The sequence below is a fragment of the Vigna radiata genome, chromosome 6 (assembly GCF_000741045.1).
Source record: "Vigna radiata var. radiata cultivar VC1973A chromosome 6, Vradiata_ver6, whole genome shotgun sequence".
NCBI lineage: Eukaryota > Viridiplantae > Streptophyta > Magnoliopsida > Fabales > Fabaceae > Vigna > Vigna radiata.
In genome coordinates this window covers 31,689,486-31,750,103 of record NC_028356.1, presented here as the reverse complement: position 1 = coordinate 31,750,103, position 60,618 = coordinate 31,689,486, and the positions used below count along the sequence as shown (strand labels likewise).

The following is a 60,618-nucleotide window of genomic DNA, read 5'->3' as shown; positions in this document are numbered from 1 at the left end:
TGAATACACATACATGCTTGTGGATATTTTTTTCTCGTGATAAAAAATAAAAGTATATTATATAATTTTTTATTACAAATAATTAATTAAATTTAAATAATTATTTATAAAAATCAAAGGATAAATATATTAAAAAAATCGTGCATAGTAAAATAATAATTAGAAAAGTGAATTATAAAATATCTATAAAATTTAAAAGAAAAATAATAAAATAAAATATATTAATAATAATTATGTACATTAAAACAAGATTATAAACACGTACATACACACAAATATATATATATATATATATATATATATATATATATATATATATATATATATAGATTTAATATTTCAATAGGTCTTTATTTTCGTCTAGAATTTCGAATAGGTCTCTTTTTTATAGGCATCTCAATTAAGTCCTCATTTTTTTAAAATTGAATCAAATAGGATCTTTCCGTCAAATTGAGATTATGCCATTAAGAAGGGTATATTGACAGTATAGTTTTTTATTACGTGGCATTAAAACGTGGCTGAATTGTATTTTTTAATTTTTGAATTGTATTTTTTAATTGTAAAATATACTTCATTTTTTAATTCAAAAATTAAAAAAATACAATTCAGTCACATTTTCAATGCCACGTAATAAAAAACTACACGGTCAACACATTCTTTTTAACGGTGTCATCTCAATTTGACGGAAAGATCCTATTTGATTCAATTTTAAGAAAATAAGGACTGAATTGAGACGCCGAAAAAGAAGGGGACCTATTTGAGATTCTGGACGAAAATAGGTACCTATTGAGACATTAAACCTATATATATATATATATATATATATATATATATATATATATATATATATAGTTTTGTTATTAATATTTAACTATAAAAAGTCTTCATTAAATATTATATTTAAGAATAAAAAATCACATTTATTTTTTAAATTAAAGCACTACATTTATAAATTTGAATTTATAATGTGATTATTTTTTATGCATAAACAAATTATAAAATAGATATATGTTTTAGAAGGGTTATTGAATTATAACTTTTTTTTACATTTTTAATAATTAATTTTATAAAGGTCATTTAAGAGTTCAAAATGGTTTTTCAAAGGTGAAAATAAAAAAAGCAGCACATAAGAGTGAAATGATTTCTCTCTTTATATTAATTAATTTATATCTCGATTATAATTCTTTATTGTAAAGTGTATAGATTTCATTAATAAAAAAATATTACAATATTTTGTAAGTTATTATTGACAATTCTTTTAGATTTTTGAAATAAAAGTGAAAATGCATAAGTCACTCTTCACTAAATATATAACATCGCTATTGGGTGAATATTCAAAACAAGTGTCTTATATGTTTGAATGTGATAAAATTATCTAAAGATTGTAACATGTGTTTTGTAAAAGTTGTAGGATTCATTAGACTATTAAGTATTTATACCAAGTCTCATAGTAGATGGTTTAATGTTCTTAATTCAAATTCAAGTAATATTAAGTCGTAACAATTCAATATTGTCCAGAGAATATTAAGGGTTGAAAAAGGTTTTCTTGATGAGTATAAAATTTTCACGGTGAAAAATGACAATGGTTAATTTTGTTTATTCGCAACGATTTTAAAACCAGATATATATAGCCGAGACAAAAAGTAATAAGTTTTTTGCATCGGTTTTGAACCAAGGTAAAAAGTGGTAGTCTTTTGTCTTAGTTTAAATGAAACTAAGGTAGTATAATGTTTTTCTTTTCTTTTTTTTTTCCGCTAGACTTTTGGCCTCAGTTACTGCCTAGGTAATAGAGAGGAATTCTTCTGTCTCGATTGTGGTTGAAAAGGTGTTTTTTCCGTTAGCCTTTCTGCCTCTACTGTGACCAGAACCGATGCCATAAAGTGATTTCTATTTCAGTTGTAGTCACAATTGAGGTGTATTCTACTGTTTTTTCAAGTTTGTTTCTGCAATAATTCCAAATACAGAAACAAACATGCATATTTTAAAATCGACCACAATAGTCTAGAACAATCCAGAAACTTATTTTCAATGAAAAATATAATAAATCATAATTGAATTCAATGTACGTAGAATTATAATCATTAATTAACTTAGAAACATAAATCAAACTAATGTACAAAGTTAACCTAATCATAAATATGCTAATGTAGAACTTACTACATACTAATATCTATAGAGTTGAATTACATATTTGTCAAGTGTTTTCCTTATGGGTGCTTGTTTGAAAATGTTTTATAAACTACTATTCTCATTATCCATCTTTAAGGAAACAAGCTAGTTTATAAAAAAAAATCATAAACAATTGTTATATATTAGATTATGTTTGAATTTTATTTTTATGCCAAATAGAGAAAATAGCGCTTGAAAGAATCAAATCAAATATTTTTTTTTTTATTAAGTGTCTATATTCAAATTTAGTAAGAAGATTAAACAAAATCAAGGTTTAACAAATTCAAAGCTTCAATGACGGTTTTTTAAAATCTATATAAAGAGATAGAGTTAAAGGTTAAGAACATATAAATGCAATTTACAATTCTTTTTATTATATACCGTGGTCAAAAATTATTCTTTGGGATTGTATGAAAGTCTTCGTAAATTATTCATATTGTGAAGTTAATTTTGTGAGCTTTAATTATGATCGTATTTTTTAATTTTTTTTTAGAGTTCTTAATCTTATGAGAGATTAAGAAGGTTTGAACTAAGTAGTATTGTATCTTTCTGAAGTTGAGAGTGGTTTGTGTACTTATCTAAACTAGAAGTAGTCTGTACATACTTTTGTTGGATGATAGAACATCTTAAGTAGTTTGCTTAAGGAAGGATTACATGTAATCTAAGTGTTTGGGCTGAAGTAGTATATAAATTTGATATGTGCTGTTTTATTTGTTACTTACTAGATAATTTAGTCTAGTCCTCTTTATAAAAAAATGTCTAATGCTCTATTGAATCACACTCCTTCTAAAGCAAGTTGTTCGAACAAAAATCACTCTTGGAAATTCAATACTATATGGAGGATTACAAAGAAACACTATCAAGAAGGATATGGATGTAGACCAATTTTTTTTTCTCAAGATTGACTTTAGAGAGCAAATGTTTTACAAAAACAAAGTTTGTTATTTTCTTAAGTGAAACATAATTAGTTTTCATTGGGTCTTGCATGTGTGTTTATTTTCTTTTTTCACAAAAATTACTTATATTCATAGTTATTTATGTAAAGACCATTGCAACTTTTGTGTTTGTTTTATATCCTTTTATTAGTGTTTTTAAAGTATGGTGGCATTTAAGCAATCAATATTGTTAAATACATGAGAATATTATCAATATCGTAGAAAAGCTTTTTTATAATGGTTGAAAAAGGTTTTTTATATTGTTATATTAACCGGTATAAAAGCAAACACATGAGAATATTGTCACTATTGTAGAAAAAAAATTTTATACTGGTTGAAAATGGTTTTTATACCGTTTATTAGTCGGTATAAAAGGTATTCACTAGTACAAAAACAGCGTACAACATCGAATACTTTGGATCTTTTACGTCGAATTTAAAAAATTCGATGTTAAATTAACGTCGAATTTTGTCAATATATGACGTTAAATTAATGTCGAATTTTGTCAATATACGACGTTAATCAATTTCTTTTTAATTAATTGTGATCCTTTTTTACAATTCTATGAGACCTGAAAAGTAGAAAAACAACAAATTTCAGTTTTTGGTATTTTATAAAGCATGAACTATGAACATGTAGTGTAGTATCAACAACAAAAAACAATAACCAACAACAAACAAGTTCAATCAAAAAACAATAACAAATAAGTTCAACCAAACAACAACCACAAACAAGTTCAACAAAAAAAAAACAAACAAGTTCAACAAATAAGTTCTTCAAAACGAAAACGAAAACTAACCTTCAAAAGGTGGGTTTGTTAGAATAAAGTGTCATCACCAGTGAGAGAGAAAGCAGAATGTGTCTATGAAGAACAAGAACACGAAAATAATTGGTCAAAACAAACAAAAATCATGCATAAAGTAGTTAACTAACATCTGTTTGTATCAAATGAAAGAAAGATTACATGTGATGATCGTCAAACTTTATCGAGAAAAGTTTGAGAAGAGAAGAGGGTCTCGTGCGTTAAGATAAATTGAATGAATTTTCAATCTCCTGCTCAAATTTTCATTCAACTCACTAACCTTTGACGCCTAACGTTTGGGCATTCGACGTTTTATATCTATTTACGTTGAATTACAATTCTAATCGACGTCTAATAATTGCATTTATTTACAAAACTGTCATCAGTCATTTTTAACGTTGTTTATTTAGTGGTTGGATGTTGAATGCGTGATTTATAAAAAGTGAATTTTTTTATACTGATTCTGAAACTGGTATAGAAATTGGACTTTTTATACCAATTCTAAAATTTATATAGAAAGTTCGTTGTAGGAGGAATGTTTTATGTATGATGTAGACTTTTTATGTCAGTTTGTTACATAAATGGTATAAAAAAACTTAACATTATATATCGGGTGGAGAAGGTGGTCAATCAACTCGACAGGAATCAAGAACACATGCAACCTAGTTGGGTTTTGGGAAGAATCTTGAGATCCCTCACAAAAGATTTCGAAAGTATCATGTGCGCCATTGAAGAATCAAAGGACTTGTCAATTCTTACAGTGGATGGACTTGTTGAATCATTAGAAACCCACGAACAAAGGAGAAGGAGTTGGGATGATCGGGTTGAACCTCTTGACCAAGCACTACAAGCATAGTTTGACTCAAATGAAATTCAAAATACTCAGAGTTGAGGTTTTTGCGGCAGAGGACAAGGAGGCCAAGGACGAGGTGGACGTGGCTGAGGTAATTTTGAGGATGACAATGAAGAGTAAACCGATCAACAGACAAGGGAGAGGTCGAGGAGATCAGTCATGAGTGAAGTGTTTTAAGTGTGGCAAACACAATCACTATGGAAATGAGTGCAGATCGAGGAAATGCTACAATTGTGGTAAGGTTGGCCACATTGCAAAGTATTCCAAGGCTGAGACAAAGGATGAGACAAATCTCCTTACTAAAGATGCTCAAGAAGAGTGTGGAATCTTGTGCAAAGAACTCAAATGTAGTGGATATGGAGAGTTCAGTCCAAACTATGGATGAAGTGATCCCGATAAATGATATAGTTATCATCTTACACATTTTTTAGTGAACTTAGTTTATGAAGTTTTAATAATTCGAAGAATTTTTGTAATGAATATAACATTAATATCTACTATTAAATAAATAATAAAATCATTATTATATTGGATTTGATTTTTTTCATGTAAGATAATAGAATGAGATTTACTAAAACTTAAGTTTTAGCATATCGATCAAACCACTTAAAATGTAATTAGATTATTAATAAAATTATTGTGAAGAATTTAAGTGTGGAATTAAAAATTACAAATTTAATAAAGACCGTTGAGATAAATAATATATATAAAAAATCACAATTTTATCATCTCAAAATATTTTATTAAAAATAGTGTTAGGTTTAGTTTTTTTATGGCTAGTTGAATTTAAACTGTTTTGTTTATAAGGTTAAAGAGAGTGAAAATTATATATATAATTAATTTTTTTATTGAATATAGATATAGGATCTTATAAGAAAAATATGAGCAAAGTTCAAATAAAAATAAAAAATAATAATAAATTAAGTAAAGATAAAAGATAAAGATAATATATTTAATATATTTTTTTATATTAGTGGATACAAATTATCTAACTTATTATTAATATAGTCAAAGATTTAGTGAAAATATATGTTTTTATACTCAAGTGATATCAAAATATTAATGATTTGTCAAACGAAATACGAATTTAGAAGATTCTTCTGAACAACAAATTTGAAAGGTCACTTCACTAGTGCAAAAACGCTGTTTAACGTCGGTTAATTTGGGCTTTTAACGTCACTTTCTCAACCGACGTCTATACTGGTGACATCTATGTGACGTCGAAATTCATCCAACTGACGTTTATATACACGTCAGTTAACGATATCCACCGACGTCTATATAGACGTCTGCTTATACTCAAACTGACGTCTATTTACTCTATATAGGCGTCCGCCTATTCCTAAACCGACGTCAACATGAATATATAGAGGTTGTAAATGACACTAACCGACGTCTATGTTCTTATAGACGTCAAACCATGCACTAACCGACGTCTATCAAGGGCATTGTGTTTTAGTGCAGTTTTGATCCAGACTTTAGGTAGCATTGTGTAACACTTTCCTCTCGCTAGTTTTCCCACAAAAAAAGCTTGCGTCTTTTGAATCTTCTATGACATTCAACCCAAAACCGAACCTGGGTCCATGACTACTTCCCATTATTCAACCGCAAAGGAAAAGAATTACGGTGATACGAGAATTAGACAAGGACCCAAGTTCCATTCTGGGTCGGAAGCCATAGAAAACTCAAAAGATCGCCACTCTTCTTGTGAGGAAGCAAGCAAAGGGAGAATGTTACACTATGTTACCCAAAGAAAGGATCAAAACTACACTAAAACACAACACAAAGAAAGCAAATTTTAATCAGTTGAACAACAAGATAATCGATAAAAAACTAAAGAAAGTTTAAACGGTAAAGCATAAAAAAAAAAACCACGCACTTGGGAGAGAGAAAAAGGAAAGGACGAAGACAATAACATATTGAGAAACGACAATGCAATGTCGCAAGAGATAAAAAGTAGAGGTGCACAAGCGAGTAAAAGAAGAGGAGAAGCAGAGAAAAAGGAGAAGAGATGAAGACGAGATCAGAAACTGAATGGTGAGAAGAGTCTACGGTCTATTTAAAATGAAATTGGGCGTCGGTTGTTCCCGAAACCGACGTCTATAGACGTCGGTGTTTCAGGGGATCCGACGTCTATGAAGCTGAAAAAATTGACGTTTTGGTTTCCTGTCAGGGTACTTCACGTCGGTGCCCCTCACAGCCGACATCTAAAACCCTCGAATTTGGTGAAAATACAGGAACTTAGACGTCAGTGCCCCTCAGAACCGACATCTACATTGAAGAATTTTTGTCTTCCCGCCTTCCAGACAGGCCTTAGACGTCGGCGTTTGACTACGTGACGTCTAATTGCTTGGGGAATTAGGTGAACAGCATTAATTGTAGCCTAGTCGACATCGCTTTTTCACGGGATCCGACGTCTATTCGACGTCTAAAGCTGAACCAGTTGACGTTTGATTTCTTGTCAGTGACGTAGACGTCGGTGCCCTTTCTAGCCGACGTCTACGCTCCTGGAAATTTGATGGGCAGCATTAATTGCAGCCTAGTAGACGTCGGTCCCCGTGAACACCGACGTCAATAGACTGTCTTATCACGTACCTCAGGCAATTGGACGTCAGTTTACGACAGATGCTTTAACGTTTTTGCACTAGTGTTTCTTGTGAATTTCTTGCAAATCACAGTTAATCTCTTCTAGATAAAAAAAAAAAAAAAAAGAAGTCATTGTTAAAAATATTTTGATATATTGAAGAAAATATGGTGTTGTTCTTATAACAGAAAAATAAATCCTCCTAATGTGATATATATAGTGTGAATGATTAAAAGTGTAACTCTCCTTGAAACAATGATGGCAATGTCCTCTTTGCTTAGAAGTGTAGAAGTGGTTGTGTGTTTTGTACTACAAAACTAGAAAACCCATGCGCGCGTCATCTCATGGACCAATTCTTCTGGTGTATCATAAATTAATCCCTTAGCCCTCTCGGAATTCTAAATCCCATCACATCATCACTATCATCTTTTCTAATTTCCTATATTTAATATTTTGGACTTAGATTAACTAAAATCAATTTTTATATTGAATATAAACGAGAAATTAGAGTATTTTATAAAAATAAAAGATTTATTAACTTTTTATTTTGGATAAAAAGAGTTATATTAATTTTTTATATGGTTGGATTAAGATCTCATTGTATTATGTCAATTTAGTGAACCCCTCCTCAAAGATCCAACATCAAAACCGATAATGGTATTAAGTTAGTTTAAATTCACTTTTTAAAATAATAATAAAATCATTTCAAATTAATTTAATAAAATTTGTTATTTTCGTTGTTAAATCACTGTCAAATTATTATTAATATCTAAACTTATCATATCATCTTCCTATTAATTCATTATCAAATCAATATTAAGTATTAAAGTTTAATCTCATGTTTAAAGTATATATCTCAATGGATCTTATTAGAACTCTATTTATAATGATAATAATTTTAAAGGATTGCGTCCCTTACATCTCAAGATCATAGATGCTAGTAGTTTATAAACATTTCAATTTATTCAGATTTTTTTTAGGACAAAATTTCATGAAAATCTTTTCTTCTAAATCCAATCACTTGGTTAATTTTACTTATCAAGTTCTTTGTTTTTCTTTATGAACATTGGTCTTGATCAAAATCCTACGTATAAAATTATTAAGGTTGTATGAATAAATAGAAAGATTTTTTTTTTTTTTGTAAGCATGTGCAAAAGAATATTATTAGCTTGAAAGGGTCACATTCTGATCTTGGAATGAATGGCGATGCCGTATAAGAGTTGGAGAGTGTACTAAGTGTTTGGACAACTGTCGGATATGATAACTACAAATTTAGTAGGACCCACACCTTAAAGAGAAAAAACAAAAAATACCCCACCATTTTTCTTTTTAATTTTTTTTTATTTAAAACTGAATCAAAAATATTAAATTTTATATATTTCAATTAGAATGTTTTATAAGATTCAGTTACTATATAAATGATGGTGATTATTAAGAAAAAAAAAAAAACCTTATGGGTAATAGTGTGTTTTCTCTCTAAAAGCAATATTTTGTGTACGTCAATTCAAGCTATTTTCATTTTTTTTATTTAGTTATAACTGTATTATATATTTTTTTATTTGTTTGATTTGATAAATCTTTTATTATTTATATATCTTTCTTTTTCTTATATAATTATTCTTATTATTTATTTTGATTATTTCTTTAACACCATTATCATAAACAATTTATTAAAAATGATCCTATTTTTCAGTGTTCTGACTAGGAATAACATATATATGACATTTGTAATTTATTAACATTGTTAATACTTTTCAGGTATGTATTTTATGTAATTGAATCATACTCATTGGAAATATAAGTGTAAAAAGTTAAATTTTCAATTAAAGATTTTTTCTGACTTTGTAATTAACCTTTCACCAATTTCTTAGTTATTTTCTCTTTTGTATATCTCTACATGAAATGAGAAAAACAAGTTCTAATAAAAAATTGTTAAAATTGATTAAATACTTCTTAATTATCTAAAAAGGAAGAAGTAATTATGAGAGAAAAAGATAAATAGTCATTCCAATTTTTGTCTTAAACACAAGGTATTAAGAAGTTTCATTATTGAAACATAATAAGTTAGATATAAATCATACCTAAGCACATAAACTAGATGTTATTATTGACTTATGAGAATTGATTTAGAAAAATCTTTTTAAAGATTACTGGTTCATGTGATTGAACAAAATTGTATGATGATTCAAGGTTATTCGTTTTCAATAAGAGTATTTGATCGTATTAGATCACCTACTAGGCCCTTTAACTTTTTTTAAGACTTATATCATCTTAAGATTTAGTCTAAGTTTCGTATCTAGCTCAATGGTGGAAGCATTATTCATTTGTGTTTCCCACTAGCTTAGACATGATTTACTAAAATTAGTTACATTAGTTATGTTATATAAATAGAAACATTTATCAATAGTTTTGTTAAGTGAGAGGAGTAGTTACTCCATTGTATAACAAAATTGTTAATTGATTGAGAGTTTAATGAGAGAGACTTCGAGTTATAATATTTGTTAATAGTAAATTATATCGCGAACTTCGATTGAAGTTTGTTAGCACTTCAATTAAATTGCACTTCTTGTGTATATGATTCTTCTTCTTCTACCTTCGCTTACCTTTTAACTCGTTATCTTAAAGTTTTGGATAAAAGTGATGTATTGATCTCTTAAACGTTTTGCTAATTAATAATTCATTGGTGTCAATCTCCCTGACATTTCCCTTCACAAGAACCTATAAAATAGTTAGAGTGGGTGAAGAATCCTATATTTGAAGATTCCTTGTATCGAAAGTCATCCTCATAGGGGTGTCATGTAGTTGTGTCTCATTGTGGCAATAAAATGGTACAAATGGGTCAATACTTGAGGGAAAGTGTAAGAAATGGGAGATTTTTACAATTTCAAGTGAATTTAAGTTTCACATTAAGTATAGATGAGAAAGATAAGCATTATATATATATATATATATATATATATATATATATATATATATATATATATATATATATAACTCACAAACCCATAACCTTAAGATTTTGCAGCGGAGGAGGTGATGTCTTGGTCTCTTAAATAGTTTTACTTTTGTTTTCCTTAAATGCTTTATTATTTATGCATTTGTCTAACTATAGTTGCAGACTGTCTAACAACTATAATAAGTCTTTAAGCATTTATTTGTCAAAATAATTTAAAAACACTATCCAACTCCCCGATCTCCCGTTCTAGTGTTTTTCTACACTTCAAATCGCCCCCTTTCTTTCCATATCACTATCTACATTACCATAACCACCTTCATCCTCAGGAATTGCGTGTAGGTCTATGTTGGTTGATGAAGGAGAAGAAATTAAGAGAGACTAAGATTGTCCCTTAATTATGCATGAAGAAGATGTTGATGAAGGATGGACAATTTGTAGAAATTCATAAAACTGATTTGAACCAAAACAAGAAAGCAATACTAATTGAAAAGAAAAAATGACATGTTCTAGATTCATTTTGTTTACAAGAATATTTTTTTAACATGAATTTCGGATTAATCAATTTAGAAATCACAACTAAATTTTGGAAATCTATATGAAAATCACAATTGAATTTTAGATTGACGAATCTGGAATGTATTTTTGAACTTAGGTATGCATTCCAGATTAATCAAGTGGAAATTACACCCGAATTTCGGATTAATCAATTTGAGAATCACAACTGAATTTAGGATTAATCAATCTCAAAATCACAATTGATAGAATTCCAGATTGACTAATTTGAAATATATATCCGAATTTAAGTATGCATTTCGGGTTATATCTAAGTTCTGGATTGACTAATCCAAAATATACTTATAAATCCAAAAATGCATTTTGGATTGGACAATCCATAACTTAAGTGTAATTTTAGGATTGGTCAATCCATAATATATATCCAAATTTGAAAATGCATTTTGGTTTGATTAATTCGAAACTTAGATATAATTTCTGAATTGGCTAATCCAAAATACATCCCCTTGTACCTTTTAGATTGATCAATCCGAAAAATACTAACATATTTCATAATGTATATTATGAAATGTTAAAAAAGAAATCTTGCTAAAGCGATGAATTCAGAACACGCCATTCTTCTTCCTTTTTGTTAGTTAGTGTTTGTTTTAGATGTTTGGTCTACATGGGTTTGATTCTTAAATTTGGATTAACAGGTATGAAGAAGGAAAGGGTCTTGTTCCAATTTTTGCACTAAATACCAAGAGTTGTCAAAATAAATTAAAATCTATGAGTCAATCTGGTTCATCACTAATTCGAGTCGAATTGGATTAAAAAAAGTTTATAAATTTAAGTACGGACCAAAAATAAACTAAACCAACTAAAAATCTGATTTACCGAGTTGAATTTATGGTGAATCAGGTTGATAAAAGATTAAAAAAATCTCACCTCACTCTTAACTTAATAACTCAAAACACAAACAATTTTTTTTTCTTTAAATTTTGGAGAAGAGAGATCCACATGATGTTTCATTCACTCTGTATATTTGTATTTAGATTATATTAAAGTTTATGCTTTCATATCTACATGTTATATTAACTTTTGAAATTATTTAGATTTTATTTATAATTATGATTTAGTTTTTAGAAGGAATGATTTATTTATTATCTAAAATAAGAAAAAAAAATTAAAATAAATTTATATATTTCAAAATTTTAATTACATATTAAAAAAATATAATTTTATTTTAATTAAATCAATCCATTTTACTTATGATTAGAGTTGTCAAAATGGATTACAACCCGTAGGTCAACTTGGTCCACCACGGGTTCAAGGCGGGTTGGGTTTGAAAAAGGTGTATTTTTTTTATGCGAGTTAGATTTCAATCCAGTTCATTTAAACCCGGCTCATGCGTATTGAATTCGTGGTGGGTCGGGTTGACCCACCTACCTAATTTTATTTTATTAAAATTTAATTTTATAAAAAAATAATTATTTTTTTTTTTGCTTAAAAAAATTATTTAAGTTCCCTATTTTCAAAATTATTTAAAAAAATTGTAAATAAATGAGTCAGTGAGTCAACCTGTTTACCTATCAACTCGTGGTGAATCAGACCGTATTTAAATTTAATAAATAAATTAGATTGAATTGACTCATTAAATGACCAAGATATGATAGACCAAACTGAATTGTACCGGGTAGCTTGAGAGCTCTACCTATGATCAAATTATTTTTTTTAAAGTCAGTAAGAAGTAATATCGATTAACTAATTAACACTAACAGGTAGTCTACAGTGGGTCGCGGGTGAGGTGACCGTTTTCACGTCTCTAACATCATCCTTAGCATTAATGGATACGGAGGTCCCCAATAAATCATTTTCTTCTTTTCAAAACACTCACTGTCTGATCTCTGATTTGACAAAATAGAATGAACCGCACAGGATTCTCAGTACACTCACTCCTACCAAAGCCAAAAGCATGAGTGCCGACAACGTTAAGGTAGCAAACGCCGGCGTCAATGTTGTCCCCGGTTGTGGTGAAGCGGCACGAGGGCAGTGAAGCTGGGCTTGTGGAGCATGAACAGTAGGAAGAAGAAGAAGAGAAACACTCACGCTCTTCGAGAAGATAAAATGGAGGTGCGAGAAGAAATGCCCTTGAAGTGGAAGGCTCGGGCCTTAGCAGTCGGCGTCGGGTAAGACGTGGGCCTTTAGGCCCATAAGCTAGAAAGGTGAGGTCTCATTGAGGAGATCAAAGATGTAAAAGTGAAGTTTGATTGTTCTAACGGATTTATTGATATGAGATGTAATTGATTTCATCTCATATACCAAGATGAAAATAATGATAGCAATTATTGTTGTAGCATAAATCCAATAATGAATTTTTTCTAGAGTACTAACACAACCAAGAATGGAGAGAAATGGGTGATGCTGCAACTAAAAAAGACATCCACAACTATGGCGATAGGAACACCACCAAAAATATAACTAAGAAAAAGAAATTGAAAAAAAAAACTAAAATGGCAAATAAATAAAATAATTCGAAAAAAAAGAATATGATACATGTAATATAATTGTCGTTAAAAATAATTATTAACTTTTGTTGAACATTAATTGTAACGCTTGTCGCCCACTAAATTTTCACCATATTCCCTCATAACTATATAGCATCGTGAAACAATATTTATTTTTATTTTGAAATTATTTATATAAAAAGATATTGTATTTTTAATAGAATTTCGGTTTTAAGCAGTTAAATTGAGAATGGATAACTAAATGAAGAGGTGGTATAAAACAAAAGAGTAAAAGATGAATTTGACACTTTATAGAATATAACTTATAGAGTTTAAAATCTATTTGAACATATTGATTTCTTAAAAGGGAATTAAGTTCAATCACTTTATTGTTGTTTTAACTTGTTTTTTAATGTTGAATAGTGTATAAATTGCTCGAGTTGTTGTACATGCATGTAGAAAACAAGTTCAGAATTTATATGATTAGTTATTTTGGATTATGCATGTGTGTTGATTCCAAATTAAATAAAAATAAAAATAAAATTGTCTCCTTCTACAATTATTTTAAATAAGAATTTACTTAGCAGATCTCATCTGTAAAGTGAATGACTAATTTATGAATTAATTTTACCAAGTGAAATAATTCATCTAATGAATTTCATAAATTCATCCCAACAAATCTCAATCCATTAATAATGTATAGTTTCACTAATTAAATTTTTTTCAGCGAATTTGTTCGTCGAATTAATAAAAGGAAGTTATGGCATACACAGAATGCTTAATTTAAACTTTATACATATTTTCCTTAACATTCTTTATTTCACAATTAAGAAAATTATTTTTTTAATATAAATTATGTTATCACTCATTTCTAAAAATGTGGAATGAATTAAAAAATTTATGACGTGGGTAAGTAATTATTAAAGTAATATTACAATAATAAATATATGTATTATGTAAGCAGTAATGGAGCATGTTAAAAACACATTTGTGATAAGAAGAATGTGAGGTGGTAGTAAGTTAAAAATAATGAGACTCTATTATTTTAATATTAATATAAAAGGAATTGTTATAAATAAGTTCATTATTTTAAAATACATTATTTCTCTATAAATTACTTTTCTAGAGTCATTTGTCTTCTTTCTAAGCGTTCTTGTACCTTTTTAATCTGTTTGAAGATCGAAGACCGTCTGTGAGATCCTTGCAGTGAGATCATCAAGTTTGTCTAATCAGTTTCTCAAATAGAATAAGTTTTCTACTCTTTTATCTAGTTTCACGTTCTTTAACACATGTGAGTTTTTCTCTGTCGCATATATAATATGATCTTTCTCTTAGGTTCTCTACTAGTTAGTGATTTTAATGGTATACTCTAATCATGTTTTCATAGTCTGTAGGTGTTTTCTAGTCTTTTTTAGCCGAGGGAGCAGAGTAGGATTCTCTAGAGACAGTTGGAGTTTCTAACTGGTAAGGGAAGCAGTGTTTCTTATTAATTATTAATTTATAAGTATCATTTTATTAATTGGATGATAGTATGATTTAATTGAAATTGTGATATTTGTTCTAGTATTTATTGTGTTTGCATGATGTTATAGTTGATGGTATGTTGATGTAATATTGGACCTGATATGATTTTGATGATTATTGAATGTATGAATTGTATGTGATTAAGTTGTATACGATGATGGGAATTATATGTTATTTTAAGAGATAATAAGTTGTCAAAAACACAAGTATTGTGGTTGAAAATTGAGGTTTCAAGGGGTAAATCAGTGAGATTGGGGTTGGTTGGAGTAATTTGATTTTCTAAGGTTGGTTTGGTGTTGTTTAAGACTTATTAGAGTGGTGATTGTGTTAAAATTTGGTTTAGAAATAATTACTAGTAAGTTGGTGTTATTTTGCTTAGTTTTAAGATTCGTTTTAGGGGTTTGGACTAATGATATTTTAAATCAATGATTTTGTGCCTAAATAGAAGGTTGGGGGTGTGTTAGTAAGTCATTTTTGACTTGTTAGAGTTCTTAATTACTCAAAAATGAACTAGAATGGGTAGAATGAGATTTTGGTATCTAAGATGAGAATTTAGAGGCTTTTGAGTTGGTGTTTTGTTATAAATTGTTGATTTTTAGTTTAATATAGGTTATACACTTTTGTTTATGTCTAAAATATTTTATAATCCAATATAGAAGTGTTAGAAGTTGGTAAAAATGATTAGAATAGGTAATGGGTGGTCTGGAAGTGCTAATTTTGCAGTTTTTAGTGCTGTAGAATTATGTGGTTAGTTGGGTGAGCAGAATTGGCTACTTGGGCAAGCCAGCTCGCTTAGCTTGGGAAGCTTGTTGTTTTGGTTCTAGCTGGATGAGCAAAATTGGTTAGTTGGGCGAGTTTTTGGGGTTTTGGGCAGAAAGTGGTAATGATTGGGCGAGTCAGCTCGCTTAACTTGGGAAACTTGTTGTTTTTCTTCTAGTTAGGCAAGTAAGGTCTGTTTGTTGGGCGAGTGAGTCTGTTTTCTTAGTGTTTTTGAATCTTTTTACCTATGTATATGGTTTTAAAAGACATATTGGTTTGTTATATGATTTGTAGAAATGTTTATAACTTATGTTTGAATGCAATGAGAGGTATAAAAAAGTCCTAAGGAGGATTCTTAAGAGTTTTTTTCAAGTGTTGATTAGTATACAATGTAAAAGTGAAAGGGTACATGTATACGATTTCAAATTGTTTCAAAGTTATGAAGGTTAGTTCCAAGGTGGAACTTCTTAGTGTGGTTTCAAGTATTGTTAGAATGAATCCAGGTAGCTTAGTCTTGGGGGTTATCCTGACACTCTAATGATCATACATTCTCAAGTAGAGAGGTTTAACACATGTGGTGAGAGTAGTAGGAGGTCCTAGTCTTGGGTGCTTCCAGTATGAGCAAAGGTGAATGATAACAGACTAACCTTGTGAGTGTGGTAGGGTGAACCCATTGGCAATGACTTTGCACAACCCGCCATAGCTCGACATTCATTCTAAGTATGGACAGTCAATTTCTTGTATTTAGCTTACCCTTGCTTTTGTTCTTGTCTATCTATGTGTTGTTTTCTCTTTTGCGATGATCGCTTAAATGGTGTGAGCTTAGGCAGACAGTCTTTTCAGTTATTCTAGCGAAAAGTAAGGATGAAACAAATAAGTTGTTGAATGGTTCTACAGAGATGGATTTATTGTCTTTTGTAGGTTTGTTTGCATCTAGTTGTTCAATTATCATATATATATATATATATATATATATATATATATATATNTATATATATATATATATATATATATATATATATATATATATATATATATATATATATATATATATATATATATATATATAATATTTTATTTTAGTAGTTTTATAATGGGATGTTATAGAATGAACAGAAAAATAAAATTAAAACAAAAAAAGAAATATTACAAGACAATACAAACAAGACAAGGTTTTTATACAATATGATTAATGATTGTCCATCTTTATCAATGTTAAATATATTATATTTTATGTTAATAGGAAAACATAGGCTTTTACTATTGTTTGATATTAATAAATATTAACAATATCTTCTATTTATTGTAAATGTCTTGTATATTTGTATCTTTTTCATTTTAAATATATTATCCGATGTCTGGTTTGGGTAAAGAAATTTAATTTTATAATTTTTATTATATTCAACCATCTATCTATCATCGTATTAACTAAGTCATTGTTTGGGATAAAATTTCAACACTTCTCCTAAATCCGAAACATTCAGATGATTCTAAATTCACTAAAGTTTTCAATTTATTAAATCTTTCATGTTTAAAACTTTGTCATTTCTGCTACAATGTACAAGCTCCAATCTTTCTTTGTTTACTGATCTATGAGAAAATGATATTTAATTTCAATATGTTTACCTTTTCCGTGAGAAAATGGGTTGTTTGCCAAGCTAATGACTAATTTATTGTCAACATACATCTTTACTAGTTTTTTATACTGCAATTTCATTTCTTCAAACAGGGCTTCCAGCCACTACATGTGCCTACAGGGAGTTTTGCAATTCTTCCACAGTCATCTTCTCAAGATCTTTCAACTCTTCAATGGCTACTACAATGTGATCAAAGTTGGGTGTTAATGTTATGAGAGCCTTCTCCATAATATTTGAATCAGCCATTGCTTCATCACAGGATCGCATGGAGTTTGTCACCACCTGAATTCGATTAAATCAGTCTCCATAATTTATTTCTTTCTTTTCAAATAATAATTAATGTAAAAAGATATCATCAAATACAATTTTCTTTTTACTTTTAGACCTATTACTTATACCCCCATTTTTTTACTTTTAAAATAAGTATATAAATACTTTTATTTTATTAAATTGCTTTTATTAGTCTTACAATAACTTTCTCTTTCCATTCAAACTAAATAAAATGTAGTTTCTTACTCAACGTAAAAAAAATAAAGTTTTTCTAATGTAATATGTAACGTCCAATTTATAGTTTAACCCATTAAGTAAAACAATATAAAACTAATAATTTAAAAATTAATAATTTAATAACTAGATTATATTATTACGTGTATTTTAAATATCTAAAACAAATATTAAATTTGTCTATGACGCTAACAAACTATAAACAAAAGACATAAGCTCAGTCTTTTAAAAGACATAAACTAAAAATATAAGACTATTATTAGTTGCACTTTAGAGATAGCTCAATCTTTACTTTTTCATCTACTTACACTCATAAGATAATCATTATAAATAAAGAGAATAAATGCAAGAAGACATAAGCAAAAGAAAGGATAAGCTAATATATAAAAGGATTATCATAAAGCCATTAAACAAGCAACATTGACAAGTTAAGCAAATCATACCATCTTTAAACACAAATCATATAAAAAAAAGACTCTTCTAAACTCAATCATCTAATTAAATGCATTAATGTTGAAGTACAAGGAAGTTTTAGAACTTGTGATGGATACCCTTCACCCACAAGGTTAATCCTGTACAGATCACTAGAACTTCAAAAAGATGTGAATGACCAGTAAAAGATCAAGATAACTTCTTGTCTAAATCCCTACTATACTTCACAAGGATTTTCCCTTGAAAATCTCATCATCCTCATAGTTCATATCTCATTATATTCCAAACATTCATATTATCATCCACACATTCATGTAATACAAAGAATATTCACACAACCCACATTCATAGACATCATTGAACATGAAAATGATTGAACAACTTTGTTAGTCTTGCTTAGAGAGGTCATCCACTCACTTAGCGAGTAGTGCCAAAAGCCTCACTCGCTAAACAAGAAGCCTCGCCCAACGATCCTAACACTAGGACAAATTTTGCAATAAATCGTCCAACGAACTTAGTATGCAACCAACGAGGGCACCACTAGAGCTTCTAGTGATTTATATGCCAAAATTCGCCCAGTGAAGGCAAGACATGCTCAGTGATAACCAAGTCAGTGAACTCTATGACTTTGGAGTAGCGCAACAAGAATACTCTCGTCCAACGACCACCAAGTCAGAGGCTCTCTGTCTTAGGTGTTGCCCAATGACACAATCTTTTACTCAACGAGTCTGCATAATTAGAGACAACAAAATTTTTGCAATTATGCAAATCCATACTTGTGAAGTTCCATTTCAATAGTTTAAACACAATACTAATATATCATTTCAACATTTAACAATTTAGCTTAGTACAAACCATTACATTTGCAATATTAATTCTAATTTTACTTCAAAATTCATCATGTACCCTAACCACGGAATTTAGAAACCTAATTCCAAATTTCGTATATCTTAATCATACAACTCAACAAATAATGCAACCATAATACAATTACTCAAATTAATAATTTAAACATATTTATAACTTATAAATAGTGTAATTTAAACATTATTCTCCATGGATTCAAAAAATCCAAAATAGACTTAAACACACAAGAAGTCATGTCTATTCCAAGGAACAACACAAACTTGATTAGATACGCCATTAAAACTACTAATCAACAAAAAATCTTGTAGATGATTCTAAAGACACATGTAAACAAGATAGGTCCACATGTAAATGAAGACCAGATCGAATTTAGAAAAGAGTTAGAAAACCAACTTACTCAAATTGATAAATTGATTAGTTGATTTTAAAAAAATCACCAACAGGAGTAGTCATCAATCTCAATTTCTCAAATAGTCAAACGAAAAAAGAAATAACTTAAAGAAAAAAAGGAAAAATGCTCTATAAAATAATTTTTTAAAAAATAATATATTTTAAAGTAATAAAACTCGTTTATAAATTTTTTATTTATATTTAAATATTTTATTATTAAAATAATCAAATTTCATTATTTTAAAACACCATCTTCTTTAAAATAACATTTTATAGTTCTTATATAAACAAATAACGTTGTTATTGTTATTTTAAACATGTTTAAAAAGAGTAAATAATATTAATAAAATATTGATGAAAGGCCATTATAGAATAGAAAGTTATATATATTCATAGTCTAAGAACATTGACTCTATAAATAAAATAAATAATTAAAATCATATTATTTAATGATAATAATATCGTGCATATCTAAATTTATCTTTCTAGCATGTAATTGTCAAAGTAGCATTTGGAGTGACCAAGCGGTCAACGTCTTTATGAGTTGTGATGCAAAATAGAATATACATACGTGTCCATCAATTTAATTAAAATATTAATAAAATATTAAAACACACAATATTTTATTATATTGATGTAGCCAGTGCTCCCTGTCTCACTCATCACCTCTGTGTTTTTGCTTTAACATTTGAAAGTCAGAATTAATTTCCTAAAAATATAGAAAAAATATTAAAATATTTTTCATGATCGCTTCCTTTACCAACCATGTTTATTTATTTCACCTTCAAGATTCGAACTTAATCTTCATTTAAGGAATGAGTTGAGTACTGTTAAAATGTTTAAATCTGTTTGAAAATTACAAAAGCTTTTTACAATAAAAAATAAACACGAATTCTTAATTTCATAGACACTACATTCAGAAAACAATTATACTAAAAAAATATATAAAATTATAAAACCCAATATATTTCTTTGAATGTTTTATAAAGGGAAAATAATATTTAATAAGTTATTTAATATCTATATGTGTAAGAAATAAATTAAGATTCTAACATTTATTTAATAACAAAATAGTTCATGATTTACTGTTATATTGATCCATGAAACTTAATTTTAATAAAAAACATCTTCAAAATTTAATAGAAAAGAAAACATAAACTTAGTTTTCAAATCCAAATTATCACATTATTAATGTTAGTTTAGTCAACACAAAAATTTAATTTAAAAAAAATAAAAAATATAAATTACTTTCTTTTATTTATTTTTATTAAATAAATATTTGTGTTAATGTTGATTTAATGAATGCTAACTAAAATAAATAAAATTAGTATTAGTTTAACGTTAATTTTATTTATTTTTAATATTTATATTTATTTAAGTTATTTTAAAATACCAATTATAAAATAAATTTAAAAATATTACTAGTATATAAGATTAGTGTTGATTTAATGAATATTAATCATATTTTGTTTTAATATTTTATCTATTTAAGTTAGTTTGGGTTAAGCGAATAATAAAATTAAAAATAAATAAGGTTATTATAAGAGTAACTAACACTAACTTGATTTATTTTTAAAATTTTATTTATTTCAGTTAGTGTTAGCTTAATTCATGTTAACTATAAAAAAGAAACCTAAAAAAAATATGCATGATCGCTAATTTTATTTATTTTTAAAATTTTATTTATTTAAGTTAAGGTTGACTTAATTCATAGTAACTATAAAAAGAAAACTAAAATAAATAAGGTTAATATGGATTTAGTAAGTGTTATCTTCATTTAATTTTAATATTTATATTTATTTAAATTATTACTAAGTCGCATTAAATTGTATATTGTGTGTATTCATCAAATTGAATATGAATTGTAGATTACTTTTAGGTTTAATATATTTGGTCATCAATTGGTTTAATTGTCTTTTTTTTTTAAGTTTAATTTAGGTCTCTAATTTTTTAAAATATCCAATTTGATCATTTTCCTTAAATACACATTAAGGTTGTATTCATACATGTCACAAGTTCATTCATGGAATTTTTAAGTTTTTAAATTTTTTTAATTAAAAAGAAAAACATAAATTGTCACATGGCACGACTATGACCTAACATGTGATAATTTATGTTTTTTTAACAATTTCAATTTGATCATTTTCGTTAACTTGATGTTAATGTTGTGTCCGGACATCTCACATGTCAAGTCATAGAATTTTCAATTTTTATAATTAGTTTTTTTTTAAATAAATAAATTGTCACATGTCATGCCATGATCGTGTCATTTGACTATAACAATATCATGTGTAAGTGTTATTGTCACGTGAGAATTATTGTTTTCAATTTAGTTCTTATATTTAAAATTTTGATTCAATTTAATTCTTTTATTTTTTTAAATGATCCAACTTGGTCCTTTCCAATTTCAGACATAATTAGTAATTAAGCTTAATTACAACTTATGTATACATGTTAAAATATTTTTTGTTAAATTTATATATCAAACTACTCCACCTAAATATTCAAATCATTTTATTTTTATAAGTGTAAAAAATTACAATTGTAAAAATGTAAAAAATAAAATCATTTGATTATTTAGGTGGAGTATTTGATATATATATAATCTACAAAATTATTTTAACATGTATATATAAGTTGTAATTAAGATTACTCACTAATTTAGAGAGGAGCAAATTGGATCATTTCAAAAAATGAGGAGACTAAATTGAATCAAAATTTTAAATACAGGGATTAAATTGATACCCATCATTGTCATATGACAATAATACTTATATGTGACACTGTCACTGTCAAATGGCACGACAATAACTTAACATGTGGTGGTTTATATTTTTTTTTTTTAAATTGAAAAATTCCATAAATTGAACATATCACATATATGGACATGATGTTATCGTCAACTTAACAGAAATTACCAAATTGAACCATTTTAAAAAATTAAATGACTAAATTGAAAAAAAAAACGAAATTGAACTAATCAAATAGATACAATGACCAAATGTATAATTAAGACCTACTTCTAATATAATGACTTGAATTTACATATTATTAAATTGATGCTATATATATAAATTTTAAAATAAAAGGACACTTATAACACCTAGTTTTTTACTTTACTAGAGTACATACCTACATGAATAAACTTATCTCAAGTAATTACCTAAAAATAAAATCACCACACTTTATTTATATCTCAAATAAAAGAAAAATTCATGTATTACATCATGGTACTACAAAATTAAAAATAAATAATAAAATCTCTAAGGTTGTCCCAAGCATCAACTCTCATTGTAGTGCATAAAATGTAACTACACCTATATTATCATTTGATCTCGTATAAAATATAATCATTGCATGTGAAAACTACAACCACTAACATATATGGGTCAACACATAAACAATAATTGTTATAACAAAAACTTTCACCACATAAACAATAATTGTTATAACAAAAACTTTCACCACATTATAGGTTAAAAAAATACTTTTGAATAAAAATAAAAAACCTCAATCACATATCATACAAATACATGTATTGTGTCTAGCACAAAGATCTCAATTTCCAAGTTCTCAACTACAACTCATTGAAATAACTTGCGAGTAATTCACTCACCACAAGCGCAAGAACCCCTTACTACTCCTAAAGAGTTCCCAAAAACTCAAGACATCACCTCTTGATAAGAGACCTACGTACCCAAACATGTTAACAATCACCCCTTATTCATGCAAGGTTTCTCATGCAATATTAGTACACCATCAAAACTCGTTATTTATTCATAAATTCACAAATATGGTAAAAAAAAAAAAACAAGTTTAAACAAGTTAAATAATTAAAATGGTTAAAACAATTAAAGTAGTTAGCCCACCTTACCTAGATACTCCAAATTTTAATCTTCAATTAACTTACCTCTCTCTTCGAAAGACTCTCCCTCATGCTTCACTCTCTTAAACCACTTGATTTAAAGCTGAATTATTTGAATGCTTCAACTCACACTCTTAAATTGCTTTATATATGGGTAATATTATTCCTAAAAAAACTAATTTTATCTCACCTAATATCTTACCCAAATAAATCATACAAACTTAATTATATTTTATGTCTATATAAATATAATATTACATATTTATATTCTTATAAAATATATATATATATATATATATATATATATATATATATATATATATTATCCTTAAAGTATTATTTTAACTACACATATCATTAAAATATTCATTTATCTTTGATAAAATTTGTTTAATATTTACCTAACTTAAACATTATTCAATATATATTATTTCTAATTAAAATAAATTAATTTTTTGAAATTGTAACTAATAAATCATTTTATCATTTCTTTTGTTTAAAATATTTAATTATATTTATATATTTTATTAATTATTATAGTTTTTAGGATTTCATAAGCTGACTTAAATTACTAAAAATTCAATTTTAAAAAATAGTGATAAATTATTAGAGTCTACAATGACAATCAATTAACATTTATGATTTTAGACTCAGGTATGTGCATCACAAATCCAGCACTAAAAGTTATTTAACTTTACCTTTTACTTGTTAACATTGATACTAGGCCAATATTAAATACATGTTTTCTCATAAAAGCACAATTTAAAATAATTATTTTACTAGTTAAAAAGGAAAAAAAATAATAAAACATAGAAAAAACCTCATCTGGGGGTTGGGTGTATGTATTAATTATTAGAACAATTTAAATTGAACTCTTATTTATTTTTTATATATTTTTAATTACAATGTTACTACCGATTTTGTTCGATAGCCAAGTTTTTTTAAACTTTATTAATCATTTTAATTAATTTTTCTTTCCAAGTTATTTTAGCATAAAATTGAAATTTGTGATCTAGCTAAAGGAAATCTAATTTAATACTTCTGGATAACCACTCACTAAATGGTAACTATTAAGCCATTTTGCATTCATTTCACGTGTTCTTTCCTTATTTATTATTTATTAATTGTGTTCAACTTTTGTAAAGAAAGACTTTTATTATTAAGCTGAAACAGTTCCATATGAACATTAATACAATATGAGAACAAAAGAAACAAAACTGAAAGTGTAGTTTGTCTCATCCTGCAAAGTAATAGAAAAGAATACCACTTTATGATTCCAATTCAATGCCAAAAACCATGGCCACACTGCTTGCCTTGGATCAAGGGAAATAAATATTAAAAAAATACTAACTTATAAAATTAGGTTTTGGATACAAGATGGCTCTTGATTCCACCTTCATTGGAATTTAGACCATACATGCTTTCATGTTTAAGTTGTTAAATGATTAATAACCAAAAATAAAATACAGTCCTAAAATATAATCCACCAGTCTTAAAAGAAATATCATTTAGGATTAATAATATAAAAAAGAGTTTAATATAAATGCAGTGTAAAATTTACACAATTAATTAAAAAACAACATTTACTTGATATTTAAAATAATATATATATATATATATATATATATATATATATATATATATATATATATAAACAGGTCATCATGAAACACATTTTCTTTTGTTTTAAAGAATTACTCTATTATTCTATTATAAAACAAAATTATGTGCAAATTTTTGCAATACGTAAACAATTTTTCTATATTATTTAATCAAGTATATACTCATATTGTCTATAAGAATTTAAGTCCACTATATAATACTAATACCAATTTGATAGTTTATCTTAAATGAGGTGAAACTTTTCAAAAAATATATATTTTCATCAACTATTTATTATATATATATATATATATATATATATATATATATATATATATATATATATATATATATATAAAAGTGTGGTTAAACAATAAAGAATATGAATTGTTATGAATTGTCGTCAAGACAAAAGAGATTTCTTTTAAAGTAAAGCATGCAAAACATGTGTTTTATCTGACAAAAGATATAACACTCAACATCCTCATTTTCGTTTAATAAGTAATGTTTTACTCATATAATAAGCATATAGACTAAAACTAACTTACTTCACAAAAACACTTCTTATATATATTTTATATATGTTGTAGGAAATTTGTGTTTCATCTATCTTTTAAGATGATCCTTAAAAGTATTTGTCAATAAGAAAGATATTTTTGGATATGAGCTAAAGCCGCTTCATCAATTTCTTGGTGCATGTTTTTTCTACTTTTGAAAAGATTATCTACCTTGTATGGTTTTGTGCTTTAACTAATTTTAAGTAAAAAACACTTTAACCAATGAAACAAAAGAGGAAGACTTTCGCATGAGTTGAAGCTACTTAATGACTAAAAAAAGATTTGTCTCGACTCTATTTTTCAGTGCTTATGTAAAGACATCATTCAACAAATATATAAAAGGGAGTAAAAGGGAGTTACAATTTGCAAAGTGTTGAAATGTTGTTGAAGTTTTTCTATGTCTCAAAAAGTCTTTTAAGAACATTGTGTGTTCATTAACGTAAGAACATTATGTGTGTTATTAACAAACTATTTAAGTACTTAAACTTGTGTACATTGTAAGACGCTACCCTCTTTAGTGAGTAAACTTTTATGAAAATTTAAATGACATTTTAGACAAACTTTTATCTTAGGTAGGAGTGACTATTTTCAAAAGAATAATCGAGTTTTATCTAAGAGTTTTAAATGTTAGAAAAGTACTTGATGATTAACTAAGATTGACTACATTTCAAAGAAATACTTGAGTTTTAGCTAGTACTAATTCAAAAAGTACTTGGCAGACTAGCATAGAAGGACTATGTTTAAAAAAAAAATATTTGATAAGTTACCTAGAAGTGAGTGAGATTCAAAATAATACTCCATTTTGTAACCTGTAGTAGTAGTCTGTGTAGAGAAATTTAAACAATTAATTGAGAATTAGATGTTTACTTAATCATATGAACTAGTATAAAAATATGAAAGTACATTCTTCTTTTTCTTATCTTTGCTAAGATTGTATGTTATTAAACATGTACAAGGAATTTTCAAACTAAGATTTTGAAGATCTTTGGTGGATTGTTTGTCAAATTAGAAACTTTTGTCTAATTGTGCTTCATCACATAATAGTTGCAAAAATATGCAAAAAAAGCTTTAACAAACAATTCAACTCTCATTTTTTCTTCGGCTATTGTCATAATCTTTAATAGGAATGACAAATAAACTTATCTCTGTGGGTATTATTCGAACCCATTTCCATTTTGATGAAGAATTCTAGCATTAATGAGGTACATATATGAGTAATATATAATTTTTTTTTCAATTGGGTATGGAGATGGGGATGAGTATGTACATACGCATCCTATCCCTATTCTCATACCTGTCTTTACATCTTCTTTTGTCATGTGTAAATAAGTAAAGTACACATAATTAAACTAAGCAAGTTATGCGTGTGGGCAGGGGGGGTGTTTGTGCATGCAGGCGGGCGAGCATGTGTGCGTGTTTGTTTGTGTCTATTTCTGTGTGTGTGTGTGTGTGTATCTGTGTGTGTGTTTATATTTGTGTCTTTTTGTGTGTCTAAGTCTGTATGTGTGCGTTTGTGTATGTCTGTATGTGCGTGTAAGTATCTTTGTGCGTCTGTCTTTGTACGTGTCTTATTCTCTTAGTTTTTTGTTTTACGACCTTTTTTTTTTTTCTTTTCTATTGTTTGACTTGTTTTATATTCAAGAAATTAACTCACATCAAGACTTTTTTTTCATCTTATCATAACCTTTGTGTGGTTATATTCAAATATTGTAGCGAATCAAATAATTTTTCTTTTGCATTTGAATATTTTTAATCCTTTTTAATATTATTATTTATTATTAATTTTTCAATACTTTTGTTTAATAAGTAATATAAAAATCTTATATTATTTATTCTACTTGATCTTTAATTTTTTTTTGAAGAATTTTCACTTTGTTAAAGAATTTTCATTATTTCTTGGACTAGTTTGATAAGTGAAATTTTTTTCTTAAATCTTCATAAACCTTTTCATTTTATTATTGACCTTAATTATATATGCGTTTTTTTTTGCGATTTCCTTAAATGATATACTAAATTGTTGTTAAGATACATATTTAATAATTTTTACTTTTTTTTAATGTTTTTATTTATTATTTATTTTTATCTTATAAAATATTTTTTTGATATTTTTTATATAATTATTTTTATTTTTAACTTATTATTATAAGTGTAATATTATCACCACAATTATATAAATGAGAAGATACTCTCTTATAAAAAAAAATATAAATGATAAGTGTTGTAGAGTGATGACAATTTTTTTTGAAATGATGTTTGGATAGAGTTAATTATTTATGTATAGGATTTTTTAACAAACATTAAAATATGTTTGTGGAATGACAATTATTACTATTCTTAAATAATGCTAATAAAAACTTCAAAATGTTTCCTTGTTAAAGAATAATTAGTAGACTAAATATAATAAACATTGACATATTTCCTTTTTTTATAACTAAAAAAAATTACCATCTTTAAAAAAATTTAATTATGTTAATTTTCTTTCAACTTATTAATGATTAAGATAATAAAATACAAGTTTGATTTTTAATAATTCACATATATTTATTAAAGTGACTTTTTGTTAATAATTCAAATATATTGATTGAAATGAAAATTACCTTTAATATACGACTAATCTTGAAAAAGAGAGATAATGAATTTTAAATTTAGAAAAAAGGTCTAATTTAAGATTAATTGGTATGACTGTTAATTTTTTCTTTAATAAATATACGCAATTATCAAACATCAAATACTAATTACCTTCATTATTATCCAAATTCACATTTTTATTAAAATTATAACTTTTTTATTTTACCAAAAAAAATATATCTATTGTAACATCCCAATAAATATATAACACCAGTTACAATTCATTTTAGGAGTTATCATGAATAATAAAGAAGAACAGTAGTGAATAAGCATAGAGGTGAAAGAGATAGGAAAATATCATTAGAAATTTAAAACCGTACAACGGTTAGACTAAATACAGTATTTACAAAATAGACCGAATGGTCTTGAATGCAATTCATTGACCTATCGGCCAACATCAAAAAGGTTTCCTATACTGAACACCTACAGAACACTAGGCAATGAAAACAACTACACTAAGGACCGGACGGTCCTGCATAACTTTTAGGCACGGCCACCACGGGCTGTTCGGCCTGCACAGCATCCTCTAGAGTGTCTTCCAAAGTAGCTTCCAAAGTAGCCTTTGCTCACACCCAAAAGGTTGATCATAGCAAAGAAGAGAATAACCGAACGATCAGATACCGAACGACAACATAGACAAAAGCAAAACAGATAAGGGTAAGCTTATATAAATTTAATTAATCGTTTCAACATACAAGTAAACATACAACAAAACCAAATCAATCATGCAGACATACAATTCCTATACATGCATACTAAGTAGATTAACTTAAGACCGACCATTAAGACACTGTCCGGACGGTATGAACCACGTAGCCCGACGTCCCTAGCACCCGATGTGGTGTAATAGCTGCCTTTGCTTATCAGCTGCCACCCGAGGTTAGTCCTCAAACGGTTATCTGTTCGTATAACCGCGGACCTCCTGCCATTCCCACACATGAGTGACCTTTCTCTACCTGAGAAAACGCCCTCACGGAATATCAGGATCAGGACGACCAAACCAGGGTCTGACCATGTTCATACTTTATCAATCATCACCAATTCATGAGATATTCCTCCGTTGGAATTCCCTTACTCAACCAAATTCGATATATGTTCATTATCACTTTCAGACTGGAAGGATATCAAGAAAACGACCAGATGAGTCAAAGATAGAATAAGAGATTGAGTAATACAAGAAGGTTTACCCGAATGGTCAGGCAAGAGAAAAGAACCGAGCGTCCAAGAATGACGTATAATAATTGGCCGGATGATCCGACTAGGAACAAAACTCAATGCCAAAGACTGCAATATAACCAATAATGACTGGATGGTCAGGCAAGGGAATAAGACCGAACATGGAAGGATAGACTATGAGGGATAGTCATCCAGACGGTTTTACAAGGAATGTTATAAACAAGGACTAATCATGTTCGAAGGCTGGTCTATGACCGAACATTCTTCAAACCAAACGAACTAAGAAAAGAGAAACTCTTTAAAGAAGTAAAAGAACTTTAATCGAGTAAACCGGACGTTTCAATGAATAAAAGCTCACTAGACCATTCAGTCATTAAGTGACCGGACGGTTTTAAAAGGAAGAATATCAGATCCACAAGTGTTTTAATCTAAGTGTTAGCCTAAGGCCGAATACTTGTAAGGCCGAACGCTTGGTTTATGACCAACGTCCTTAAATAATTATGAACAATAATATTAAGTGAGGTAAACTAAATTGAGAAACTTATTATGCCGAACAGTCCGAATGAACCAAACGGTAATGGGAGGACCGAATAGTCCTGATGACCTTCGATCTCGGATTCATGATTTCTCTAAGTTTCATAGATTCATACCAAGTACATGACTTAAAATCATACAATTCATACGGTAGCCTTTTACATATTATCAACCATTAAATCATACATCATACAACAAAGTTTCATACATTCAAATCATACAAAGAAATTATAATTAAACTTTATAAGCTTCCCTTACCTCTAAATCCAGCTAGTACGTCTAAGGTTGATTGACAGCAACTACCTCTTCTAAGGTTCCAAAGTCTAAAGTGAAATACAAAAGTAGGTTCAGAGGAATGGTTTGATAGTCACATGCAAGCCTTAAGAGTGCATGCATGCAAGAAGACAAGGGAGTTTTCAAGGATCAAGGTGTTAGAAGTGGGTTATAGGCCTAACTCAACCCCACAAAACCGGCTTGTAAGGTGAGGTCTGCACCCCACTTATATATTATAAATTGGCCTTATCTCTAGTCGATGTGGGACTTCCAACACCCCCCCTCACGCCGAGGTATATACATCTCGAGCTTGAGACAAGATATTAATGGGTGGTCCGATAACGGCCCAATAGTGGGTGGAACAATCTGCCCAACAAATATCGCTAGGATAGGCTCTAACCATAGCTCTGATACCATGTTAGAAGTGGGTTATAGGCCTAACTCAACCCCACAAAACCGGCTTGTAAGGTGAGGTCTGCACCCCACTTATATATTATAAATTGGCCTTATCTCTAGTCGATGTGGGACTTCCAACACAAGGCACTTACCAGATGCAAACTGAAACCGAACGGTTCAAATGAAAGGGACGAGCACCAGGAATCTTCAGATGTGCTCTGAATGGTGATCGGAACAGTAGATTGGTTAGAATTCTAGAGAGAAGGTTGGGAGGTTTAGAGAGAAGGAGGAGAATTTGAGACTTTCAGAAGTACGAGTTTGAGGAAGAAGAAGAAGATTGCATGGGAAAAGTGGCGTCAGGTTCCTTTCTCACCTTATATACTGCCTCCACTCAGAACGTCCGGACCACTCCTAGCTTGCCACCTTACTTCCACTTTCTGGGGTTTCACTGCTCTGCTGATACTGCACGGATTACGAAAGAAGGGAAATTAAAAGCTTGACAGAGTTGGTCTCCCACTTACTAGGGAAGACCGGACGGTTTGACAAGTGTACCCCACTAAGGAGGGGTATTAAATGGGGTGTCACATCTATATTTATTATAATAGACTATTTATACGATAGTATAAAAATTGAAAATCACCATTCATTTGCACACTTTTTATTTTCTTTTATTTTCAAGTGTTCTATTTTAATTTTTTTCACACCATTAAAAAACATAAAAAATAATTTACAAATAGTAAAAAATTTATTATATTCATACTAATGAATACATACGTGTTATCCATGTACGTGTCATTTTTTTATTGTAGATTATTAATTTAATTAAAAAATAATAAAATTGAAAAACAATTTATGTAAAAATAAAAGAATCTCCTAATATAAGTACAAAAGTAAAAAAAAATAAGAAAGAATATATATATATATATATATATATATTATTAATTTTATCCTTTAAATAACTATTTCTTTTTTAAATTTAACAGCTTTGTTTTCGATTTTGGTATTTTTTAAAAACTTATTTATTTTTTAATTATAAAATTACTTACAAAATAAATAAAAATTATTTATAACTAAATTATAAAATTATTTATGTAAAATTTTATAAGTTTAATAATAATAATAATAATAACACTTTTATTATTTTTTATTATAGAAAAATAACACACATACTCTATTTTTATATATATAACTATGATTAAATATGATATAACAACATCTACATTGTCGATAATAGGCACTAATATTTGTAAAAATAACAGGGTTTACAGTATATGGTAGTAATAATGTAAGATATTAAACTTTTTATGTTAGCAATTCTTTAAAAAAGAGAATTTATTACTATGATATTTCATTATCATTTACTATAAACATGCATTTGTTTAATAAAATATTTAACGCACTGAAATAAAAGATAAAAGACCCAATCATGGATTCTAATTAATTATAAAAAAATTAGTATATAAACAGTGAAGAGTTAAGAGGAGAGAAAGGTCAAATCGAGCGGCCAAAGGTTGGTTTCTTCATTAGTATTTTTGTGGTGCTGGTGCTGCTATTAGCCAAGCTTCAGAAAAGAAAAAAAGAAAACGAACAAGAGAGAGAAAAAGAAAGAACAAGAAGGGAAAAATAAGAAAGATAACAATATTAGAGAGAGATAGTTACAAGCAAGCTTCAATTCCCAGAAAGAAAAATTAAAACTGCTTCACTTTCATTTCTTCCTATCTTACCCCTCTGATCTCATGCTATCTTCCCTCATGTATCCCTTTGATTTGATTCGCAAAGGTATAATTTTTTTCTCACACTTTCCTTAAATTTCAGATCTTTCACTTACCCATCTATTTAAATTGTCTGTTTTATCGGCAATTACCTGCTCTCGTTATGTTTGATCAATTGGATTTATTGGGTTATCTTTTGATAATTAAGGTGTTGAATTGCTTGAGATCCCGTAAAGGGTTTGGCTTTCATAATGGAAGGTTGTGTTATTGTTGTGGTCGTGCTTTGACTTTTCTTTTTTGCCTTCAACCGGCTTTAATCTGTCGCAGTTTTATTTTTTGTTTTTTGTTCCTATGATAAGGTTTAAGATTTTGGTTTCACTAATTGAACAATTCTTTCAATTGTTTACTTAATCTTGGCACTGTCAATTATTTGCTTCAGAAAAACAAAATTAGGGTTTTTACTTTTATCCAGCTGTTTCTTACTTGGTGCGTGATTGCTAGGTGTTCACCAATGGATTTTTGGTAAGTAATATGAGCTAAAAGTTGTGTTTGTAGTTCATAATAGTCACTCTGCTGTTCAATCGAGTTTATGTGATTTACTTTCAAGTTTCAGTTTTGTAAATGGTCGGTCAATCTATTGTTGCCTGCAGTGAAAATCAACATATTTGACTGGAATTCTTTATTGAGTCGCGCATTATGCATCATGTGATATTGGATACTGTGGAATTCACTTGTCTAGTACGTGATGCATGAAAGTTTTTCAGGACTTTTGTTGTCCCCTGTGTTTTCTTATGATAGTCTGTTTGATGAACTTAGTAGATGACCTAGTTGTATTATTTTTGCAGGGTTTGGTTGAAGCCGTCTGGAATATTTCTGTTACAGTTCATAAGGTCCATCTATGTTTTAGTCATTTTCAACATATTCTTGTCAATAATGAGCTTATCCAAGAAAGTATCCCAAACAGACGCTAATCTGAGCACCCCAAACAAAGCAACCTCTTTGAATCCAAATGCAGCAGAGTTTGTTCCATACTCCCTGAGATCATCTCCATCTGGAAGCACTAGCTCAGTGGATGCAACAGCGAGGTTTACTACTACCGCTGGATCTCTTGGTAAAGCAGTTTTAGATCGATCAGAATCATCCATTTCGAACAATTCTGATGATGAGGCTCACCAGTACTGGCGTTGTCAGCTGCCTGATGATATCACTCCTGACTTCAAGGTCATGGGAGAAGATGAATCCCAAGGTGTTAACAACCTCTCTTTAGCAGGCTTATCTATAAATAATGATAATGAATCCTCAATATTTCCTTCTTCTAAGGGAAGTAGATATATGTTAAATGAGCTGCAGGAATTGTCTCAACAACACCTTAATGGCAATACTTTTGCTGATAAATTAAGGTTTTCCAATTCAACCTACAGGGAGGAACCATCTTCACCAAGCCTTTTGAACACTTCAGCAAAGCCTTGGGATAGGCAAATTGGGAAGACGGATTTGCATGTTAGCAATGGTCAAGAGGCACTTGTTAATGATGACAACTCTGGAAATAGATTCTTAAATGATGGTTTTGCTGGGAATAATCTTTTGAATGATACTGATTTCAACCCTTTGGAGTTTTTAGCTTCTCTTTTTCCTGGGTTTGCTTCAGAAAGCCTTGCTGAAGTTTTCTTTGCCAATGGATGTGATTTACATCTGACCATTGAGATGCTCACTCAGTTAGAGGTTGGTTCTTCATGTAATACCTGATTTATGGTTAGATTATGGCTCATTGTAAAGCCTCTTTTCATGTTACTGTTGGTAAAAATGCATACACATGTGTTATAACTGGATCCTAGCACGTTGTGATGCAATTCTTGGTCAGAAAGGCACATCTTGCTACGTGATTTGGTACAATACTATATTAAATGTGAAGAGTTGGAAGCTAAAGATATGGGGAAATATGTGTACCTTGTTTTGACAGGGAAGATCTGACGTTTCATGAAGTTGTGAGGCAACTCTAAGGCAATCCATCTCCCTGTTTCTGATCACTGTTTCCCTAAATCTTATGGCTTATGCTTCATGTAAATAAGTGACAATTGAAATTTAATTTCCAAGTTTTTGGATATATATATATATATATATATATATATATATATATATATATATATATATATATATATATATATATATTGTTGGTATATGATATAGTAATACAACTATCTCTTGGTATTTTTTATTTTGTGGATGTCATTGTCATCTCTCATGAGTTCATTTCTCTGACATTCTTAGTCAAGGACTTTTACGTTGATTAGATTTGCTAAACCTCCTCTCCGATTTTGTAGATTCAAGTTGATGGTAGTAGCATCAATCAGAATATGAGTCCAAAGACTGTGTCAGCTCCCAATCTGAGTGCAATGGAATTTCCAGCTCTTACTTCATCAAATGGCCAGAGTACTGCAAAATATGCTGCAGATAGTGTTCAAAGTGGCAATCCTTACTTATCATCTGATAAAGACATGCTAATGTTCAAATTTAGCTCTTCTACTCCATCTAGAGGAGCTGTTGACTTTGCTTCAGCTGTCAGGAAATTGGCTTCTCAAGATTCTGGTATATGGAAGTATGATAAAAATGGTTCTGGTGATGCTTCCACGGGCTCTAGTAGAAGTTTAAATGTTCTTGCAAGTGCCTACAATGGTGGACAAGGGAGAGCCAACTTTAGTGATAGATTACAGAACAGCGGTTCTGCTCGGGGAGCTCCTGTTTGGCTTGAAACTGGTGACGCAGTTGGTAAATATTTATGTTCATATGCTTCAACTGTGTGACGAATTCTTTCTATTCCATGTTTCCTCTAACAATTTTGAATGGCAGCAAATATGTATTCTGAACTGCGGGAGGAGGCTCGTGATCATGCACGCTTGCGTAATGCTTATTTTGAGCAGGTGGGTCTTTGTTTCATGGGGTGATGGAGGAATTAATGAGAATATGAATGAGAGTACAATGTAATCATTTGGCTACAACCTACGTACTTCTCTGGCTTGTATACGTATGCTTTATCATACTTCTACTCTTCCATATTCTTTTAGTAGTTAGTCCATAATTTATGTTATTTTCTTTGTTTTCTACTATAGTTTTGGACAATCAAATTGAACATGAAGATAACTTTTAGGATGGCACCAAATTGAGTATGCACCAACAATAAAGTAAAGGAACATTTGCTTTGTGACTGGCAAAATCCTTCCAGAGCATTAAATTTTTAGTTTGCTTTGATTCAGCATTAAGTTTTTTCTTATTTTTTATTGCAATGGAATTTGTCCAGTTAACAATTTCTCAAGTCAAGTTTCAACAATTGCAATCTATCCCACTAGCTCGGGAAGAGGTGTAACATATATCCACCCTCCTTAATTTTTGTATATTGAGTTTAATTCTTCAAAATATAAAAAACAGGCACGACAAGCCTACCTTGTTGGCAACAAAGCCCTTGCAAAGGAGCTAAGTGTTAAAGGGCAACTTCACAACATGCATATGAAAGCTGCACATGGAAAAGCTCAAGAATCTATTTACCGTCAGAGGTTCGTTTTCCAATTCTATCATTCTTTCTATCCATGCAGCATTGGCTTAACAAACAGAATCTGTGTGGTCGGAACTATAGCCATTGAAAAGAATGATGGTCTCATTTGTTATGAGAAGTATGAAACAATTTGAGTGGTTTAACATACACAAGTGATCCACAGTTGTTTTCCAATCCAATTGCATGCAGAGAAAAAAAAAATGTTACAAGTGAGGTTCAAATGAGAGTACTACTATATCTATGAAAAAATCTACTTTCCAAACTGCTGCAGCCTTTCCTTCTCAATCATTCACCAATAGAGGCTGTCAAACTGCTGGAATCATTGTGATGTGTATATTGACTTTTCAGGAACCCTGTTGCTCCAGAGATGCAAGGTAATGGGAGGGGGCACCAGAGAATGATAGACCTTCATGGTCTGCATGTAAGTGAGGCTATTCACGTGCTGAAACATGAACTGAGTGTGCTTAGAAGCACAGCCAGAGCCGCCGAGCAGCGTCTACAGGTTTACATCTGTGTTGGCACCGGCCACCACACCCGGGGCTCTCGCACTCCGGCGAGACTTCCAATAGCTGTACAGCGATATCTACTGGAAGAAGAAGGCCTTGATTTCACGGAACCGCAGCCGGGTCTGATTCGGGTGGTGATATACTGAACCAGGGAGGAGGTATACAAGTTTCTGACACAGTAAAAATCCATCATGAACACATAGAGATTGTTGTAGTCATTCTTGTATCTGTATATGGGAGGAAGTAATGGCAATGGCCAAAGCCATAAAAAGGAAAAACAAAAAGGGTTGAAAAAAAGGTTAGAGAAGTAAAGAGATGGGTTGTAGAAGAATTGTACCATTCAGCAGCAGCAGCAGCAGGGACTATTTCAGCATTACCTTTTGTTAATTTTGTACCCTAATTTTCATTTCTTTGTTAAATTTCTTTTTCATTCAGATGTAACTGATAGAACTCAATTACATGATAGAATCACTCTGTTAATTAGATTCAATGCCAATTTATTTACAGCTCAAACTTCAAGCCGGTCTGGTTCTCTCTGTTCAGTCTTGAGATTTTCATGCACATAATACTAACAACATTTGCAGAAGATATGCTGCTTCATACTTCATGTTCTTTAAAATCTGTCTCTCTTTGGAATTATTATAGATAAGATTTATTCTTTTTTCCAACTTATTATTAGAAAATAAACTATGTAAAGTAATTTTATTTTATACTATCCTATGCTATTGGTTATTTTTTGATTGGTTGAAGACAAAAATCTCTTATTTCTTCATCATTATTATGCAAGAAAATGGATTATGCACCAATTTTTTATACCGAAACATGTTTCTTCCAAAACCTCCAAGAGTTTCATCCAATGTTTTCAAAATTACACGATTGATCTTGGTAAAACTTTTTTAACTTACGTAAACGTTTTTAACCTTTAATCAACTCATACACCCACTCACCATAGTACTGAACAAACATTTAACAAATTTTAAATTTCGTTGAAAATTTTGACAGATTTCAAAATCCTGACGGATTTCAAAATCTAGATGGATTTCGTGATGATCTTTTGATGATCTCACCAATTTCAAAATCCATTTAAAAAATCAATATAAATCCAATAACACTTTAAATAGATTTTGAAATTCATCAACTGTCTTTATAGATTTTTTTACTTTTTATTTTTAGCCTTTTTAAATGTCTTTTATTTATTTTATATTGATAAATATTTAATTTAATTTAATATTTTAATATAATTTAATATATTATATTAGATTTTGTATTATTATTATTTATTTTTTCTTATATTTTTTTATTTTTAATATTATTATTTTATAGTTATTATTTTTATTTTTTTATTATAACTATTATAATAATGAAAATAATATTCAAATAATTATTAAAATATTAATGTATATTAAATAATATTAAAATATTAAATTAACCTAAAATCTTTTTTAAATTTTAAAAAGTTTTGGTAAACAAGTTTAGAAATTTGTTAAACATATTTTAATGGATTTCAAAATATGTTTAACAAAAACTTTTTTAAATTTAGTTTTCTATTAAAAATTTAATAAATATATAATTTAATTTAATGTTTTAATATGATATAATATATTAAATTATATGTTTTATTATTTTTACATCTTTATTCATTTACAATTTGCACTTATGATTTGATATGATGAATGAAAAGAACTTGCTAGATTGAAATTAAAATTTCAAATGGGAAGTCATTTGGTAGAAGCACGAGACATAGGTAACAGGAATTGGTGAATGTTTGCCAAGCAAGGCAACAAGCTGTTCATCAATTCCAAACCTCTTCCCTTCAACATCAACACCATGGACCAGAAATTCCATTACACCAGGATCAACAAAAACATCACTGAACTTCTGCCATCTATCAGTTACAATTGCATATTTACCATCCTTTTTTCTACAACTGAGATCCAACACAAGCCTCTCTTTGCCAACAATTTGAACAAGATCTTTCAGCCTTCCAATATCCATTTGTCCATCATTGAACACATAAGATGTCACAATGACATGGCTCGCTCAATGCTTCCAAGGCAGAAACTTTGCTCAAAGGGTCTGCACCAAGCATGATGACGTGGCCACCCGTGAGTCCATCTCGTCTGTAAAGAGTAGCATACTCGGCAGCTGACTTATCAGACTCAAAATTGGTCACAGGATCCAACCCATCACCCCCTTTCAAGTCTTCCAAGGTTGACCCTACAATTTGTTTCACTTTCCCCTTGTGGATGTCGATGCAGGGACGGAATTGAACCGCGCATTGAATGGGAAAAGGAGATCTTCTGCTGGAACGTGAGGAGAGAGTGATATCAGGAAGGTTATTGGGACAAAACATGGGTGAGGTGACGAAAAGCCCGAAGGAATGAGATGCAAAGATATTTTTCATCATTCCTTAAGCAAACTGTGGTCACCCTTCAACACAAAAAAACGAGGGACTAGCGATAAACATTCAAATTAGAAAAGCAAAACATGGAAAAATAGAATTGTCAATAATGAATCGTGAGATAGGGATTACCTTCAGCGATGGGAGATTGGACACGAGCAAAGAAAGAAGAATGCTTTCTGCTGCAGCCGTGACTGAAATGCGGTCGTAGGTTTCAGGCAAGGTTATGAAGATGGCATGAAGTGGTGCACTCGGTTGGACACTAAAAAAGCAGAAAATGACAATGGAATTAATTGTTTGTTGATGAAGATTTACGCAGAAGTAAGTACAATTTCGTGGTTCACTGATTCTCCCTTGCACGGTTTGACAATGAATGTAAAATGTGTAGTGTATGAAGGCATCAACTTAGAATTACCCAAACCCATACCTGCAATCGCCGGTGAAGGGACGACTGGAGTGGCGCGATGGAAGAGGTCATCGGGGGCGACGCTTTGGCTACCGGCGACAATGTGGTGTGACGCAGGCAGTGCTCACCGGCGATGGTAAGGCTCGCGGTGGCTAGAGTGGCACGACGTTGGTGGTGGAGACTAGAGTTTCGCAGTCTGTGCTGGAAAAGAAGAAGCTTCTGGGTTTTGAAAGAAAAAAAAAAAAAAAAAAAAAGATGTTTTCTTAGGAAGGTTTAGCATATATAATAATAATAATAAATAATATTAATAATAATATAATATGGGAATTAAAAGATAATCAATTAAAAATCTGAAATTGGATATACTTTAACCCATTCAAGTTTTCGAATCCTCTTTTGCCCGTTTTTTGCTATCTTCACACCCTTTATTCTATGTGGACTTGGCTTATGTATTACAGGTTTTTTGTTTTTCAGAACCCTTTCGTTTCATGTTCGCACCTTTGTGCATTTGGATCATATATAGATAGAACTAAGGCCATTCCAGTTTTTCCTTTTGCACTTATTCTATGCTTATGTTTTTTTAATGTTTCAAATTTTAATTTACAAATTGCAACTCTATATTTTAATTGTTAAAATTTAAATTAGAATTTTTATAATAAAATTAAAGAAATATTTATTATCAAATCTTGACTTGTTTGATAATTAAAATTTTATTTTTTCATTTAATCTTTTTATGATGTTAAGTCTCTAAGATAATTATTAATTATTAGTTATAATCTTGACTTGGATTTACTTGATAATGAAAAATAACTTTTTATCATTTTAAGTTTTTAAATTACTTTATGATTTTAAAATTTTTTAATTTTTAATAATATAATAAGTGAGTAGAAAAATTAAATGAAATAAAATATAATAAGAAAAGGTGAATAGAAAATGTTAATTTGAAAAATAGGTGAAAGAAATAATATAAAAAATGGACGGAGAAATTAGGTGAAATAAAATATAAAAAAAATGAATAGAAAAATTTAGTGTAGAAAATAAGTAAAAGAAATAATATAAAAAATGAGTGAAAAAATTAGATGAAATAAAGTAATAAAAAAGTAGATAGTAAAAGTTAATGTGAAAAATAAGTGAAAGAAATAATATAAAAAGTGGGTGGAGAAATTAGATAAAATTAAATATAATAAAAAAATTGAATAGAAAAAGTTAGTATAAAAAATAAGTAAAAGATTTAATATAAAGAGTTAGTGGAAAAATTGGATGAAGAAAGTGGAGGGAGGAACTAATAAAAAAATGTTAATGGAGAAATTAGGTAGAGAAATTTGGTGGAGAAAAATAATATAAAATGTGAGTGGAAAGAGTAGAGGAAGAAAATAGATGAAGGAAATAATAAAAAAAAAAGTTGGTGGAGAAAGTGGTGGATAAAATATAATTTAGAAAGGTAAGTGAAAAAAATTAAAAAAGTTAATATAAAAAAATTAATATATATATATATATATATATATATATATATATATATATGTGTGTGTGTGTGTGTGTGTGTGTGTGTGTGTATGTATGTATGTATGTATGTATGTATGTAATAGTAGATGAAAAAGGTAGGTGATGTAGAGGATGATGTGGAGAGTGAGGTGTGAGAAGAAAAAAAGGTGGTGAAATAGATAAAAGTGTCAAAATATGTTTTTGAAAAGCATGCTTAAAAGTCTTAACAGATAGTCAAAAACTTATGTTAGAAGACACCTTGCTAAACACACTTGTTGAATATAACGAAGAAAAATATAAAGCATTTACATAAGCTAGACGATACCATATGTCAAATGATCTACTTCATCCAACGGTGAAACTCTCATCAACTGCTTGGTATCTTAGTACAAAGCTTAAATGATCAAATCCTACCTGAATGGTAGAATATGCAAAAAACACTTTGTTGCTCTGAACAAGCATTAAATGTCATTAAATGCTCATTGTTTAAAAACAACAAAAATTATAAGAGAAAAGACATATTTGTTGTATGCATATCTACTATACTTTGTGCAAATTGCCTATTACACGCATCCACCTACTCCATCCTATACAAATCACATATGGACATTAGGAACAAATAAGACATTCACGGAATATTCTTTGCATCAGAAGTCGTGCCTGAAAAATCGTACCACCTACTTTTATCAAAGTACTAAGAAAGCAAACATACTTTGAGAAATTGACTTTAACCAACAACTGATTCATATGACAAGACTAAGAAGAAGCCTTTAAATAGAAGATGATTCAAAAAGAGAATCAAGAGAATATCAATATTGAAGGAAAGAGCTCAAGCGAAGAAATGTCGAGAGAAAAAGCTCAAAAAACGCACACACTCAAAAAAGAATATCTAAGAGAGAAAAGCTCAAGAAAAGAAACACTCTCAAGCTTAATTGATATATAAGCTTACTATTGTAAGAAGAGAGAAGAGAGAAAACACTTAATGAGTCTATTAGATTGATTTGTATTGAACATATATCCTCTCTGCAAGAGTTATTGTTTAAGGACTTCTAATCAATCTTTTGATTATAAATTCTGAAAAGAATTAAAACACTTTACGTTTAACTTTGAGAAGTTAAAAAGTAGCTAGATATGTGTGTCTAGTGGAAACCATGAGTGGGTGAAACTCTGACGGTTAACTTGGTGAAGTTAAACGGTAGTTAGATGGGTGTGTCTAATGAAAACCAAGAGTGAGTGAAACTCAACTAGACAAATGTATCTGGAGGATACCGAGAGTGTCTAGAGATACTAGGAGTGGTGAAGAATATTGTGCAACCAGGAATGGGTGAAACACAACTAGACAAATGTATCTGGAGGGTACCGAAAGTGTCTAAGGATTCTAGAAGTTGAGAGAATACTCAGTTATAATCTTATTGAAGATTATAGTGGAACCCTCTAAGGTGTTAGAGGAGACTGGATGTAGCTCAGTGGAGTGAACCAGTATAAAAATGACTGTGTGTTTATTGTCTTATTCTCTTTAAAAGTTTCTCTTACAAATCCTGCAATGCACTTAATTTAATTGATAGAAAAGCTCTTATTATTAAATGACTTTTTTTTATTAAAGAGCAAGCTTTATTAAAACGCCACAACAAACATTTCTCAATGATTGAAAAAGCACTTACTAAAAAGAATATATTGCTTAAATTGATTTTTAATGTCGAGCGTTTAACAACTTACATAAACCTTTTAATCCTCAACATAAGTGCTATATTATCTTCTTTGCGAAAAGTTTTTCCATAACACTATTCAACCCCCATTCTAGTGTTTTTCAAGGTCTTCAATTGGAATTAAAGCTAACCTCGTAGGATTAGTTCTTAACAGGACTCAAGGAAACGATCTTGAGACATGGAAAATAAAGGCTACGTTGTAAACTGCCCTCCTCTATTCAAAAGAGAGAAGTTTGATTATTGGAAACAAAGAATGATCGCTTTTTCTGAATCATGTCAGATTGACATATGGGACGTCGTTGAAAAGATCAACTACATAGCCATTGACTTAGGAGGAGAGCCACTCGTAAGAAGCAAATGGACAGATGAGTAGAAACAACAATACCAACTAAACTCTAAAGCTCGTAACTCATTGATGTGTGCTCCTTTTGAAAAAGAATATCAAAAAGTCCACCCCTACCAAGGAGTAAAGGAAATGTGAAAGCTTACTGAACACTCTATTATAGAGCACGTCGAAATCGATAAGACAAATGAAACTTCGGGATTATAGGCGATGAGATAATTGGTCGATCAGCCTGACGGTCTAGAGGTCATTGGACATCATTGTAGACTTTGCCAATGAAGTTAGCCTCCTTAGGTGCTCGGTCCAATATAATAGGAACTTTGACCGACCGTTATTCAAAAAATAATTAGACCAACCAACAACCACCTCCCTTTCTTAGATATAAAGGATAAACATGCCTTGTTGTGATGCAGTCAGGTCTGAAAAAATAATAAAAAACTAGGTGGGGTGGGAGTGATGTCCAAGGCATTGCATATCACCTCGAATGTTTGTATAAAAGTCCACCCATTTAGATGAAGTTAGGTGGGTGCCATGTTAAGTTCTCGAAGAATACCCATTTGAAACTCCTTAAAGGGTAGCTTGACAGACATATCCTTGAACATGATGGAATATGAGTAAAAGAAATCCAACACATAACCTTCCTTGCCATGGAAGTGTTCGGCAGCTGCGACTGCCCTCACTAAGTCCACTTCACCAATGAATTTCTCCAAGGACTTCCTAGTGACGAAGGAAGACATGTAATTTCCAGCCTCGTGAAGAGCCTGGCATACCCCTGAACGGGCAGGACTGACGCACAACTATCAATCCACTCCCCGGTTACACCACTTCAATCGTGACCATCTCACCCTTATTTGCTCTAGCGACATTAATTATATTTACACGTGTTGTTGCGTCACCCGAATCCATGTCTCGCTCGATTGATCCGAAGATGGAAGATCCAAACGACGATACTGTTGACGCCAAATGACTATCAGCATAACTCTAACCTCCCCTCCTTTCAGACTCCTCAGACAAGTACAACAGAATGGTCGACATTATTACCTTTGGGGAAGAGAAGTGTGAAAACGCTAAGTGAAAATGACATTGAACCCCACCTCTATTTATATCCAAAATGGGTGCTCTTTAGAGTAAACCATGATTGTTAAAGCAAAGAAGATCTGACGATCGAAATCTTGTGATCTTCATTGCAAGATATGCATAAATTTCAATAAGTCATGTGTCCCACCTCCATCAACTATGACTTATCCCAACTATCACATCTATAGGGATAACTTCCCAATCGAACGTTCATGGACCGACTCCACTATCTCGAAAATGCACAGAAGCCTTCTAAATGCAAACCCTTTGCACAACTTATGTGTTTGGGCTTGGGTGGCCTGTGTACTGTATGTCTGCTCAATCAGCTCAGTAGCAGATGATCCCAACAACAGAGACATTTAATTTATCCAAAACATTATCATTACCATTTGAGGTGTAATTAGGCCGACATTAATCCGAAGCCCATTCTGAAATCTATAAATTCAATTTTTATGTATTGTGGTAGGTGTATTATATACAATACGTATTTATTATTTGATTGTCGAATCTTACAGACTTTATCATCGGAGTACGTGTTGGTAACTTCTTAATTTGACTTAATAAAATAAAGGACGAACGATGACCTACCAAGACCTGAACAAGGAGTTAGACATACATAATTTAGAAAATTATTGACCTCGACTCCACATGTCATTAAATTAATCATATATTACATTTAATAGTGTATATAATAATTTTAATGTTTATCTAAATACCTTTTAAGAAAATTGAAAACATGTAAACATTAAATTCTTTCATATTATTATAAAATAAACATTATTATCTTTTATCAAAAGGCTGCATGCATCAATGGTAGTAATATGGAAAAAGGAAAACTACATTGAGCTAGAATAGAACAAAACAGAATAGTCTAATATGTTATGACAGTGTGGCCAAGAATTATCTAAAATGACAGAGTTGATCTATAAAACCAATGATGCACAAATGAGATTTCAATGGACGGATAAACTCAGACTTTGATCTATTTTTTGCAAGTAAACAAATAGATGTGAAAGGAGGTCTGAGAAGAATAACTACACATTTGAACTATCATATTGACGTGCTGAAATATAAGAAAAAGACTGAGGTGGTAATGTTGAAAAGATTTCATTATGATGAAATAATGCAAGACTACTTTTCCTTGTAATGTAAATAATGTATAGTAGAGTAACACAAACCATAAGACAGGTGTGTGCTTTAACTTGCCAAAATCATGTAATGTGCAGAAGAACAAAAGAAGCACTATTTTTATATAAATCTATATATTTATCATGAAGATCTAATGTTAAAAAATATTGTACATATTTTTTTGTATATGAGTTCGACCATCCAAGTATTTTAATATATGCATAATAAAAAAAACATTATTATTTCAAATAACGTAATTTATATATTTTATTATTGTTTCAGTTATACATATATTTGGACTAAAGTGATTCATAAATTGTCTGGTAGAAAAATAAACTATAAATAAGCAATTTGATGTTAATTTATCCAAATTTTTTTCGAGACCTTAACTATTTATGTTCTGGATTATAGTTTGAACACCTTTTATTAAGATTTTAATAAACTGTATATTTAATAAAATTTAAATTTAGCAAAAATAATCATACCAAGTGTTTACTAATGGTTTATCCATAACACATTGTTTAATTTTATTCAATAAGATTTATTACCATAAAGTGAATATCTTTTAACTGGGCTCTAGGTAATGATTATTTAACTATCATTATTTATGGAAATGGATATATAGACGATTAAATATAATGTCAAATAAACGTTTGCTTTAGGTGATGGTATGATATTCAAGTCAATTCAGTAAAAAAAAGAAAAAGAAGAAGAAGCTATTAATAAAAAATATTTATGAAATGAAGAATGAGTTGAAGCGAGTAATTTTATTTTATATTACAATGTAAACTTTGGTAATCTCATTTTCTTTTTATTAATTTTATAATATGTTTTTATCCTAAGTCCAATATGTTAAATTATGGAAATAAAATAATATATTTGAGAAGATAGTTAAGCTATTCAACTCTATCTCTTGATAATTATATAATTAATTTGTTTGCTATAATTGATATTATAAAATAGACAATTAAATTGTAAGTTTAAATTTAATATTTAAGTTTAAATCAATATAAAATAAAGGATTAAATATCTTTAAGTCTCTAAACTTAGAATACAAAATAAACTTTAATACATTTTGTTCTTTAAATTTTAATAATTAATAAATATAATTATTTTAATTTAATAATCTTAATTATTTTATATATTAAACGAAATTTAAACTTAAATGTGTTAAATAAAATAAATAATTTAAATATAATTTAAAATGTCGTTTGACTTATGTAAAAAAATGTAATTGCTAGAAGGATTGATTATTTTTAAAGTTTGAAGCCAAACCTTTCTTAAAATTTGAAAGATAAAATTTTATTTCATGTTTAAATTTAAAAGCTAAAAAAAATTTAACTCTTAAATAAATAAATGACTGCTTTGTTTGAATTAATATAATAATAATGATAAAAGTTTTTTTATTAGCTATATACCTTGTTTAAATAGCTTGATGCAGCACTGAAAGTGAAGATAATTCATCATGATGCTAATTATAATTTATATCATATATGGAAGCCAGTTCAGAAATATTTACGATCAAATTGTAAAATAAATTTCGAACAATTAATTTTAATGTACATATAAAGATAAATATACAATTTTTCAAACAACTATTTTTGAGCAATTAGAAGTGCACTATAATAGAGCTCCCTCCACTATGAATTCCAAATCATGCTATCTCAATATTTGAACAAAATGAACAAGATGACTGGACAAAATATTGCTTCAAATTCATACGATTATGTTCATAATTAAACACCATTAATGCGCATAAAAAACTTATTACTATTTTTTTTTTCAGTAACTCATTAAGAAATATTAGAAACAAAACATCTGCGGATTTATGGATAACATGTTCGACAATCATACATGTGATATCAAGCTATTTTATCTCAGAAGGAAACTATAAGGCTAAACTGAGCCTGGATAAAAAGTGCTATTGTCTTCAATTTTATTTTTCTTAGAACTAAATTTGGTTATTACATGAAAGAGAAGGTAAATAATATCAATTTTCGTTTTTTTAAAAAAAAAAACCCTTAACAATTACTATTTTCCATCAACAACTGATATTATTAACTTTATATATGTTCATTTAAAACGAGTAACCCTAGAAACAAGAGACAAAAGAACAAGCCAGAGCTTGTTAAATCAACACAACAGAAAGATGGCAACAAAAACTAGGCCACTTTCCATAATATTTATGACATGCTACATATATATTATATATGGAGTTTTTCATATATATTTTTCTTATGAAATGTGATATAAACTATAGTCACAGCCAAACTATTATGATTAGAAAAAGCCAGGTAGAAATGGCTACAAAAAAAATGTATAATAGAGAGGCTTTGTTTGTTGGTGGTGATGAGTTGCAAGAGGTGAATCAAAAGTTCCAACTCCAAAGAAAAGAGTGGTTAGAAAAAGCATCATGATCATCATGATCATCAACTTCAATCTCATCTCCATTGTGAAAGAGTAGTGGAGTGTGTGTTGTGGGGCACAAAAACTCACCCTTCTCTGCTTCAAAATAGAGGCCAAAATCGGAGCCATTCAAGTCATCCAACATGTTCATAAATGTCCAATCCATGGTGTCTTGGTCCACTCCGACATCATTGTTTGTCCCACCATCATAAATAGGAAAGCTCCTGTTTGTTTCTGTGTGTGTGGTGTGGTCAGACATAGACTCACTCTGAACTCCAACTTCTCCATCTTCTTCTTCTTCTTCTTCTTCTGCCAAAATCTCCACCACCTTGTTCGCAAACTTGGCCGCCACCTCCTGGATCTCTTGGTGCCTGCAGGGTATCTTGAGCGACTCCATTTCGAAGAGATGAGGCGTGTCGGGGAAGTTGAAACTGGCACCCTTCCCACGCAGGCAATAGAGAGCAGCATCAAAGGCTCTTGCTGCCTTCTCTTGCGTGTCGTAAGAGCCCAACCATATACGCTCACGGCTGTTTGGAAGCCGAATTTCAGACACCCATTTCCCCCATTTTCTCTTCCTCACTCCTTTGTACATCTTGCAGGCGGCACTGGAGAATGCGTCATTGCAAGAAGTGGGAGAAGAAGAGGAAGAAGAAGAAGAATCAACTCTGGTAATGGCCGGTTTCACCATCTGTAATAATATACTAGGGTGGTTCTTTTGTTTATTGGTTATGTTGTGATGATTAAGTTTAGAGGGAAATTGACGGCGGAAGGGTTTATATAGGGAGGAAGAGTGGTGAAGGCTTCAAGGCTAAACGTGTTTATCAAAGGAGCGTACAATGAGTGTAGAGGCACGTGGCTGAATGATATCGTGAACTCCCATATGATATTTGTATTTTTCAACAAAAAGAAACAGCACGTGTCCAAATTATTGGCCTCAACTTCATAAAATAATCTATATTATGTATCATACAAAATTACAAATACATTTTTTATTTTAAATTTCTAGTTTTCAAAACTAAATCTAGTAATTTCTATTTTCAGAAATATATATATTTTTTTTCTGTGTTTTGGTTTTAAAACTCAGAAACAATTTAATATAATATTTGCACGTCCATTTCTCTTGCATCTCTTTCTTTATATATATATATATATATATATATATATATATATATATTTGTCATTTTCACTCTGTACACCCCTTCTATTTTTTTTTTCATTTTTTCCATTCCTCAACTTACAAGGGAATATAAATACATTTCGAAAAATAAAAAAAAAGGAATGGAATTAATTGTAGTTTAATTATTTTACAGAATAAATACTATTTTAATCGATTCAAATGAAAAATAGTTCATCAAAGAGTAATGTAATCGGAGTAAAATTAATTTTAAACGGTGCAAAAGTGAGAAAACGAACCTGAAAAACGTAGCCTGTGTAGAGAAAATGCGAGGAAGATGATGAACAGTGAGTGCGCGTAACTACTGTCTCGCGTTCGCAGTGTTTTAATGCAGACATTTAGACGTCGGTTCCCTTTACAACAGACGTCTAAAGTGCTTTAGAAGTCAGAGTGGCGGGATCAGACGTCTAAATGGAGTCAAAAAGTGACTTTTTAAATTTCTGGATTCAGGGTTTAGACGTCGGTTCCCAGAGTAACAAACATCTAAAGTTCTTTAGAAGTCAGAGTGGCGGGATCAGATGTCTAAATAGAGTCAAAAAGTGACTTTTTAAATTTCTGGATTCAGGGTTTAGACGTCGGTTCCCAGAGTAACAGACGTCTAAAGTGCTTTAGAAGTCAAAGTGGCGGGATCAGACGTCTAAATGGAATCAAAAAGTGACTTTTTAAATTTCTGGATTGAGGGTTTAGACGTCGGTTCCCAGAGTAACAGACGTCTAAAGTGCTTTAGAAGTCGGTGCTCTCCCAACTGACGTCTATATGTCTGACAGGTAGGTGAATAGCCATTAATTTCCGTCATATAGACGTTGGGGCCCCTCCTAACTAACGTCTATATGACTGAAATAAATGACTTTTCACCCATCTGTCAGACATATAGACGTTAGTTAGGAAGGACCTCGACGTCTAAAATATTATAAACGTCGGGGCACCTTCTAACTGACGTCTATATGGCTAACTTATTTACGAAAATACCACCGATCATCAATATACGTCGTGCTTATCTTTAACCGACGTCTAAGGGGTAACGTTAAATAGTGTTTTTGCACTAGTGATTAGTCATACTTTTGATTTAGAAAACTAGTGCACCTTATCTCTTATACAAATTTCCTATTTTTTTTTATCTTTTCATATAATTTCTAAACTCTATGTTATATTAGTCCAGAAAATTTATACAAATACCCATTAAAAAGCCGAAATAATCACATGAAATTTTTTGTATAGAATCACAGTAGGCACTCACAAGATTAAGAAAAATTAATTAATAAAATTAATTAATTTTAAATCACCACGCCTTGACAAATTAATAAATTTATTCTTATATATATATATATATATATATATATATATATATATATATATATATATATATTGAATCAATATCTGTTTTGGCAAAAAAATCATCATATTGACTGATGGGATATGATTATACGTATAAATAATATCTAATTTTTTAATTATAGGACGGGTTGAATATGTATAAATCTATTTCATCTTTGTATTCATCCAATACTTTTCTCCATTTATTCTTAGTTTTGTAATTTTTTTTTGTTTCTTTTCCTGTCTATTTTTTTTTTCTGCTTTCTCAATTGTGTGGTTTATTCTGTATTGTTTAGTGTTTTCTTACATGAGAATCTGGCTTATAATTTGAAGTGTTCAACCGTGTTAATCCTTGATTGACGGTGTAATATAGAAAAACTTATGTTATTTGTATAAAACACTTATGTTATTTATATACAAAACTTATGTTATTTATATAAAAAACTTATGTTATTTTTTCTCTTTTATTTTTAATTTTTGTTATTTGAAAAAATAATTTTTTTAAAACAATTTTTATTATCTTTCATGATTCAATTATTTTGATAGTATGTTTCTTAGTTTTCCAAGATAATTTCTATCTTATCTAGTGATGTCAAGATGGATTAGAATTCGTGGGTCAATCCGGTCCACACAGATTCAGGCAGGTTAGATTTGAAAAAATATAATTTTTTGATACGGGTTAATTTTCAAGTTGGTCGACTTAGAATCCAGCTAACTCACCAATCCACCTGATTTAATTTAATTATCGATTACTCTGTGTTTCAATATTATTAGTTAACACTTATTTTTATTGTATTATAGATGAAGATAAAGAAAAAGATATCTACAGAAAACAAAAGATATTATGGATTTATCCATTCAATACTCTAGTCTTATAAATGGATAAGTAATACAAAAATAATTAATATTAGAAATAAATAATTATAGGTTGGGTTCGAATTTTTTCAGCTTGCTAATAAGTAAGTCAAGTTTGGTTACTTCACTAAGTTACCAACTCGTGATAGACCAGACCAGATTATCACTAATTATATATATATATATATATATATATATATATATATATAAATATGAGATTTGTTAATTTATGTAACCTCTACCAAATTTTAGTTGACAAAAAATCTTTATTCATAAAAATATATATATATATTTTAAGCACATGAGTATTTTAATAATTTTTATTTTTAATTTAAAATAAAAAATAAAAAATATCAGAAATTATTTAAATACTCTTAACTTTAAAACTTAAAATTCATTATATATAAAATATTTTTATCAATTAAAATTTAATACACTTTTAAGAGATTACATAATTTAGCAAACCCTTATAAATAATCCTTTGTCTTTTTTTTTTTCCTATGTTACCTATATTAATTTGAATAAAAAATAAGAACCTAAGATCAATAATGATAAATATCATCAACTCATAATCTTCATAGCAATCAACTTCCTTTTACCGGAACTCGTATTTGAAACATTAAGAAAACAATATAAACATAGATATATTCGTTATCTAGTAAAGATGAAAATAAGATAAATTTGTATACCTATTATATATATATATATATATATATATATATATATATATATATATATATATAAGTAAATAAAATTTTACTTAAAAAATAATTATGAAATAATGAAATTCATCCATATCCTTTTATTATTCCTAAAATTAGTCTCAGCTGAAGGCATTAGACAACTCATTAAGAGTAACATTGCATGAGTAGAATATTTTAAATTCTGAAAATAAAAATCTACAATTAAAGATTAAATAATGTTTTTCCACAAGAAGTAAACTTAATTAACGCATTTATTAAAGAATTGATAGTAGATTTAGTGGAAGAAAGCACATGTAATTAGTACAAGTATATTTGATGCACTAAAAAGTGAGGCATTATAAGGTATAACACGTGATTAAAAAAATGAAAAAAAGTGAATTAAAAAATGTTGAAAAGGAAAAAGAAACCATAATATATATATATATATATATATATATATATATATATATATCTTATGTCAACCCTTATCAATGTTGGTGGACCATGTGTAATTTGATTCCACACTTGAGACTGAGTCACTGTTATTGAATTGGCACATGTGGCTTGGACTGCTTAGAGCAAAGCCTATGTCACCGATTTCATCATCATAACCCCACCACTTTCCCATATGCCAATTATCTGCAATCACTGTCTCTTCTAAAACGGCCACACATGCACATTTTTAAATACCTCCACATCTTCAAACGTCAAGGTAAAAACATCTATACCATTATCTTATTGGAATTTCCTAACACTATCTTAATAACCATTTTTATTATGTTTAAATATCATATTTTATTCTTCTTAAACATTCTTTTCAACATTAAAATAACCATATTTAGATAGTGTTTTTGTGAAAAAATAAAAATACAAAGTTGTTAGAGACAAAAAATAAAATAAAATCTTAAGAAATGTTCAAAGTCTCGTATCGACGAGAAAAAAAGACCAATTTATAATATGTGTAAATCTCATTTTACAAGCCGATTTTGTAGAGTTGAATTAAGCTCAAAAACCATTTTTTAATATGGTATTAGAATAATGTTAGAGCCTATCCTAACGAGATCTATGTGGACATTATGTTCCATCCGTTGTCGGACTACTATCGGACCGTTCATTAATTTTATTCTAAATCTTACATCGGCTAAACATAAGACCAATTTATGAATGTAATATTTCTAATAAGAAAAACAAAATTTGTGAGCATGTCTTTCAGAAATATTAACAGAAAATGTTTATAATAATTGAATCTATAATCTAGATTATGATTGTCAAAAAGAGTAAGTTGTGATAGTATCTATCTAGGGAAAGAAAATGTTAAAGCATGGTAACGAATAGTGATGAAAACCATAACATTCATATGTTTTGACCTAATCTATCATTTTTATTTACATTGTGTATCATGTTGTTCCTCCTGTATCTTGGTCGGTTCAAGAGCTTTGGAAAACATATACAGATTATTTGGAAAAACATATGCAGTTGTTCGTAAGTAATTGGACCAAAATTTACGCTAATATCATCTGCAAATCTGCTTTTACACTTACAGCTATATGTATTTTCACACCTTTGATGAAATCCTATTTCAAAAGTTGCTCAACCTAAACTTGTTTAATGTACATTATGATCAAAGACTTACTCTCTCTTTTCCTCTAACATTAATAATTTCTCAAGAAGATTAATGAATGAATGTTATATATATCTATAAATAATTGACCTAACGGTAAAAATTGGAACGAAAAGCTCTTTCACTCAAAACTAACAACTAATATTTGTCAATAAAAAAAACTGTATATATAAATAAATAAAACTTTTTAAATTAAAATTTAGCTTAAAATTTACTTTTGATAATATTCTTTCACTATGTATTATTATTACATTTATAAAGATACACAAAGTTTTTATTTTTTATTTTTTTATTACAAATGAGTCTTTATTATATTTGTGAAGCTATAAATCTTAAATTAGAGTGAAATAACAGTAGTGAATAATGATAAGATTTTTTTTTTTGAGAAATAACAATAAGATTGTTATATGCATAATTATATTCAAAGCTTTCAAGCTAATTCTACAACTATGTAAGAATTACACTAGTTTAAGCTTCTTTTCCTCGTCCATCATTTTTCCTATTTCATACTTGTTTTTCCATCTAATTTTTATCATATAAAATGTAATAATTTTTTATATAAAGAAGCTAATTTTTCAAAATCTAGGTTGATGCAATTACTATTACAAACTTTTTATATTGATTAAAAATGATATTTTTTTATTTGTATTAACATCAATTAAAAGTAAAATAAATTTACTGTATATAAGTTAGTCTCATAAATTTAATGGTCCACTTTCTAATAGCTACTTTTTATCATTCAAAATGTCCGAATTCTTATATAAAGAAGTTATATTTAAAAATGAACGTAGATTACAATTATAAACTTTTTACAGCGATTAAAAATAATATTTTTTATTTGTTAGATCGATTCATACAACGATTATTGTAAATTATATTTTAAAAAGTCAGTTTTCATTTCGTTAATTTTCTTGCCTTAAAGGCAGACATAACATACAACCTAATTTCTTAACTTAGTAAAATGTTGTTCAACATCTTCTTTTTGTATATAAATCTTAAGATTTTAATATACACATTCAAAATAACAAACTTTATGAACTATAAAAAGGACGAAGCAAAAGAAAAGTAACTATTGCTATCTCTTTTCATGAATTAACAATATGAAAACTGAAATGGCGAACACATGTTTCATGGTACATAAATTCGCACTGGTAACCCTTAAATTGTGTTTGACACTAATGAAAATTAAATTAACACTAGTGTAGAAAGGACTTTAGACATATGTTATTTTGAGTTTTTAACGTCTATTAAACAATCAACGTTATTACCGGTGACGTCAATGGGACGTCGAACATCCATATAACAGGCGTCTATACATACTTCAGTTAGTGCCATGTTCGACGTCAATAAACGTCGGTATAGGCCTAACCCGACGTCTAAGGGCAATATATAGACGTCGAACTAAGCATTAACCGACGTCTAAGAGCACATAAAGACTTCGAACATGTCACTAACTGACGTCTAAGGTCACTATAGACGTCTACAAACGTCGGTCTTTGCATTAATCGACGTTTAATACAGTCGTTGTGTTTTAGTATAGTTTTGTTTCGGTCTTTGGATAGCCTAGTAGCACACTCTGCCTTTGCTAGTTCCCCCCAAAAAAAAGCTTGCGACTTTTGAATTTCTCATGACATTTCAACCCAAAACCGAACCTGGGTTCTTGCTTAGTTCCATTTTCAACCGCAAGAGGGAAAAATTACGGTGAAAACGATAACTAGGCAACGACCCAGGGTCGTTTTTGGGTCAAAACGCCACAAGAAATTCAAAAGACGCCACTTTTTTTGGGAGGTAGCTAGCAAAGGGAGAATGTGGTACTACGTTACCCCAAGAAAGGAACAAAATTGCACTAAAACACAACAAGAAAACAAATTTTAATGAGTTGAACCAGAAGATAATTGATGAAAGACTGAACAAAGTTTAAACGGTAACCATAAAAAAACACGCACCTGGATGCAATGCCACAAGAGATAAAAAGGAGAGGAGGAAGACGATGATGTTATCAGAAACAATAATGCAATGCCGCAAGAGAGAAAAAGGAGAGGAGGAAGACGATGATATCAGAAACTGCAATGCCGCGAAGAGTCGTGGTTTATTTAACATGAAATGGGGCGTCGGTTGCTTCAGATACCGACGTCTATGGTCATCTACACGTCGGTTATCTCACTAATGTGATGTCCAAGATAACTTCTAATCTAACTTTTGAATGCACATTAGACGTCGGACACACGGGGCGTTGACGTCTATGGCGCAGAACAGATTGACATTTCATTTCCTGTCAGGAAAGTAGACAACGGTTGTCCAGGGGCGCCAACGTCTATAACATTTTAGATGTCGGGGCCGATTCCATTGGACGTCGAAGTACCTACGAGTTTGGTGAATAACATTAATTACAGGCACATAGACATCGCTCACCCAGAAAGCCGACGTCTATATTGTAGAATTTGACTGTCTTCCCGCCTTCCGGAAAGGCTATAGACATCGGTTTTTTACTACATGACGTTTAAGCGCCTGTGAATCAGGTGAAGAGCATTAATTACATCTAAGTAGACGTCGGCCCCCAGCACACCCGACGTCAATGGGGATGAAAAGACTGCCTTCCGCCTACCTCAGACCATTGGACGTCAGTTTAGGGCAGAGCAGACGTCTATCGTATCATAGACGTCGTTTGCCCTAGAAACCGACGTCGTGGTTACCAACTTATTTACAATAATGTCACCGTCCATTAATATACGTCGAGCTACCCTCTAACCAACATCTTGTGGGTGACGTTAAACAACGATTTTGCACTAGCGTAAATAATTTAATATTAAATAAGAATCCTAAATTGAAACGAGGAGTTGTAACTAACATTTGGAAATATCCATAATAGAACGTGTATGACAAAAATAGTTTATAAACCAATTTTTATCCAATAAAATTATATTAGTTGATATCATACTTATAGCTCTTTGGCTACTAATTGAATAAATTAGTTGGTAAATATAAAATAGTATTAATAGACATGCTACTCAAGTTTATTAAATAAAAAAAATTAATTTTGTGGACAAAAAATATATTATTACGTAATTATAATTTTACATTTAATTTAAAATAATTAAATTATTATTAGCCTTTCTAGTATTTTTTTTTAAAATTAAATATATCCTTTTATTTAAACAATTCATTCTATTTAGACTATTTATCTAAATGCGTATTGACTAAAATAATTTTTTATTTAATTTTGAATATTTTTTATTTCTTAATTTAAATTACTTTTATATGAATTTATTTTTTACAATTTTTATTGCTGTAACTTTCATATAACATCATATAATTTGTATGTAAAATAAAAATTCTCATTTATTTCAAACTTTATATCTTTTAATCTAATTATATTAAATTCTTTTTATATAAGGAGATGTTTGTAACCACTTATATACTATAAATTGAACTTATTTTTGATCGCTATAAAACTTCTAACAATAAGGTTCCTACTCCAATCATAACTGTCTCTTTAATCTCTTATAAATGCACCCATCTTTTATTTCAAAGTTAATTGAACTTCACTTTCATAACCTTGATTTCTACTTTTCCACTCTCTTAGATTCTTGTTTATCATATTTTAGGTTTCAAAATTTGAAAACTTTTCGCGTGTTTTTCTTATTGTTATCATTTACATAAATTTAGATACCAAGTTCCTAATTTATTTTTTATTTGGTAGAACCTAAAGCATCATAATCCCATGATACATGGTACTCTATTCAAACTTTCAAACGAATGAAGTTAGATTCCAACCTTTTATGCGGATTCACTATATTAGATCCCTCAATAGCTTTAGTAAAATATAACCAAAATATGTTATATTCCTAGTAAAATATTCATAAAAACATATAAAATGGTTAACTAAGTTGTTAAAATAGAATGACTCAATTTCTCATCTCAAGAGCAGGAGGGGGGAGGGGGGGGATGAATTGTAAAAACAAAGTCTTTTAAAATCTTTTATGCAAAAGGTGATGCCTTTAAAGCTTTCTTGAAACGCAAGGTAAAAGACTTTTAAATGCAATGGAAACTTAATCGAATAAGTACAAAGTAAAGTCGATTAAATGTAAAATAGTAGGGATCAAAAGATTCAAACACTGTGTTTTTGCACTGGTTCGACCAACCTGCCTACATCTAGTGTCCTTCCAACCATGAGAAGCAAAAACACTATAATGAACAAGGTTTTTACAACAAGGTTTTTACAACAAGGTTTCTACAGAAGACCTCACGTAAAAAATGTAAAACACCTCTCTAACCCTCTATTCAAAATATAGGTTGTACAACAACTAGACTAGTAGGAAGAATCCTCTCTCCTGTTGTCTAAACCCTTTGAGACACTCTCAAAGTCAAGAACGACACACGCTTTTCTTCCTGTAGTCACAATAGGGAACCTCTATTCAATCTTCACAAGATTGTAAACTCTGATCTTCACAGTTACACCCAAGTGTGCAGAATTGATCAGCCTTTGAAATCGTAGTAAACTTACTCTTCAAGAATTCACAAGTAGATAATCACCACGATTACTTCTTGTTTCTTGGAGATCTTTCACTCTTTCTGTAAGATAGCACTTTCTGCAAAGATATCACAAAAGTGTTCGATTCACAAAAGTTCTTACAGAAACCAATTCGTGTTCAATTTATAGAATAACTCATCTCAGACGCATTTTAATCGACTAAGCTACTAATGCAGTTGAATATAACAATTCTATTATGGTAGTTAGCAACAATCACAACAACTAATTGAATACGCAATTAATGCAGTCGAATCACATTTAATGCTTGGTCAATACAATTAAAAATATGACCGTTAAACAGTTATATCAAGCATTAAAAAAATTTCAAAACAACAACAAATTTAGTCAAATGCGATACACATGTAATCGAATTTGTAACAATGTTAGTCAAAGTTTGAAAAACTTTCTCTTTGAAAAACTTTACAGCACACTTTGAAAAAGTTTGTGCAAAGACACGAGCTTTAATCGACTCACCCCATAATGAAATTGACTTAAAACTATTGTTTTGCTACACAATTAAAGTCCAACATAAGTACTTGTGGTTTTCCTTTTCCAAAAACATGTATCATGCATTCCCATATAAAATCACATATATAACACAATAAAATACAATGAATAACACAATAACAACACAATCATGTTCTCATGTATGTTCAAACAGATTCAACACAATGATTATAAGCATATAACATGTAAACTTAAAACATGTAACACATAACACATGTGTTATTAATTATGCGTTGTTATCATAAAAAACATAGATATTACTGAGATTGTGGGTTCATTTAAATCTGTGCTCCCCTATCAACAATCTCAACACAAGTAAGTCCTAAAATGAGTAGAACAAAATAACGAGATAAACAGAATTAATGTGAAGTATTGTATATTATTTAAGAATGTCTTACTATAATGATGTATTGTATATTAATTTTTGTAGAAGATTGGTCAAAGTTTCTTTTATTGCGGTATTTCTCTATATTTCTATTTATATTCAGGGTTAATTGCTTATTCAGTCCCTAAATTCGCTACTCAATGTCAATTTAAAAAAGACTCAATTTCGTTCCCACTTTGTATAATTGCATCAATCAAGTCCATTTTGTTGAGTTGGTAGAAACAGAGTTAAATGTTTGTATCAAAAAAGTATGCTAACGTGGCAAACATAGTTAAATGTAAGGATTACAGGCATTTAAATATGGTTTGGTTAGAAAAGGGAACCTTATACGTGGTTTCCCTAAGTGAGGTCTGTACCCCGAGGACCTTCTAGGTGGGTGCCTTAACTGAAGTCTTCTTCCATCTTTGTTCATCTTGCTAATGAGGGACCTCTCGTGATGCTTCATCCAGAGGATTGATTGGAACCCAAGTATGCCATTATGGGGAGGTTGCTGTCTTGAGTGTGATAAAAACTGTTAAGAATGAGGGAAAGCAATTTTGAGACTGCCCAAATTTTAAGGTTTGCTGAGTGGTTTTAGTTTTTAATTTGTGATATATTTTTTTGTTGATTAATGAAATGTTTATGGTTGCACATTTTCAACAATGGAGTTTAAATGTAGAATTTCAAGGATGTAATTTTTTTTAAATGGCACAATGAAGATAATGTGGATGAAACAGATACTACTATTGTTAGGCAAAGGAGAAAGATGAATAGTCTGGAAAAATCAATTATGGTTTGTCAGAAATGGGAGAAACTGTTAATATGGATGCTATGTTTTATGGGGTTGATTAACATCATCCTTGTTTCTCTTATGTCTAAAATTCCATGAAGTGTTGTATTAGTGACATGTTCTCATGATCAGGTTAGGTATATTGTAATATGTGTTTCTTATTAAATGAATGGAAAATATGAAATTATTGTCTCAATATACACTGTAAGTGATATTGATGAAGTGATATTGTGATTTAAATCATATTCAAATTAAGAATAAACTCAGAAATTATACTTCCAATAATATTCATGTCTATACATTAAAATCAGAAATTGTTCTTCCAATAACATTCGTGTCAAGATTGTTCTTCAATAGATAACCAAAACAATATAATAACCACAAATATGGACATTAACAACAAAGAACACAAAACAATATTCAAAGTGTATAATACATATTGAAGTTCCAATTTAGATGGCTTTCAAAATAAGCACAAATATGAACGTGAATAAAGTTTTATGACTTCTAAACTGGTGTTGTAATTGGTCGACTTTGTTGGAATTGTTCAAGCTGGCATTAAATAATCTAATTTGATTGAAATTGAATTGGGTTTGTTGAGATTGAGTAATCTAACTTAATAAAAATGTCTACGTATCAATATGTCATCGTGTTATGTGACCATAGTAATTTATGAATTTAGTAAAAAATATTAACCTAATCAAAGCTTGTGAAGCTTCCTATGACTATGAAATTTTGTTTAGTAGTTTTTAATGAAATGATTACATATTATATACTAAAAGAAAGTACTATATTTTTCTAAAATAAAGAAATATGTTTAGTAATTTCTAAAATAAACTAAATGAAGTAAAATGATTTTGTTATTGCCCCCACATTACTAGACTTGAGGTTCCATCATTCTGTCTCAATCATTGAAAGTTTCGTTTTTCTTTTTCATGTATCGTTGAAGCAAAATTATCGTCTGTAGCCGCTTTTGCTACAGTGTTGATCTCACTCTTTTTCTAGCATTTGAACATTTTTCAGAATCACGGTTAGTTATTTTTTGCAGATACCATAATATCCAAACCAAGCAAATCTAAATTTCTATATAAGGTAGACATAGACAAAACAGTGTTGATCTCCATATCATAATGAGACCGACATATCGCCATGAGGTCAACCACCTTAAAAACAAGGTCTTCAGTGGTCCATTACCAAACTAACTCACTTAGACTTCAACTCTAACTTATCACTCAATGTCATCTCATTCATTTTCCTACAATATAAAATATCATCAATTTTGTTGATAATTATAAGATGCCTATATACCATAGCTGGTAAATAATGATCATCATAAAAAATAGATTCTACTCTTCTACTCATCAAAACTTTCTCATCCATACATTATAAGAGTCACTCAAAATGTGCAAATGAGTATCATAAAACCATAGTGAAAATGACTGTAATGTCACTCTCTAATCAATAGTATGGAATATATATATATATAATTGCTCATGAGTATCATAAGAGCAATGGTTAAATAGCACATGACATGTTTTATTAAGTAATTAATAAAATGTATAACATTTTTCTTTCTTTAAATATAATATTTTTTATCATTTTTATTTTCTAAATTATTATAAC

At 29.5% G+C, this 60,618-nt stretch overlaps 2 protein-coding genes and 1 pseudogene across 4 annotated transcripts; 1 reads left to right on the top strand and 2 right to left on the bottom strand.

Moving 5' to 3' along the window:
* The first annotated feature begins 31,920 nt into the window (after positions 1-31,920).
* On the top strand, positions 31,921-36,726 carry LOC106764959 (polyadenylate-binding protein-interacting protein 7). 3 transcript variants are annotated; one of them, XM_014649419.2, is made up of 6 exons: positions 31,921-32,221; positions 33,000-33,876; positions 34,476-34,920; positions 35,002-35,072; positions 35,578-35,702; positions 36,050-36,726. In XM_014649419.2, the coding sequence occupies exons 2-6, from the start codon at positions 33,088-33,090 to the stop codon at positions 36,351-36,353; spliced, it is 1,734 nt and encodes a 577-aa protein (XP_014504905.1). In that variant the 5' UTR covers positions 31,921-32,221; positions 33,000-33,087; the 3' UTR covers positions 36,354-36,726. The 3 variants fall into 3 exon arrangements, with proteins under 3 accessions (XP_014504905.1, XP_022638182.1, XP_014504906.1); XM_022782461.1 differs by lacking the exon at positions 36,050-36,726 and adding an exon at positions 35,262-35,333; XM_014649420.2 differs by lacking the exon at positions 31,921-32,221 and having other exon boundaries at positions 33,169-33,400; positions 33,505-33,876.
* Positions 36,727-37,877: 1,151 nt separating this feature from the next.
* Positions 37,878-39,510, bottom strand: LOC106764452 (annotated as a pseudogene).
* Positions 39,511-46,847: 7,337 nt separating this feature from the next.
* Positions 46,848-48,060, bottom strand: LOC106764442 (ethylene-responsive transcription factor ERF018). Its single transcript, XM_014648726.2, has one exon. It carries the CDS (start codon positions 47,842-47,844, stop codon positions 47,119-47,121), a length of 726 nt encoding a protein of 241 aa, XP_014504212.1. The 5' UTR covers positions 47,845-48,060; the 3' UTR covers positions 46,848-47,118.
* Positions 48,061-60,618: the final 12,558 nt, after the last annotated feature.

Coding starts and splice junctions, on each gene's coding strand:
- LOC106764959 (XM_014649419.2), top strand. CDS start 33,088: ATGAGCTTATCCAAGAAAGTATCCCAAACAGACGCTAATCTGAGCACC. Junction 34,921..35,001: donor TGAAACTGGTGACGCAGTTG/GTAAATATTTAT, acceptor TTTGAATGGCAG/CAAATATGTATTCTGAACTG. Junction 35,073..35,577: donor GTAATGCTTATTTTGAGCAG/GTGGGTCTTTGT, acceptor TATAAAAAACAG/GCACGACAAGCCTACCTTGT.
- LOC106764442 (XM_014648726.2), bottom strand. CDS start 47,844: ATGGTGAAACCGGCCATTACCAGAGTTGATTCTTCTTCTTCTTCCTCT.